The 55,950-nt window shown below is 44.5% G+C and overlaps 1 protein-coding gene across 1 annotated transcript; it reads left to right on the forward strand.

Annotated features, from left to right (window-relative positions):
• Nucleotides 1-1,193: 1,193 nt before the first annotated feature.
• On the forward strand, nucleotides 1,194-40,307 carry shq1 (SHQ1, H/ACA ribonucleoprotein assembly factor). The gene is made up of 12 exons (NM_001140187.1): nucleotides 1,194-1,248; nucleotides 5,293-5,481; nucleotides 5,722-5,786; nucleotides 7,424-7,546; nucleotides 8,572-8,735; nucleotides 8,899-9,011; nucleotides 9,142-9,239; nucleotides 13,956-14,113; nucleotides 15,222-15,275; nucleotides 24,262-24,385; nucleotides 28,110-28,230; nucleotides 39,367-40,307. The coding sequence occupies exons 2-12, from the start codon at nucleotides 5,339-5,341 to the stop codon at nucleotides 40,022-40,024; spliced, it is 1,821 nt and encodes a 606-aa protein (NP_001133659.1). The 5' UTR covers nucleotides 1,194-1,248; nucleotides 5,293-5,338; the 3' UTR covers nucleotides 40,025-40,307.
• Nucleotides 40,308-55,950: the final 15,643 nt, after the last annotated feature.

Consider the following 55,950-nt stretch of genomic DNA (forward strand, 5'->3'; position numbering starts at 1 on the left):
TTGAAATAGCATGGTAATCCAAACATTTATTATAATTTCTTTCCATTTTGATATTCCCCAATATCCATGCCACCCCCATACAATGTATGTTTCAGATTTGGTGGTTCAACAGGATTATTTTCATTTATCATCTGTTGTGTCAAATTATTTTGATCTATGCATTTATCGCTATGGTTAACTTCACAGCTAACAATCACCACAGACAACAGCGTCACTATCAGTACAGTCAAATCCTACTATTGCACTAGGTTCACCCTTTACCAGTCCCTCCACAGATATATAGATTTTTTGGGACAAATCAATGGTTTTCGGAAGCCTTTGACTCACCTCCTGAAGTGCCACCATACACAGCACAGCCATATATTTTAGTCATTTAGCGGATGCTCTTATCCAGAACGACTTACAGTTAGTGCATTCATCTTAAGATAGCTAGGCGGGACAACCACACATCACAGGCATAATAAATACACTTGTCCTCAATAAAGTAGCTAACAGCAAAGTCAGAGCTAGCAGCGCAGAAACCCAGGAAGTACATTTTCTTAGAAATATCACTTTGCCCTGTGCTTCTCCGAGCATGCACTTCATATAGCCTATAGCTTAGTATAGTCTATGGATCATTTGATTGAGACCACACTAAATATAGGCCCACTTGATATTGCACACCCAGCAGAGAATCAGGGATGAGGGTCAGCACATACATTGGCATACATACATTTTACTTCGGCACCTATAATAGTTTTCTCTCTATAAGCCAATATTTAATTTATAGGCCTGTAGTGTATTTTCCCTTGGGATCAATGGAGTGGGTGGAGTGGGTGGAGTAGAAAGTGCTGCTGCTGGGCATATAGACTTAAGTCCCCCATGAAATGACACAATATATATACATTCTACATACCCTACTGAGTATTCCCTACAATACTTTTACTGCAGCATCCAGAATATTTTTTGCTCTATAAGCCAATATTTGATTCACATTGTGGTCGTCAATGGAATATGAACAAATATTAATAATTGTTAATGTTTAGACAATTATACCTTTCATATATCACGAATAAATACAGGTTATTGAAACGTTTCTACAATTACGTGGGGAACTTTAATTTAGAACGTTTTCGAAATTCCTTGACCCGGAAGTACATTTTTAGTGTTGCTGACGAGACGCTGATGACGATGCCACGCTAAAGTGCGTGGAGCTGTTCACATTACACGAGTTTGCCATGATGATTTCTAATGAGACGAGTTCATAAGGTAATTTGGTGTTCTTTTAAATATTTGAGTTCACTGACTGTAAATTATTAATGCGTGTTAACAGCCTACATCGTTATGTTTTCAGTACTGTAGAAAGCTACAGTCTAACATCTTATCTGGCCAGACATTAAATTGGCCTGCCGTTAGCTAGCTAAGTTAGCTCATTTATAACAGTATATTGAATAAACGTAGCTAGCTAGCTAACTAGCTAAGCTACTCAGTCTTAAACACACTTACCTATATACTATTCAAAGTCGTATTTGACCATTCATTATAAATGTGTTCGAAACGTTTAAGTGGGTGTTACTGTAAACAGTTCAACGTGATCTTTGTAACGCGTTAGGCTACTGACAGTGTGTCAGCGGCACGTGGAGGGTAAACAACACAGTACGCTTTAAGTACAAAACCAACCACAAGGTGGAGTTGTTTGCCACTTTTCAAACGTGGTCTTGTGGACTCAGGGCATGGAGCGCAGGTTTTTGTTCCAGCCCAGTACTGACTGTTAAAGAGGACCCTGCAGCTTATTTAGGAGGTTCTGGAGAAGCAGTTGAGACATGTCAGTAGATCAGGTCCAAATTGGTCTGCCTGTGTAACCAGAGTGTCCCCTCTTTTACGCTGCTACTTCTCTCTGTTTATCATCTATGCACAGGTGCAATAACTATACCTACGTATTACCTCAATTAGCCGACTAACCGGCACATTGACTCTGTACCAGCACCACCTGTATATAGCCTCGCTGCTGTTATTTTCACTGTCATTTTACTTTTTACAAATGTGTATTTCTTTACTTATTGTTTACCTAATACCTATTTTTATTTATTTTTTAAATGGCACTGTTGGTTAGGGCTTGTAAGTAAGCATTTCACTATAAGGTCTACACCTGTTGTATTCGGAGCACATGACAAACAATCTTTTTGATATTATTTGTCAGTAGAATAAACTCTCAGAGCTATAAACTCTGTTACTTTGACAATAAGCTTTTTCTCCTGGACCTAGAATGAGGACCATGGGCATCCTAAAATTACCTGCCCGGCCTAACCTGGCATAAACCACTAAGTCAATTATTAATTAGCATTAATGCACATTTCACATGTAAGAGGTAATTTACATTAACCTAAATGTTTCCAATAAACAATGTAAACGCCGCCTAAAATGCAGAAATCTAATACTTCTAGGCGCACCTGTGGCTAAAGCCGTGAACTTTATGGAGCAGTGGTGAGTGCAGACAGATTGGCATTATGATGCGTTCATAACATGTGGGGAAACTCTTGAGTTGTGTACATTCACATGCTTTGAATTTGTTGAGAACGCTGATTGGCTAATGCCAAACAAGCTGCGTCAACCATCTAAAAGTAGAGCTTTCATGCTGGTAAACAAATAGCAGGGTTCATAAACCAAATTAATAGGTAAAAAAATTAATGTTTTTAACTGCAGAAAATGCTGTTATCGAGGTAATTTCCTTAGTATGTGACATCAGAGTTCCGCATGTGGGAGAACTCATAGCTCAGTGATGATAACTTAGTGACGGTAGACGAGCTTCACACCAGTAATTACCAGTGGATTTTTCCCTGTCGTATTCTGGTATTTACCAGATGTTATGAATGCAGCATTCAAACAAAAAAAAACAAAAAAATTATAATGATAACAAGACTCCGGTGTGTTTCTTTTACATGTAGTGAATCACAATGTTGGATGGGACTAGCGATAGCGTAGTTAGGTCAGCAAACATATTAGCAACAAACTTTGTAGAAACAGAGTTCATGTGGGGAGAAATGGAGGGAAATGTCTGTCAGTTACATGACAATAGTTCTCAGGCACTTCACACAGACACACCTGGGGTGCGTTCAGTTCGCCTCAACATTTGCTACGTTGTGTGACTGTTTGCACTGAACGACACGTTTCCTCAAAACGGTGCACACTGTTCTTCAACAGTCTTTGAGGTACATACTCCCGTTTTGTGGGTGTTGCGATGTGTGGTCCTGATCAATATGGGTGTGACCAAACCCGTGCAACACACCATACGGTAATAATTAGAGGTCGACCGATAATGATTTTTCAACGTTGATACCGACTATTGGCGGACCTAAAAAATCCAATACCGATTAATCGTACGTTTTTTGGTATTTATTTATTTATTTATTTATTTATTTATTTGTAATAATGACAATTACAACAATACTGAATGAACACTTTTATTTTAACTTAATATAATACATCAATAAAATCAATTTAGCCTCAAATAAATAATGAAACATCTTCAATTTGGTTTAAATAATGCAAAAACAAAGTGTTGGAGAAGAAAGTAAAAGTGCAATATGTGCCATGTGAAAAAGCTAACGTTTAAGTTCCTTGCTCAGAACATGAGAACACATGAAAGCTAGTGGTTCCTTTTAACATGAGTCTTCAATATTCCCAGGTAAGAAGTTTTAGGTTGTAGTTATTATAGGACTATTTCTCTATACCATTTGTATTTCATATACCTTTGACTATTGGATGTTCTTAGGCATTTTAGTATTCCCAGTGTAACAGTATAGCTTCCATCCCTCTCCTCGCCCCTACCTGGGCTCGAACCAGGAACACATCGACAACAGCCACCCTCGAAGCATCGTTACCCAAAAGCCGCGGCCCTTGCAGAGCAAGGGGAACAACTACTTCAAGGTCTCAGAGCGAGTGACGTCACCGATTGAAACGCTATTAGCGCGCACCCGGCTAACTAGCTAGCCATTTCACATCGGTTACACCAGCCTAGTCTTGGGAGTTGATAGGCTTGAAGTCATAAACAGCGCAATGCTTGAAGAGCTGCTGGCAAAACGCACGAAAGTGCTGTTTGAATGAATGCTTACGAGCCTGCTGCTGCCTACCACTGCTCAGTCAGACTGCTCTATCAAATCATAGACTTAATTATAACATAACACACAGAAATACGAGCCTTAGGTCATTAATATTGTCAAATCCGGAAACTATCATTTCGAAAACAAAACGTTTATTCTTTCAGTGAAATACGGAACCGTTCCGTAGTTTATCTAACGGGTGGCATCCCCAAGTCTAAATATTGCTGTTACATTGTACAACCTTCAATGTTATGTCATAATTATATACAATTCTGGCAAATTAATTACGGTCTTTGTTAGGAATAATTGGTCTTCACACAGTTCGCAACGAGCCAGGCGGCCCAAACGGCTGCATATACCCTGAATGCTTGCACGGAACGCAAGAGAAGTGACACAATTTCCCTAGTTATAAGAAATTCATGTTAGCAGGCAATATTAACTAAATATGCAGGTTTAAACATGTATACTTGTGTATTGATTTTAAAGAAAGGCATTGATGTTTCTGGTTAGGTACACATTGGTGCAACGACAGTGCTTTTTTCGTGAATGCGCTAGTTAAATCATCACCTGTTTGAGGAAGTAGGCTGTGATTCGATGAGAAATTAACAGGCACTGCATTGATTATATGCAACGCAGGACAAGCTAGATAAACTAGTAATATCATCAACCATGTGTAGTTTGATTGGTTTTTTATAAGATAAGTTTAATGCTAGCTAGCAACTTACCATGGCTTCTTGCTGCACTCGCGTAACAGGTAGTCAGTCTGCCACGCAGGTTCCTCGTGGAGTGCAATGTAATCGGCCACAATCGGTGTCCAAAAATGCCGATTACCAAATGTTATGAAAACTTGAAATCGGCCCTAATTTAATCGGTCGACCTCTAGTAATAATGACGCTCTGAGCCGCCAAAATCGTTTTTCAACTGGTCGTTCAGTACAGTACAGTTTCTGTTGAATTCAACGTTGAACACTGTTCTGTCATACTGAACGCATCCCTGATTTAATCAGGTTCATGGTAGTTGATTAGTTGCATGATCAGATCTGTTAGTGGCTGCTGGTACAAAAGTATCAACACAGTGATTTCCCAATTCCAGGATTAAAGAAGAAATAATTGGGCTCAGGAGAAGATCAGTTTGATGTCAAGCAGTGCTACTGCTAAGCATTATAAAATGTGTATAATATCTTGTGGGCTAATCAAACTCCCTACTTCCCTAGCTCTCACAGACCCCTGTAGATCTTCACCTGCGGTGTTCTGTTCATCATGTTAACTCCAGCGTTTGAGTTGAGCCAGGACCCAGCTTTCCTAATCCTGACCATCCGTGTGCCCTACACGAGAACATCAGAGTTCGATCTCTACATCGATGGAGATGATTTCAAATTCTATGCCAAGCCTTACTTCCTCAGGTGAATTTTTGTGCTGCCATTATTGAAGTCACTTCATTCGTTTTTTCTGTTGAAAATTTCATTTTGTATGCATGTATGTATGTATGTATGTGTATATATGTGTGTGTGTGTGTGTGTGTGTGTGTGTGTGTGTGTGTAGTAATTAAATGCACACAGTTGCACCATGATATGCTGTAATTGTGTCAACAGGCTGATAGGCTACCTTCTTGTTTAGTTCTAACACTTGTATCTCTTATCAAGACTGACCTTACCTGGAAAGATAGTGGAGGATGGGAGGGAAAAGGCCACTTTCGACATTGATAAAGGTAATGTTTGGTTTTTAGAGTTTGTTCATGTTTTTATTGATAAGGAATCATTCATTAGTCATTTTGCTGTGGGCTCTTTGCATTTTGGAATGGATGCATGTGGTTGAAAGATAATGCAGTCTTTCATATTCTGATGAAAACAGACCCCCTAATGCATTATTGACCCGTTCATTGAAACGCAATGTGACCCTATCTTTGTCAGTGCGTGTGTCCTCTTGACCTCCCAGTAATCAAATCAGCATTACTGGTTGTTAGGAGGATCCTCTCACCAGACTCCACAGTGTGTGGTTAGTACTACAGCTAGCCAGAGAGTAGCAGGACCCTGAGTGATGGGGCTGATAGCCGAGTCAGTGGGATTGATCCCTGGTGCCTCTTTAGCACTCACTACAGAGACGCCCACACAGACTTAATTACTGGTTATGCTATTAGATATGGAGGGCCATTTGACCCGTCTGTGATGTAATGAATGCCTCCTGCAGCCCTACTTTTATTTCTGCTCATTTATAGTGACTCTTGGCCTTTTTGTTTTATTCATGTATTTATTCTATTTACCAACTCATTCTCATGAGGCTACTTTGGTTCAAAGCAATTTATTTTCAGTTAGGAGTGGAATACTCGGATCATTCTTTTAATGAATTTAATTTCCAATTATCCCTCGTGATTATGTTGGGTTGGTGAAGCGTTCGCTTTATGCACACTGACACATCATTGGCCCTTGGATCAGCGACGCCCTGTTTGACATACTGTGTCTGAATAAGCCACTAACTGCTGCTAATATAGCTTCTCTAATGGGAGTCCCGGTTAATACTCTCAATTAGAAATCATTACGATGCATCTTTTTTTGGGCTGGGCAATATAGCCAAAATATCATATCACCATATTTGTCTCATGTATGGCGGTATTTGACGCTATTTAATGCTTCTGAATAATACAAGTTAGAAATATGTTTTATTAGTAGTGCATGACCCTTGAATGGCAACAAATACATTTTATGGGCTTTCTCCGTTCTGATTTGTTTTATACACATTCAAGTAGTACCATTTGGAGACATTTGTATGTTTATCCAGCACTGTGTCAACATATCATTATTGACGGTATTGTAAAAATCCATATACCAGTTTTTGGCGATATCAGCCAGCCCTACTGCCTTTGGACTCTCCTAGGCAGCCTCCTCTTAAGGGGCCCATAGCCAAGGCAATTAGCCAACTAGCATAAAGTGTTTTTAAGTTAAATACTCCAACAAAGTGTTGGAAGTTTTATGAGGTCTTTAAAAGGGATTAAGTCTAGGAAATGATCTCCTTGGCTAGAGGTGGAATGGTCATATATTTTATAGATTTTGTAGTCTTTCTCTTTCAATTGCTGTTTTGAGAGAAGTAAACCTCTGCTTTTGACTGAATATGTGTCTGCAGAGACAGTCATGCATTTATCGTGACCATTCATTGTACTACATGTGAAGAGCCATGTCTACTTGATGAAAAATTCTCCAGGACTGTTTAAAGGCAGACAATGCTATCCGATTCGCATCCACATTGTCTACCTCTCTACACATTCAGTTGTTGCATTTCTTAAACCGCAGATCTCTGCCGCAGTGCTGCCAATTGTTTCACCTGCTCCCTGATGTTCTCTCTGTGTCCCAGGTCTTTTTACCCTGCGTGTCCCCAAAGAGACAGCAGGAGAGCACTTTGAAGGGCTCCAGATGCTGACTAGTCTCCTGGCTCCCAAAGGCTCCCGCTCAGCCAAGCCTCTGGTGGAAGACATGGGTATGTTGAAGTGTCATAACATTTACATTGTAGTCATTTAGCAGACGCTCTTATCCAAAGCGACTTGCAATTAGTGCATTCATCTTAAGATGCCTAGGTGAGACAACCACATATCACAGTCGTAGCAAGTACATTTTCTCTCAAAGTAGATGTCAGCAAAGTCAGTGCTAGTAGGAAAGTATATGTGTGTGTGTGTGTGGACATCTGCTTATCTAACATCTCATTCCAAAATGATAATATGGAGTTGGTCCCCCCTTTGCCGCTATAACAGCCTCCAGTCTTCTGGAAATGCTAGATGTTGGAACATTGCTGCGGGGACTTGCTTCCATTTATCCACGAGCATTTGTGAGGTCGGGCACTGATGATGGGTGATTAGGCCTGGCTCGCAGTCAGCTTTCCAATTCATCCCAAATGTAATCGCCAGGGTTGAGGTCAGGGCTCAACGCAGGCCAGTCAAGTTCTTCCACACCGTTCTCGACAAACCATTTCTGTATAGACCTCGCTTTGTGCACAGGGACATTGTCAAGCTTAAACAGGAAAGGGCGTTTTCCAAACTGTTGGCACAAATCTGGAAGCAAAGAATCATCTAGAATGTCATTGTATGCTGTAGCGTTAATAATTCCCTTCACTGGAACTAAGGGTCCAACCCCGAACCATTAAAAAAAACAGCCACAGAACATTATTCCTCCACCACCAAACTTTAGTTGGCACTATGTGTTGAGGCAGGTAGCGTACTCCTGGCATCTGCCAAATCCAGATTAGTCCGTCGGACTGCCAGATGGCGAAGCTTGATTCATCACTCCAGAGAAGGCGTTTCCACTGCTCCAGAGTCTAGTATATTGCTGGAAGACATATTGATGTTCATGTTAAGCTCAAATCTATATCTCCCAACGAAACCAGTAAGGAGTAAGGACTAAGAACAGAAAAAAAAAACACTGGATTTTGTCATCGGTGATGTTGTAATACAATTTGACTGAAATGGTTTTCTTTCTCATTAAGACATTGATGCTGTCTTTACATTACAGAAGCGTGCAGTGGTATTATGGACGGTGAGGAAGAGGATGACGAAGAGGAGTTTGACTGGCAGGTTGAGCAGGAGGTGTACGTGGACACCTCAGAGGAGCAGCTGAATGAACTGCAGAAGTATGGCTTTGGGAGTCAGAGGTCCGGAGTGTTCACTCGACTGCAGGTAAGGTCGTTCATTGGCTTTGGCAGTACTGCACAGAGTTTTATAATGCGATTGGTATCGTTCACATAAGTAGGGCCAGGAGTTCTTCCTGACCATGTGACCTGACCAGGAAAATAACATCAAGTACAGCATGTGAAGATCTAATGGAGTATTGTCCAATCAGGAGGAGCTGAGTGATGTCATCGACATCCGAAACCCAGATGGAACCACAGCGTCAGAGAGGAGAAGGAAACGACTGGACGCTGAGACGTCCATATTCTGCACTGACCATTACCTGTGAGTTATCCAGAGAATAGTACCCCCTAATTAAATCGTTGTTCAACATTAACAAATGCACAGATGATCTCACAGATTTATTGCATCGTGTTCTTTCATTGTTATGACACTGAGCTGTTTGTGTCTGTAGTGCTGACCTGTTTGAAGACGAGCAGATCCAGGGTCTGCTGAAGTTCCGCCCTTGGTGGTCTGATCTGTGCCCAGACTCCATCCGGCAGGGAGAGGCAGGTGAGCTGGAGTCCTCCCTATCTATCCCATCACTACCACACATGAAGGGATTGTTCATCTTCAAATCATGTACTAAAATTTGACCCTAAGTTGCTCTTATATCTGTTAAATGATGCTGTATTTCATGTAGTAGCATTGTACTACAGAGTAATGATAACCTGTAGTTTAAGCTCAGATCACACAAAGAGCAGTAAGAGATTTCCACCAGCAGGTGGTGTATAAATACTGACAACGAAAAATGAACTTAACTTTGGTGTCAAACAAGTGACCCCCAGAAAAACCCACTTGTGTTAATGTATAAATAATTACTGTTTTAACGTGTATATATGTCCAATATTGTTGAATTGTTTTGTTGAGTGCTGTCAGTTGTGAGTTTGTGGCGTGGAGTTTAACATTTCACTGGATTGAGTTTGACATTAAGCCTACAGTGTTAGTTCTGTGATGGTCATTTGGAAATGCATCCCTGTGGTATTGCTTCATTTGGTTGCCTTTGTTTATAGAACATATTCTGTCTAGATCATCATTTCAGTTATCATCTCTTAGGGCTTTCCTTAAAATGCAGAATTTAACCCAATTGCCCTTTTCTCCTAGCCACCCCCCCATCCAGATTACCTCACTCTCCCACAAATCCTATTTCTCTTATTTATCTCTTATCAATCCATGACATAAGAAATCAATGAGTCATTTAAAAGGTGTGATCCACGGCTGGCTGGGCCCTACAGGTTTGTTTTCCTCTCTTCTCTCTCAGATGAGAGCGATAAGGGCTTATGGAACAATTCAATTGTGCCATCCAGCTCTCTTAACAGCCTGCTAATTCCTCTGCTCCCACCGCCTCAACGAACACATGGCTCTTAGCCACAGCTTATGTTAGTACAGGATGTCGTACTGTACGCTCAGGAAAGGATTTAGATGAAACATTATCACAGGAGGATATGCTGGGTTGACAGTGCCAGGATCCCCGTCTCTGCCTAGTACAGGAAAGATCGCACACTGCCGAACAGCCATCAGTCAATACTACATAGCACTCATACACGGCCCATTAGCCGTAGGCAGGAGGAATCCAGCATTAAGTTTTCCTGCAATTCTGTGGACTCCCTTTTCTCATTCTGTATTCTGAGCACTCGGCCGGAGCCCCGGCGCAGATGAAGGTGCCAAATTTAAACTAATGACCTAACTGACAGCTGGATGCACGTTACCCTTCCCCTGCCTGTCGGAAGAGTATTGGTCATGGATGGATGGAGTGCTGCATCAGATGACCTGGCCTCCACAATCACCTGACCTCAACCCAATTGAGATGGTTTGGGATGAGTTGGACCGCAGAGTGAAGAAAAGCAGCCAACAAGTGCTCAGCATATGTGGGAACTCCTTCAAGACTGTTGGAAAAGCATTCCTCATGAAGCTGGTTGAGAGAATGCTAAGATAGTGTGCAAAGCTGTCATCAAGGCAAGCGGTCGCTACTTTGAAGAATCTAAAATATTACATATTTTGATTTAATATTTTTGTTATTACATGATTCCATATGTGTTATTTAATAGTTTTGTGCAATGTAGAAAATGGTATAGAAAATAGTAGAAATTAAGAAACTTTGAATGATTAGGTGTGTCAACTTTTGACTGGTACTGTATATAATGTGGGGAAGCTAAATTCTTATGCTTCCAAATTTTGGCCTCTTTCTGTTTATTTCCCCCCTCCCTTGCCTCCAGTAAGACAGAGATGTACAGTATATGTCAGCTGACAGATGGGTGTAGACACTAGTGGTAATTAAGTAGAAACCTCACACTGGACCTTTGTGCCCCCTCTCTGTTCCCCGGGTCGAGGCCAGAGCACTGACAGGCCACAGCTTTCCACTGGGTCCACATGAACTGAGTGGGCGGTGTTAATCCAACATGACAGCCCTGTCTCTACCTGCAGCTCTTCTTATGGCTGGTTTGACATGCCAGCGGCAGTCTGTGATTCATCACTATATTCATTGCATTGACTCGCAGGTTCTTTCACGTCAGAATTTGTCAATCTTAAACAATTACGCTTTAATATTGAGTGTTGATGTTTGAATCGAAGGCAATCAACGTAAGCTGTATTTACGTTGCCCCACACGCATTGTTCTGTACTACCAAGGTCATACGTCAGAAGCCCCTGAGTGAAGTAGAGTTGAAGGTAATTTCCAGCCTCGTGCACGATTAGCAGAGGTATATTTGCTCCATGTCACTGGTGCCATCTGTACCTGGGGTAGGGCCATACTATGGGCTCAGAAGACTGGAGGAACTAAGTGACAAATGAATCTCCAGTCATCTGACCCTGCCCCCCCCCCACACACTCGATTGGCTAGGATCAAAGCTGAGATCAGCGAGTGCCTTTCAGATTGTCCCATTTAGATCTTCTAATCTCATCCAGATGTCTCTTGGATGAATGGAGCGCTGCGGCTGCAATATGCAGGCCTAGTTAGCTTGTTATTGACAGTTTAATGTTCAGCAGTAATCCTATGTTCATCCTGTTTTAAAATGTATTTTTAGATCCATTACATGTGGACAAAAACAGGAGTTACAGCAACTGATGCCCTCGCTAGATGTCACTGAATGACAGCGCGTGTATACACTTTTTGGAACATCTTGATAAGTGCTGGACTGCTGTTCTAATAAAGAAACAAAGGAACCTGTTTGCCAGCAGCCCTATCACTTTTCCCTGATCCCCAATGCAAATAGTCTCGGTTGTCATTTGATTAGCTGTTCAGGAGTCTTATGGCTTTGGGGGTAGAAGCTGTAGAGAAGCCTTTTGGACCTAGACTTGGCGCTCCGGTACCGCTTGCCGTGCGGTAGCAGAGAGAACAGTCTATGACGATGGTGGCTGGAGTCTTTGACAATTTTGAGGGCCTTCCTCTGACACTGCCTGGTATAGAGGTCCTGGATGGCAGGAAGCTTGGCCCCAGTGATGTACTGGGCCGTACAAGATTTTGGAATATTGTTGCAGGGACTTGCTTCCATTCAGCCACGAGCATTAGTGAGGTCGGGCACTGATTTTGGGCGATTAGGCCTGGCTGTCAGTCGACGTTCCAATTCATCCCAAAGGTGTTGGACGGGATTGAGGTCAAGGCTCTGTGCAGGCCAGTCAAGTTCTTCCACACCGATCTCGACAAACCATTTCTGTATGGACCTCTCTTTGCACAGGGGCATTGTCATGCTGAAAAAGGACAGGGTCTTCCCCAAACTGTTGCCGCAAAGTTGGAAGCACAGAATCGTCTAGAATGTCATTGTATGCTGTAGCGTTAATATTTCTCTTCACTGGAACTAATGGTCCAACCCCGAACCATGGAAAAACAGCCACAGCCGATTATTCCTCCACCACCAAACTTTACAGTTGGCACTACTGTATGCCTTAGGGCAGGTAGCGTTCTCCTGGCATCCGCCAAACCCAGATTCGTCCGTCGGCTTGCCAGATGGTGAAGCGTGATTCATCACTGCTCCGGACTCCAATGGCGGCGTGCTTTCCACCACTCCAGCCGGCGCTTGGCATCGCGCATGGTGATCTGAGGCTTGTGTGCAACTGCTCAACCATGGTAGTGAGTGTTTTAACTGAGGACAGATGATTTTTACGCGCTTCAGCACTTGGCTTGAGGAACTGACTTGTTGGAAAGGTGGCATGCTATGAGGGTGCCACGTAAGGGCATTCTACTGCCAATGTTTGTTTATGGAGACTGCATGGCTGTGTGCTCAATTGTATACATGTTGCTGAAATAGCTGAATCCACTAATTTGAAGGGGTGTCCTTTTCATATATAGTGCATGTCTGCTGCAGAGGGACAAAGGGGAGCCATGAGAAAACAAGTTTTGATCAGTCCTGGAAAACAAATTGGCTCCCTATTTACAAAGATGGAGAACAAGCTATAAGTTTTTGCGCAAGTATAGCCAACTAGCGCAAAAAGAGTATTGCGACATTTTCAAAACAATACGATATATCTTTTAAAAATAATATCCCGATATGTAACCACCCCCCCTTCTCAATAATCTGTGTGTGTTTCCTACACTCGGCAGACTGCTGGATGTAGGCCAGTGGGGCGCTGAGTTTCTCCCCAGCGTCCTGGCTGATCTCCCGGGGAGGTGCGGTAAGGGGGAGGTGTGCGTGTGTGCTCCGCTTGGCCAGGCTGGGCTGCTGCAGCTGCACTGGCAAGGGAATCGGGGTACCGTCTGCAGGGATCTAAGCCCTGATGTAATGGAGCAGGAATCCAGTTCCCAGCAGAGCCAAGAGCCCAGTGCAGCCAAGAGGATCATTTGAAACTGCTGCTGTAGTGTGTGTGCACGCACAGTCAAGCCCACACACTCAGGGGCTCAGTATAGGGGCTGTCCTCGATAGGCAAAGGGAAGGATTGCTTTCAGCTGTTCCATAAGCTGCAGAGAAAGTGCTGACTTGGAATCTGTTCTTGCAGACCTTAAGCTTTGTTTTCAGCACTAAACGTTGCACATAACTTTACCAATTGAGTTTGGGTCGAGGGTATCTTGATCACTAACTGAGGAAGAAACTCAGGGACTTTGATTCTTACCAAACCTAGTGTTTTCCTCACACAATTCAAGCCATGGGCCATCTCTGCAACATAATAGAAATGATGGCTCCCTCTTTTGCTTCATAGTAGAATATGTGCATGAACTGTTAGAAATGAATGCATGTTTAGGCATGATTAGGCCTATGTAAAGCCCAGTGAGTCTAAGGGTGGACTGTTGTTTTGCAGCGGTGTCCTTCACTGATGATGAGAAGGAGCAGCTAAGAAAGTTTACCAACCATTCCTACATCCTGGACAAGAAGTCCCGTTTCCAGGTGTGGCTCAGCCTGGTGGACATCATCCTGGCATACTGCTACGAATTGCGCACTACAGAGGGAGAGCACAACGTGAGTTAGCCTCTACATCTCCCTCCAGGTCAAAGCTTTAACATGGACTTACACCAAGTTCCTATAGGGATCTTGAGTTTTTTTTAATGTTGTCTTACTGTCACTAACCCGTAATACATAGAACTCCCAGTCTGTTGTTGCACAGATGGAAATAGATGTTTAAGTGATAATGCCCAAGAAGCTAGTGTTTTTGGAGGATGTATTGGCATGAGTGTTGTTTCCAAACCGTGCCAATATATCCTCCAAACACATCCTTTGAGGACATAATCACTTTTCCACAACTGGTTACCAACATATTAAAATAATGACAGACATGCTTTTATTTTAAAAAAATTAAAAAAAATGTAATGATGAATTAATTCATACTATTTCATCCTTCCACAAGATCTAGTCCCGGCACAAATCTACGGTTGCTACCCAAGCTGCCTATCGGTTAGGTTGCCAGAGACGCGACCGAGTCTTAGTCTTTTTGTTCAACATCTATGGGCTCGACCCAGTTGCTCGTTCTAAAATAGATTATAGACTGGGTCGTTTGAACCCTGAATATCAGACCGTATACCACAGCTATGACAAAAAATACATTGTTACCTCCAATTACGTTGGTAACCAGTTTATAATAGCAATCAGGCACCTCACGGCTAAGGGCTGTATCCAGGCACTCCACGTCGCGCCGTGGTAAATCGGCCATATACCACACCACCTTGAGCCCTATTGCTTATATAAAGGTCTACTATGGGAGATGGTGAGGTTAGACCATGGTCACATATTCATGTGTTTATATACATCATTGGGTCAGATCCGGAGCTGTAGTTCTTAGTACTGCCGTAAACACATACTTTAGAGAGCAACCTGTGAAGTCATCTGTGAACGTTCTATGAACATCTGGGGTGTTATGGCCTTATACTCCTTAGAGATTCTGGAGCAGTCTGCTTTTCCAGAGATCGTGTTGTAAGGTATCTATAATGGACACTAGGGACGGAGTGTTAAAGAGAGTGTGGACGGAGTTTGCCTGTTATTGGTAACATTGCTTTCGCATGTGTTGTAGGCCTACCATGATTCTCTAAAGCGTGTGTAGAAGTTGACCTCTGTCCTCTCATTATGACTGCAGGTTGAATCACCGTGGACCATCAGAAAACTCAGTGGGACTCTCTGCTGGCTTGAGGTAAGTAATGGGGAGGCAGTCCCCATTTTAAGTCAATTAAAGTCAAATTATCATGGAATAATAAATCCCTTAGTATGACCTTGGGCATGGCTTCCCTATTCTGGCTATTTTCAGCTTCTGGCCCCATCTTGAGCTAAAGGCTTTTATTGATTTAAATGTGTCTGCTCCAGCCGCTGACGGAGGAAAGCTCTCAACCAGCCCTAGGAAATTACCATTTGATTGAGTTTGCTGCAGCTGGGTGGAAAGTTTGTATAAAAAAAATATATAAACACAACATGTAAAATGTTGATCCATATTTCATGAGCTGAAATAGGAAAATCCCAGAAACTGTTAGTGAGAATTTCTCCTTTGCCAAGATAATCCATCCACCTGACAGGTGAACAGCATGATCATTACACAGGCCCACCTTGTGCTGGGGACAATAAAAGGCCACTTTAAAATGTGCCTGTTGGTCACACGACACAATGCCAGAGATGTCTCAAGTTTTGAGGGAGCGTGCAATTGGCATGCTGACTGCAGGAATGTCCACCAGAGCTGTTGCCAGAACATGTAATGTTCATTTCTCTACCATAAGCCGCCTCTAAAGTCATTTTAGAGAATTTGGCAGTACGTCCAACCAGCCTCACGGCTGCAGACCACATCTGGCTTCTTCACCTGCAGTATTGTCTGAGGTGGGGTGAGGGGAGTGCTGAGGAGTATTTCTGTCTGTAATAAAGTCCTTTTGGGGGGATAACCAAATTATGATTGGCTGGGCCTGGCTCCCCAGTGGGGGGTGGGGGTGGCTGGCAGCCAAGTAGGTGGGCCTATGCCCACCCATGGCTGCACCCCTGCCCAGTCATGTGAAATCCATAGATTATGGCCTAATTTATTTACATTGACTGATTTCCTTATATGAACTGTAACTCAGTAATAGAGGTCGACCGATTAATCGGAATTGCTGATTTTAATTAGGGCCGATTTCAAGTTTTCATAACAATCGGAAATCGGTATTTTTGGACGCCGATTTGGCCAATAAAATTTTTTATCTTTTTTTAGACCTTTATTTAACTAGGCAAGTCAGTTAAGAACACATTCTTATTTTCAATGACGGCCTAGGAACGGTGGGTTAACTGCCTTGTTCAGGGGCAGAACGACAGATTTTTACCTTGTCAGCTCGGGGATTCAATCTTGCAACCTTACGGTTAACTAGTCCAACGCTCTAACCACCTGCTTTACATTGCACTCCACGAGGAGCCTGCCTGTTACGCGAATGCAGTAAGAAGCCAAGGTAAGTTGCTAGCTAGCATTAAACTAATCTCATAAAAACAATCAATCATTCATTATCACTACTTAACTACACATGGTTGATGATATTACTAGTTTATCTAGCCTGTCCTGCGTTGCATATAATCGCTTAGGTACACGTTGCTCCAACCATAAACATCAATGCCTTTCTTAAAATCAATACACAAGTATATATTTTTAAACCTCCGTATTTAGTTAATATTGCCTGCTAACATGAATTTCTTTTAACTAGGGAAAATGTGTCACTTCTCTTGCAACGAGTCAGGGTATATACAGCAGTTTGGGCCGCCTGGCTCGTTGCGAACTGTGAAGACTATTTCTTCCTAACAAAGACAGCCGACTTCGCCAAACGGGATGATTTAACAAAAGCGCATTTGCGAAAAAAGCACAATCGTTGCACGACTGTACCTAACCATAAACATCAATGCCTTTCTTAAAATCAATACACAGAAGTATATATTTTTAAACCTGCATATTTAGCTAAAAGAAATCCAGGTTAGCAGGCAATATTAACCAGGTGAAATTGTGTCATTTTGCGTTCATTGCACACAGTCAGGGTATATGCAACAGTTTGGGCCGCCTGGCTCGTCGCGAAGTAATTTGCCAGAATTTTACATAATTATGACATGACATTGAAGGTTGTGCAATGTAACAGGAATATTTAGACTTAGGGATGCCACCCGTTAGATAAAATACGGAACTGTTCCGTATTTCACTGACAGGAAAAACGTTTTGTTTTCGAGATGATAGTTTCCGGATTCGACCATATTAATGACCAAAGGCTCGTAGTTCTGTGCGTTATTATGTTATAATTAAGTCTATGATTTGATAGAGCAGTCTGACTGAGCGGTGGTAGGCAGCAGCAGGCTCGTAAGTGTTAATTCAAACAGCACTTTCGTGCGTTTGCCAGCAGCCCTTCGCAATGCATTGCACTGTTTATGACTTCAAGCCTATCAACTCCCAAGATTAGGCTGGTGTAACCGATGTGAAATGACTAGCTAGTTAGCGGGGTGCGCGCTAATAGCGTTTCAAACGTCACTCGCTCTGAGACTTGGAGTAGTTGTTCCCCTTGCTCTGCATGGGTAACGCTGCTTCAAGGGTGGCTGTTGTCGATGTGTTCCTGGTTCGAGCCCAGGTAGGAGCGAGGAGAGGGACGGAAGCTATTCTGTTACACTGGCAATACTAAAGTGCCTATAAGAACATCCAATAGTCAAAGGTATATGAAATACAAATGGTATAGAGAGAAATAGTCCTATAATTCCTATAATAACTACAATCTGCAAATATTGAAGACTCGTAAAAAGGAACCACCAGCATTCATATGTTCTCATGTTCTGAGCAAGGAACTTAAACGTTAGCTTTTTTACATGGCACATATTGCACTTTTACTTTCTTCTCCAACACTTTGTTTTTGCATTATTTAAACCAAATTGAACAGGTTTCATTATTTATTTGAGGCTAAATAGATTTTATTGATGTATTATATTAAGTTAAAATAAGGGTTCATTCAGTATTGTTGGAATTGTCATTATTACAAATAAATGTAAAAAAATCGGCCGATTTATCGGTATCGGCTTTTTTTGGGGGGGGGTCCTCCAATAATCGGTATCGGTGTTGAAAAATCATAATCGGTCGACCTCTACTCAGTAACATCTTTGAAATTGTCGCATGTTGTGTTTATATTTTTGTTCAGTGTGTAATATATATTACACACACAGTACTAGTCAAAGGTTCGGACACACCTACTCCAGGGTTGTGGGTTCGATTCCCACGGGGGGGCCAGCACAGAAAAAAATGTATGAAATTGTATGAAATGTATGCATTCACTACTGTAAGTCGCTCTGGATAAGAGCGTCTGCTAAATGACTAAAATGTAAATGTAAATGTAAATGTACTCATTCAAGGGTTTTTCTTTATTTGTACTGTGTTCTATATTGTAGAATAATAGTGAAGACATCAAAACTATGAATTAACATGTATGGAATCATGTAGTAACCGAAAATCTAAATATATTTTACATTTTAGATTCTTCAAAGTAGCCACCCTTTGCCTTGATGACAGCTTTGCACACTCTTGGTATTCTCTCAACCAGCTTCATGAGGTAGTCACCTGGAATGCATTTCAATTAACAGGTGTGCCTTGTTAAAAGTTAATTTGTCTAATTTCTTTCCTACTTAATGCGTTTGAGCCAATCAGTTGTATTGTGACAAGGTAGAGGTGGTATACAGAAGATAGTATGGACTTGGTCTTTTACCAAATAGGGCTATGGCAAGAACAGCTCAAATAAGCAAAGAGAAACGACTATAAGACATGAAGGTCAGTCAATCCGGAAAATTTCAAGAACTTTGAAAGTTTCTTCAGGTGCAGTCGCAAAAACCATCAAGCGCTATGATGAAACAGGAAAGGAAGACCCAGAGTTACCTCTACTGCAGAGGATAAGTTCATTGGAGTTACCAGCCTCAGAAATTGCAGTCCAAATAAATGCTTCAGAGTTAAAGTAACAGACACTTCTCAACATCAACTGTTCAGAGGAGACTTGCTGCAAAGAAACAACTACTAAAGGACACCAATTAGAAGAAGAGACTTGCTTGGGCCAAGAAAACGAGCGATGGACATTAGACCGGTGGAAATCTGTCCCAAATTTGAGATTTTTGGTTACAACCGCTGTATCTTTGTGAGATGCAGAGTAGGTGAACGGAGGATCTCTGCATGTGTAGTTCCCAAAGTGAAGCATGGAGGGGGAGATGTGATGGTGTGGGGGTCCTTTGTTAGTGATACTGTCAGTGATTTATTTAGAATTCAAGGCACACTTAACCAGCATAGCTACCACAGCATTCTGCAGCGATACGCCATACCATCTGGTATGCGCTTAGTGGGACTATCATTTGTTTTTCAACACGACAATGACCCAACACACCTCCAGGCTGTGTAAGGGCTATTTGACCAAGAAGGAGAGTGGTGGAGTGCTGCATCAGATGACCTGGCCTCCACAATCAACCGACCTCAACCCGATTGAGATGGTTAGGGATGAGTTGGACTGCAGAGTGAAGGAGAAGAAGCCATCAAGTGCTCAGATTATGTGGGAACTCTTTCAAAACTGTTGGAAAAGCATTCCAGGTGAAGCTGGTTGAGAGAATGCAAAGTGTGCAAAGCTGTCATCAAGGCAAAGGGTGGCTACTTTGAAGAATCTAAAATATATTTTGATTTAATACTTTTTGGGGGTTACTAAATGTGTTATTTAATAGTTTTGATGTCTTCATCATTCTACAATGTAGAAAGTAGTGAAGTAAAGAAAAACCCTGGAATAAGTAGGTGTCAACTTTTGACTGGTACTGTATATACCATGCATTCGGAAAGTATTCAGACCCCTTGACTTTTTCAAAATGTTGTTACGTTACATCCATATTCTAAAATGGATTAAATAAAACATTTTCCTCATCAGAGTGAAAATAGGTTTTTCAAATTTTTTGCAAATGTATAAAAAAAAAAAAAAAACACTTAAGTATTCAGGCCCTTTGCTTTGAGACTCGAAATTGAGCTCCGGTGCATCCTGTTTCCATTGATCATCCTTGAGATGTTTCTACAACTTGATTGGAGTCCACCTCAAATCAAAGTTTATTTGTCACGTACACCGAATACAGTGAAATGCTTACTTACAGGCTCTAACCAATAGTGTGAAAAAAAGTGTGTGTGTGTAGGTAAGTAAAGAAATTAAGCAACATAAAGACATTTGAAAATAACAGTAGCAAGGCTATATACAGACACTGGTTAGTCAGGCTTATTGAGGTAGTATGTACATGTAGGTATGGTAAAGTGACTATGCATATATGATGAACAGAGTAGCAGTAGCGTAAAAAGAGGGGTTGGCGGGTGGTGGGACACAATGCAGATAGCCTGGTTAGCCAATGTGCGGGGGCACTGGTTGGTCGGGCCAATTGAGGTAGTATATACATGAATGTACAGTTAAAGTGACTATGCATATATGATCAACAGAGGGTAGTGGGGGGCACACAATGCAAATAGTCCGGGTAACCATTTGGTTACCTGTTCAGGAGTCTTACGGCTTGGGGGTAAAAACTGTTGAGAAGCCTTTTTGTCCTAGACTTGGCACTCCGGTACCGCTTGCCATGTAGTAGTGAGAACAGTATGACTGGGGTGGCTGGGGTCTTTGACAATTTTTAGGGCCTTCATCTGACACCGCCTGGTGTCGAGGTCCTGGGTGGCAGGCAGCTTTGCCCCAGTGATGTACTGGGCCGTACGCACTACCCTCTGAAGTGCCTTGCGGTCGGAGGCTGAGCAATTGCGGTACCAGGCAGTGATGCAACCGGTCAGGATGTTCTCAATGTTGCAGATGTAGAACCTTTTGAGGATCTCAGGACCCATGCCAAATCTTTTTAGTTTCCTGAGGGGGAATAGACTTTGTCGTGCCCTCTTCACAACTGTCTTGGTGTGTTTGGACCATTCTAGTTTGTTGTTGATGTGGACACCAAGGAACTTGAAGCTCTCATCCTGCTCCACTACAGCCCTGTCGATGAGAATGGGGGCGTGCTCGGTGCTCCTTTTCCTGTAGTCCACAATCTTCTCCTTAGTCTTGTTTACGTTGAGGGATAGGTTGTTATTCTGGCACCACCCGGCCAGGTCTCTGATCTCCTCCCCATAGGCTGTCTCGTCATTGTCGGTGATCAGGCTGTTGTGTCGTCTGCAAACTTAATGATGGTGTTGGAGTCGTGCCTGGCCATGCAGTCGTGGGTGAACCGGGAGTACAGGAGGGGACTGAGCAGGCACCCCTGGGGAGCTCCAGTGTTGAGGATCAGCGTGGCAGATGTGTTGCTACCTACCCTCCCCACCTGGGGGCGGCCCGTCAGGAAGTCCAGGATCCAGTTGCAGAGGGAGATGTTTAGTCCCAGGGTCCTTAGCTTATTGATGAGCTTTGAGGTTACTATGGTGTTGAACGCTGAGCTGTAGTCAATGAATAGCATTCTCACATAGGTGTTCCTTTTGGGAAAGGGCAGTGTGGAATGCAATAGAGATTGCATCATCTGTGGATCTGTTTGGGCGGTATGCAAATTGGAGTGGGTCTAGGGTTTCTGGGATAATGGTGTTGATGTGAGCCATTACCAGCCTTTCAAAGCACTTCATGGCTACGGACGTGAGTGCTACGGGTCTGTATACCTGTGGTATATTTAATTGATTGGACATGATTTGGTAAGGCACACAACTGCCTGTGTAAGGTCCCATGCATGTCAGAGCAAAAACCATGTCATGAGGTATAAGGAATTTTCCCTAGAGCTCTGAGGGAAAAGTATCAAGAAAATAAGTTTGGGACCACCAAGACTTTTCCTAGAGCTGGCCGCCTTTCCAAACTGAACGGAGGGAGAAGGGCCTTGGTCAGGGAGGTGACCAAGAACCCAATGGTCACTCTGACAGAGCTCCAAAGTTCCTCTGTGGCGATGGGAGAACCTTCCAGAAGGACAACCATCTCTGCAGCACTCGGCCAATCATGCCTTTATGGTATTGTCCAAACGGAAGCCACTCCTCAGTAAAAGGCACATGACAGCCCACTTGGAGTTTGCCAGAAGGCACTTAAAGGACTCAGACCATGAGAAACAAGATTCTCTGGTCTGATTGAACTCTTTGGCCTCAATGACAAGCGTCAAGTCTGGAGGAAACCTGGGACAATCCCTACAGTGAAGCATGGTAATGGCAGCATCGTGCTTTGAGGATGTTTTTCCGCGGCAGGTACTGGGAGACTAGTCAATATCGTTGGAAAGATGAACGGAGCAAAGAACAGAGATCCTTGATGAAAACCTGCTCCAGAGCGCTCAGGACCTCAGACTGGGGTGAAGGTTTACCTTCTACAGGACAATGACCCTAAGCACACAGCCGGAACAAGTCTCAATGTCCTTGAGTGGCCCAGCCAGAGCCTGGACTTGAACCCGATCGAAGATCACTGAAGAGACCTGAAAATAGCTGTGCAACGATGCTCCCCATCTAATCTGACAGAGCTTGAGAGGATCTGCAGAGAAGAATTGGAGAAACTCCACAGATACAGGTGTGCCAAGCTTGTATCGTCATACCCAAGAAGACTCGAGGCTGTAATCGCTGCCAAAGGTGCTTCAACAAAGTACTGAGTAAAGGGTCTGAATACTTATGTAAATGTAATATTTCAGTAAAAACTTTTTTTATTTTATTATTATTAATTTGCAACATTTTCTAGACAGTTTTTGCTTTGTCATTATGGGGTGTTATTGGTATATTGATGAGGGGGAAAAATCTATTTAATCCATTGCAGAATAAGGCTGTAACGTAATGTGGAAAAAGTCAACGGGTATGAATTCTTTCCAAATGCACTGTATATAAACAAACTGATTGTCATCTCCTACTGGTGCACTGGTAGTGCGTTGTTTTGGAGGGGAAGAGAAGGCCAGGTTATGGCTATGACAAATGGTTCCTCTTAGGTTTGTGCGTGTGAGTTTGTGTGTCTGAGGTAGGAGTATTAAGGTGTGCCCCAAGGCTGTGAACAGGCCCAGGTGTGTGTGTGTGTGTGTGTGCTCCCAACTGACAGACAGACGGAGAGGGAGTGAGATGGCCGTCTGCGCGCCGATCGATGGTGTGTGTGCGCACTAGAGGACCGCGCAGCAGGGCGTGTGTGCTGCTCGTCTTATACCTTGGGATGTGCGAGCCCCTTAATCAGTAGCATTTTCCCTGTGAACCTGACAATAAGGACTGGTAATCGGATGCCGCGGTCTGAGCCTAAGCCTGAGCGGCAGCAGTTTGGCCATAATGGAGATAATGGAGGAGGTAGTAATGACATCCTGCAGCTGCCTGAAAGCCCTCTTCAGTAGAGCTATCTGTCTGGGAGAGACTGACGGGACACGCCCTCTCAGTCGCTCTCTCGCTCTCATCCACCCACTCACCCTCTCCCGTCCGCTCGCTCTCATCTGCTCTGTTTCTCACTCGCTCTCATCCACTCTTTTGCTCATTATCGCTATTGCTCTCATTCTCTCTCTAACCCTCTCCCTTACTAGGTCTCTTTTCCCCATCTCTCTATCTTTCCCTGTTTTTTTCTCCCCTGTTTTTGTGTTTCTCTTTATTCTCCCTCTCCCCCTCGTCTCACTCTCACCCTTATCTCCCTCTTTTCCCCCTCCCTCTCTCCATCTGCTCGCTGTTAACCAGCCTCCTAACCAGACAGACCAGGTTGGTGGTTGTTGTGCGGCTGAGTGTTATTTCCAGGCAGGCTGCTAAACAGCCCCGGGGGAGAGGGGATGAGCCCTGATGACGTGCAACGAAGTCACACTCTGAGCGCACTTTTAACAAGCTAGGGAGAATTAATAAAAAGAGAAAGCAGAGGGCTCTCTCTCAGCTCTTTTGTCCACTGGTGCGGAGAAAAGCCTCGAGTTTACACAGTGATTAAGGACCAGCAACAATTAAAAGGCGGCGACTGCAGAAGGTGTTTAAGAGTTCCTCGCCCGTTTCCCCCTCTATGAAAGGGAAGTCGTTAGGAGTAATTAGTTTACCAATGACTGCAATTAGGAGTGGGCTAGCCTAGCCTGCTTCGTGCTGGAGGGAAGGAGAAAAGCAAGAGGCTGCCAAACATTTTAAGAGGAAGTGAAGTCCCTTTTCTTTTTTTGTAAGATCAGTCTGTTTATAGTGAGTGGCCATGAGGAAAATGCAGCATGTCTTTTTTGTTGTTGCCTTTCAGACATACAGCTCGTTGCAGGAGGTCCTGGTGTCCTTTGGGAGGAGGGTGTTGTGTTACCCGCTCTACAGGCATTTTTCTCTGGTCTCTGCAGCCGTGCAGGATGCGGCTCGGATCTTCCAGTCAGGTGAGTCTAGACTATGCTCTCTGTGACCTCTCACCCCTGACCTGAGGCAGCTTGGCACCTCCACACCTCAATGGCCACTTTCTGGACGCTGGTTAGAGCAGTATTGGCAGCCTCCGTGTCATGCCCAGATTATAAAGCCCTCGATATGGCCTAGTTTCCCTCCCAATTAATGTGTCTCTGGACTCTGGCCAATGTTTTCTGAGACTCCTGAGGGACAGTATGTGGTTTGATGCATTTCTGTTGAAGGTAAAGCCTGCATGGTAGCTGTGGGCTGCAGCTTGCCTGTTCAGTGCTTTGGAGTCTGACAGAAAGACTGCTTTACAGCCAGCATGCACCCACAGTCATACATCACTATACCACCACAAGCTGAGCAACCTCTCCAAGCAGGAAGTGTGGATTTGTTCTATACGGACTGTTGACTTTGATATCTCCTAGCAAAGAGTCATCTTTAAATCAAAGCCCCGCGGGTAGCTAGATGAAGGCTCTGCCATGTAAACACATTTAGGATGTGTGTGGAGTGAGATTAGCTGGTTTGTGGGGATTTGAATGCTTGTAAATGACAGCAAATTAAGTCTTTTAAACTCCAGATTAGATCAGACTGGCTGAGGGAATCCAAGAATCCCAGGTTGTCACTGTGAAGTGGGCTTCCCTGTAATATACGACACCATCTACCTTCATCCTCTAGAAACAAACACACAACTTCACCTGTTATAGCCTAATGAAGCTTTTTAATCTCTCTCCTGACGCTGGACATTTGTTCAACAGTCACATACCCATTTTGTTTCTGTGCTGGAAAATGCAAACTAACCTAATTGGTGATAGTTAGTCTAAGCAGGCAAACGATAGCAAGTGCCTCTTCATTTAAATGAGTTTGCCTCTGCAATTTTCTTTTATTTGCGTGCATCAGGTGAGTGAGAGTGAGTAATGGGGCTCTCGTTAATGAACTGTAAAGCTACAGTAATGCAGTCTGGCTGGCGTACGTCTTGAGAGGGCACGACACGTTTCCTCCCAGCTTTACTCCACACAGCTAATTCATTTGTCAGGATAAGGCTAATGGAATGTGTGCTCTAATTTGAAGGCACTTGACTTAAATGGCTGTGAAAGCAAACATTGGTAGGTATTAGGAAAACAAACCCATTAATGCCTTGTGGGAGCCACATGTTAAGGCCTTAAAGGAAATGTTATCCGGGGTAAATATTTGAACAGCCCTCTGGCATCACGGACTGTCCTTCTCAAGGCGCTCATCCAGCTGCCCGCTAAGTGGCTGGAACCAATGGGCCTCCTAGGCAGGGAGAGTGGAGCAGGGCCTCCTAGGCAGGGAGAGTGGAGCAGGGCCTCCTAGGCAGGGAGAGTGGAGCAGGGCCTCCTAGGCAGGGAGAGTGGAGCAGGGCCTCCTAGGCAGGGAGAGTGGAGCAGGGCCTCCTAGGCAGGGAGGGCGGAGCAGGGCCTCCTAGGCAGGGAGAGCGGAGCAGGGCCTCCTAGGCAGGGAGGGCGGAGCAGGGCCTCCTAGGCAGGGAGAGTGGAGCAGGGCCTCCTAGGCAGGGAGGGCGGAGCAGGGCCTCCTAGGCAGGGAGGGCGGAGCAGGGCCTCCTAGGCAGGGAGGGCGGAGCAGGGCCTCCTAGGCAGGGAGGGCGGAGCAGGGCCTCCTAGGCAGGGAGGGCGGAGCAGGGCCTCCTAGGCAGGGAGGGCGGAGCAGGGCCTCCTAGGCAGGGAGGGCGGAGCAGGGCCTCCTAGGCAGGGAGGGCGGAGCAGGGCCTCCTAGGCAGGGAGGGCGGAGCAGGGCCTCCTAGGCAGGGAGGGCGGAGCAGGGCCTCCTAGGCAGGGAGGGCGGAGCAGGGCTGCAGTCGTGTAGCTGACCGAAGGACTCACTGGAGTTGGGTAGCCTATACCGAGCCGGAAATGTTCCGGAATTGCGGTTCCTCAGTGTAGCTTAACTCACATTTCCCTGTGTCCATGTTTTTACACGTCTCTTGGCTTTGTAACATTTTAGCTGGCTATAATTGAGCAGTCATCTACTTAAATATGACACTAGAAAGGGTTTGGGTCGCCACTGTAATGAGCTAGTACAGTGGGCTGTTGGGGTGCACATGGCCCTCCCAGTAGTTGAAACACTTGAAGTGTTCTGTTACCATGTCCAGTGTGGTAGTGATGTCAATGGAATGTTTTCTGCGCAGCATTAGGAATGCACATGGAGTGTTTGGAACGTGTGTGTACTTGACTACAGTGTGTAAATGTGTTGCTTATGCTGTCTTGTCACCTTGCCATGATGGATGTTAGCGGCCAGTGCCCCTGTGGCAGCTGTGTCGCTGTGCCCATGACACACACACCCCACCCGGGCCAGACTCTGCCTGCCTGCCTGTCTTCCCCTCTCCAAGGATCAGCCACAGCTCGCCACCAACGTGTTTAACTGGCTTAACTTGTCATCAGCGTGGAAAAACAGACGAGTGCAGGATTCATAACGTGGCACGGTTGGAGGTGAAACAACTGCACGGTCTCCATCGCTCCCAGAGAGGGAGAAATGTAAAACCTCCAGGGATGTGGTGGGGTTGCCTTGAGTTTGGAAGCAGGGAGGGCTTAGTGTCTGCAGTGAGTTTGGAAGCAGGGAGGGCTTAGTGTCTGCAGTGAGTTTGGAAGCAGGGAGGGCTTAGTGTCTGCAGTGAGTTTGGAAGCAGGGAGGGCTTAGTGTCTGCAGTGAGTTTGGAAGCAGGGAGGGCTTAGTGTCTGCAGTGAGTTTGGAAGCAGGGAGGGCTTAGTGTCTGCAGTGAGTTTGGAAGCAGGGAGGGCTTAGTGTCTGCAGTGAGTTTGGAAGCAGGGAGGGCTTAGTGTCTGCAGTGAGTTTGGAAGCAGGGAGGGCTTAGTGTCTGCAGTGAGTTTGGAAGCAGGGAGGGCTTAGTGTCTGCAGTGAGTTTGGAAGCAGGGAGGGCTTAGTGTCTGCAGTGAGTTTGGAAGCAGGGAGGGCTTAGTGTCTGCAGTGAGTTTGGAAGCAGGGAGGGCTTAGTGTCTGCAGTGAGTTTGGAAGCAGGGAGGGCTTAGTGTCTGCAGTGAGTTTGGAAGCAGGGAGAGGTGAGGCTCCTGGTCCTCTGTGAGTGCTCATGCTCTAAATGAGAACCAAATGTTTGTGCAAGGTTTTCCTCGGAGCGAGTGTGCTGTTTGTTTGGAATGGACTGGAATGTCTGTCTGCTGCCAGCCAATCCTGGACAAGAGGATTGTCTGTAGACCTCCGTGCTCTGCAATGGGCCAGCTCTGGCCCATGAAGGGTCTATTTATACTCCTGGGGTTTGTGGCAGCAAATGTTATGGATCAAACGTGGCTCCCTCCAGGTGTGTCCCTTTTTGTAATGGTAATCTTTGGCTTTCCCTTCAAGGAACATCAGGCCCAATCTTTTTTCATAAACTGGTATGAAATGAACCCTTTGCATTATCTTGGCCCACTTGAGTTGAAATTCTGGACTATTTAAACTAGATAAACGAGGTCTGAAAGTTGATTAATTGCTCTCTGTCATGAGTATAAATGACTCTCAGTGGTCTGCAGTTGGATGGTCTTGCAATGCTCACATGATCTCTCATAGCCTGTTCAGCCTATAATTTGAAGGAAGGCTGTATGGAACAATGAGATTTTTGTAACCTCAGTCCCTGCTAGCAACACTGCTATATTTACCATTCTTCACATTGCCATAGAATAACAACATTTTTCAATTTCTACTCCTTCTGTTTTTCATGTCCAGGGAAAGTCTGCGTCTTGAAGTGCTTGTTGGATATTCACAAAGTCTTCCGGGAGAATGAACCGGCCTACATATTGAACGACCTCTACATCACAGACTACTGCGTCTGGATCCAGAGGGTCAAGTAAGTTCACTATCCCCCCCCCCCGTCCTCTTTCTCCCTCTGCAGGGACCTTCAGCCCCTAGAGCATAATTACCTCCCAGGTCCAGGGGCCAAGCAAAGTGGCTTTCATGCTGCTTCAGTGCGCTGCACTGGAGGAGAGGATTAGACGAGTCATTTGTCACAGCACGGCTACTTGACTGACAGAGACGCTGTGAGACGTATCCGTTCTCCCATGTCAAAGGTGCCGTTGGAGAGTGTGTGGACTGTACTGTCTCCCTCAGTGCTGCAGTGGAGTCCCAGTGACTGAGACAGAAGCCTCTGTGACAGTACACACAGATGAGAGGAATTAGATGGACAGTGCACTGTGCAGTACAAGATGTGTGTCAACTCGCGAGAGATCTGTGTAGTTTCTTCCCTAATTGATATAGCATGCATGGCTCTTTCCTCACCCGTCTACATATTTTACAATTACTTACATGTTAAAAATGTAAGCCTGCAAGGGCATTATTCGGTAATGAGCTCTGTTTTATTCTTGGCAGGGGTTCAGCCGAGTGGTGTGCTAGTCTGGAAAAAGCCAGATTTGAAAAATGTGCACCAGTGATGATGTAGGCCCAGCGCCCAGATGCAGACATGATAAAAGCTCTGCCGGGTGTTTGATGGAGCTTTTCTCTCTGGAAAAGAAAACGCCTCGATGGCCAATTAATAATAGATGTATAAAAATCAATGGTGGAGATCGGCGCTGCAGTCCCGGTTGGTCTGTCTGTTTCGCTGCAGCAGACGAAGAGAACAGAGAGTCCTGGTCTTGAGTGCTCTCTCAGCTCAGCGTACGCTTTGAGCAGAAGCAGCAGCACTGTCAAGCCACTGGAAAACTCAATCAGTCTCATTTCAGTCAGTCAAGGAGATGAAACGGCAGAAGGGCATCTGCGGTTGAGTGCTTTCCAATCCGCCTCCCTCTCTTTCCCTCCACCGCTGTACATTGGAGCCAAATGTCAGCTTGACCTATCAACAAGCTGGCTTCCACTGGCTGCAACCCCGCATCGATCATTAAATGGATTAGACCTTGTGCTCGCCGCCTTTACCTATGATTGAATTGTTACATTTCCCTTTTCTGTTTATGTTTTTCAGTCGATAAACAAAGCAAAGCTTTTTTTTTTTCTGCCCTGAGACCTGGCTCATATCAGCTGTGGTGTCAACAGAGGCAGAGAGATGGAGAGAGAGAGGCTGTCCAGCATCCAGGAAGAGTTACTAACCCTCTCCTGTTGAAGATGATGCCTCAGGGCACCTGGCTGGGAAAACCTCTAGAGCCCAGGCATTCCATTTCATTGTGTTGCTGTGAATCAATTCCCAGATAGTTATGAAAAGTCTATTTTATATTGTTGTGCTGGACAGACTACATTTCTTTCCCTTCTGAATGTGGAATAAAAGCGAGCAGTCCACTTGCCATTCAAGGCAGCAGAGAGGAGAGCTGTCTTTCTATGAGCTAGCAGGCATTTACATAAGTCATTTAGCACATGCTTTTATCCTGAGCGACTTACATCAGTGCATTCACGGTGAGACAACAACATATCCCAATCATAGCAAGTATGCCGTGGGATTTATTTAAGATGCTCTTTACAGAGATAGGGTTCAGACGTTTTTGGAAGATGGGCAGGGACTCCTCTGTCTTGACATTAGAGGGAAGGTTGTTCCACCATTGGGGTGCCAGGACAAAGAAGAGTTTTGACTGGGCTGAGTGGGAACTGCTCTCCTGTAGGGGTTGGAGGGCCAAGAGACCGGAGGTGGCAAAACGGAGGGGTTGGGGTGTAGGGTTTGATCATAGCCTGAAGGTAGGGATGGGCAGTTCCCTTCGCTGCTCCGTAGGCAAGCACCAGCGTCTTGAAGATGATGTGAGCTTAGACTGGAAGCCAGTGGAGTGTGCGGAGGACTGGGGTGACATGGGAGAGCTTTGGAAGATTGAACACCAGGCGTGCTGCGTCGTTCTGAATAAGTTGAAGGGGTTTGCTGCCACAAGCGGGGAGCCCAGCCAACAGAGTTGCAGTAGTCTAGATCGGAGATGACAAGGCTGGCAGGCAGCACTCAAGCAGCAGCCAGCTGTGGTTTGAGCAGACAGTGCTCTTATCACTTGTGGTTTGTTGTGGCAGACGTTTGTGCATGTGACCGGTTTGATGACAGATTGTATAAGCATTGCTATCCTCCCTGCTAGATATCCCCCATTTGTCATTCCTGCTAAGTGACTGTGCCGTCTCTCCCTGTGAGTCCTGTGGTAAGATAAGATGTAATCTATATCCTGTATCTTGTCAGTCCTCCCCACAGTCGACTCCCAGACACGATCAGCTGCTCATGATGGACACGGCGATTTAATGAATGCGTTGCTCGATGGGTTGATTTATACTGTCTGGCTCTCCCTGGGCTGTCCCACATGTGTTCATGCTCTTAAAGTCCCTCTGACTGCTGAGACCAGAGTCAAATTTACAGCATCATAAAGACTTCACAGTGACTGAGACTCCAGCGAACCCCTCTCCCTCCACAGACTCCCGCACACAGACAAACAAGTGGACAGTCCACTCTCCGGTCAACAGGAGGAGTATGAGGGTGGAGAAAGTCCTTCTGACACCATTTTGTATTTGTCCTGATAAAAGGTGTTGACCAAAGGATTATTAACGCGCTTACAGCCGTTTCCACATTACCCAGGGAATTTGTGTAATTTGCAGATATCTTTGTATCAGATGCATTGCCACTATCAAATAAAGAGAACCTCTCTACCATTTGTTTCAATGGGTGGTTTTGATGATCCTCCGATGCCGAACCCCTGCAGTGTTGCTAGACTGAAATGAAAACCCACTCCTCGTTTTCATTCTGTCTTTCCTCTTTTCTCATCAAAAGGCTTGGAAGGAGTCCAATGTAGATTGACTGTGACCAGTCCAACAAATCCCATCAGATCTGTGTTACTGTATCTCAGTGAAATCAGCAGGCCTCTAACTTCCCCTTCCTCTTTCAGCGCTCACACATTCCTCCCCCTTTACCCGTTGTCTGCCGCACAATCAATTAATTGGGTCGATTAAATTCCAGAACAAAAAACCATGGCAACCTGTGAGTGTCGAGCTCAAGGGTTTGCTAGTCTTGGAGGAGGAAACAAGGATCTTTTTCTCTCTCGCTCACACCCATCCATTCAGCCTCTACACACATTGTGTGCGTGACAATGCCCAGAGGAGAGCTCTCTTCTCCACAGTCCCAGGAGGGACAACCTACTGCTGCTGTAACCAGGCTGACCCCCCCCCTCCGGCAAGGTCGGTTAAGTGAGTCGGTTAAGCCTTGTGGGGGCTTGCTGGTGGTTTTAATGCTCCAGGGACTGGCAACTCGGCATCCAGTGCGTGTGCAGGAATGGCAAGTTGATCGTTGTAGTTTTTGTAATTAAAAAAAAGATATATTCTTAGAAAAGGCGGAATGCAGGTGAAAAAGCTTCGGATACATTTTCTCTGGTTTTAATCCTTTTCATGCACCTGCTAGTGTATTCTACCCACACTCATCCTGTGATGTAGTAGATGGTGTATACTAAACATTAGGAACACCTTCCTAATATTGCATTTTCTTTTGCCCTCCCAGCAGCCTCAACTCATTGGGGAATGGACTCTTCAATGTGTCAACAGCATTCCACATTGATGCTGGCCCATGTTGACTCTAATGCTTTCCACAGTTGTGTCACGTTGGCTGATTGTCCTTTGGGTGGTAGACCATTCTTCATACACACAGGAAACTGTTGAGCTTGACAAACCCAGCAGCGTTGCAGTTCTTGACACAAACTGGTGCGAACCCCACTCAAAGGCACTTTAAATCTTTTGTCTTGCCCATTCACCCTCTGAATGGCACACATACACAATCCATGTCTTAATTGTCTCAAGGTCTAAAAATAATTATTTAACCGGTCTCCTCCCCTTCATCTAGACTGATTTGAAGTGGATTTAACAAGTGACCTCAATTAGGGATCATAGTTTTCACCTGGTCAGTCTCTCACAAAGTGAATGTTTTGTGTACTCTGTGTATATGGTCTGTGTGTTTAGAGCCCTCCCCACCACAGAGACGGTAGATAGTCTCTGTGTCCCGCTGGGCTCGACAAAGCCGAGACGGTCTCACAGCTAATGGGGAGAAGTACTACAGATTTCCTCTCTGCATGACGTCCAGATTTTGTGTACTTACACAGGCAGCCCACCACACGCGCAGAGAGAGAGATAAATACTGACAGTGTTGTTGCATCCGTGCTACACTAATAATGAATGATGCAGCCTTCCTTTGTATGAGGTAACTTCCTCTCCTGGTGTCCTTGTTTTGATTAGGAGGGTAGGTAAACAACAAGCTCTGCAGGCAGTTCTACCAGCTCTCTTCATGTTGCACATTAACTAATGGTCTCTTTATACAGTAAGAAAGCACTTCCTTAGATTGCAATCCCTACTGTGTTATATAGCCTAATGCAGGGGTGTCAAACATACGGGCGGGTGGGTTGAAATATTTTTTGGGGAGGGGGAATCAATATATTTTAAAATAACTAAAACCAAAAATTGACTAGACAGTCGGGGAGCATTGGAAAAATCCCAAAACGATGGATAGAGGACTAATCTTTTCCAGAACCTCGTTGAAGACCGAATGCAACACCCCTGGCCTAATGCCTCTGACACAGGTCTTCAATGTTACTCGCACACGCCGTCATCACACATGTCATCACACACTCCCTCAAACCATCAAACTCAGGAAGTCAGGAAATCCAAGCATCCATTTATAAGTCTTTCAGTCTTATAAAACAAGCCAACTTTGTCACAAACAACTACCGTCTACGTATTGTTCCCTGAATGAGATGTTGGACAATTCAAATGGAATACAGTTAGCAAACAGTGTCTGACTGTCCAGCTACTATATCCATTGAATAATGTACATACACTCCCTTGACAAATCTTGTGAAATGAATTTGTACATTTAAGATTAACTAAGAAGTATGAGTAGGAACATGTGTTGAATGTCTTCTGGGATCATTGACCATGAGGCTGCTGATAGAAATGAAAGTCTGTAATTGACTAAGTCTAGTTGTCCTTCTCCCCCACCACCCCCCTGCTCCCTGTCCTCATCCAAGGACTTGTTTGTTGTCTGACAGATGGAAGCGTCTTTGTGGCGACAGAAGTGTTCCAACCTTGAAAAGCCACCCCTCAGTTAATGAAGGGAGCCCACGACATTAGTAATGACTGAACTGTGTACAACGTTATTTATTCCCTCCAAAAGCAGCCTTTGTGCTCACCGCAAGCCGGGCTTCTCGCACTGCAGCGCAGGGAGAGGGGGAGCGAGGGGAGAGAACAAGCACGTAGCCTCTCCAATGCTAACTCAATAATGACTTCCCACGGGGGAAAGCGAATGCGGGAGGTGGGGGATGGAGGAGGGTCTCTGCTTTGAAGTTGCAGTGCTACAGGAGGCTCTCCAGCCAGAGCCAGTCAGCCAGCCTGCTCAACTCCAGCAAGGGCTTAAGCCCTGTCTAAGCAGGGGGAGGGTTCTACTAAGCTATATGGAATTGTTTTAAGAAGGTCCTACCAAGGATCATTTATCTATTTGATTTTGAATTTTAAGACCCCCCGAAGTATAAAAAAAAATATATAAAACAATTATTTGATTTAAAAGAAATGTTTGGCGTTACTGCTATTAGCCCTTACAAATGCATTGTGTAACGGATTTTCTACATGGAACAACAGTCACCCCCAAAAAATATCAATAGGAAGTTTGTTCTGAAGTGTCTGTCCTATATCTGAGAGATAAAAGAAAGATCAGGCACTAAACAGTCTCTATATATATACTTCCGTTCATATTTTCAACTGGTACTGTGGGGCAATTCCTGTGACCAACATGTTCGTGAGAGTCTCACCTTTATACAGAGGGGTCATATTAGTGTGTAGCCCAAACTGTTCCTACACCAGAGACAGAAGTTGTCTTGAAGTCGGTACGGCCACTCTGCTGAGTCCCAATAACACCATCGAACTAAGGGGCCCAAACCATGAAAAACAGACCATTATTCTCTCTCTCCCGCTCTGTATTTTTATATTAGTACACGTGCTAATGATCATCAATTCAATATGTAGGTTGAAACACAATCATTAACTGAAACAGAAACAGCTGTGTTGGAGGAATAAAACTGTGAGGAACAGCCAAAATCAGCTAACAAGGTGAGGTTGCTGAAGACAGTTTACTGTCAAAAGTCATACACCATGGCAAGACTGAGCACAGCAACAAGACACAAAGTATTTATACTGCATCAACAAGGTCTCTCCCAGGCAGAAATGAAGGCAGACAGGGGTTTCCAGATGTGTTGTCCAAGCTCTTTTGAAGAAGCACAAAGAAATGGGCATTGTTGAGGACGGTAGATGCAGTAGTCGGCCAAGGAAACTTACTGCAGCAGATAAGACGCATCATGCTTCCTTCCCTTCGCAATCGGAGATGTCCAGCAGTGCTATCAGTTTAGAATTGGCAGAAAACAGTGGGGCCCTGGTACACCCATCTACTGTCTGGAGAAGTCTGGTCAGAAGTGGCCTTCGTGGAAGACTTGCGAACAAAAAGCCATACCTCCGACGTGGAAACAAGGCCAAGTGACTCAACTATGCACGAAAACACAGGAACTGGGGTGCAGAAAAATGTCAGCAGGTGCTCTGGACTAATGAGTCAACAGACGCTTCACAAGTCCTCAACTGGCAGCTTCATTAAATAGTACCCACAAACACCACTCTCAAAGTCAACAGTGAAGCGGCGACTCCGGGATGCTGGCCTTCTAGGCAGAGTTCCTCTGTCCATGTCTGTGTTCTTTTGCCCATCTTAATCTTTTATTTTTATTGGCCAGTCTGAGATGTGGCTTTTTCTTTGCAACTCTGCCTAGAAGGCCAGCATCCTGGAGTCACCTCTTCACTGTTGACGTTGAGACTGGTGTTTTGCGGGTACTGTTTAATGAAGCTGCCAGTTGAGGACTTGTGAGGCGTCTGTTTCTCAAACTAGACACACTAATGTACTTGTCCTCTTGCTCAGTTGTGCACCAGTGCCTCCCACTCTTTCTATTCTGGTTAGAGACAGTTTGCCCTGTTCTGTGAAGGGAGTAGTACACAGCGTTGTACGAGATCTTCAGGTTCTTGGCAATTTCTCACATGGAATAGCCTTCATTTCTCAGAACAAGTATAGACTGATGAGTTTCAGAAGAAATGTCTTTATTTCTGGCCATTTTGAGCCTGTAATCGAACCCACAAATGCTGATGCTCCAGATACTCAACTAGTCTAAAGAAGGCCAGTTTTATTGCTTCTTTAATCAGAACAACAGTTTAAGAAATCAGCTGTTTCCAGCTACAATAGTCATTTACAACATTAACAATGTATACACTGTATTTCTGATCAATTTGATGTTATTTTAATGGACCAAAAACGTGTTTCTCTTTCAAAAACAAGGACATTTCTAAGTGACCCCAAACTTTTGAACGGAAGTGTTTTTATTTATTTATTTATTTATTTATTTATACAACCGCTGTTCCAGTCAAGTTTGGACACACCTACTCATTCATGAGTTTTCTTTAGTTTTACTATTTTCTACATTGTAGAATAATAGTGAAGACATCAGAACTATGGAGTAACACATGTTAAACAAATCAAACTATATTTGAGATTCTTCAAAGTAGCCACCCTTAGCCTTGATGACAGCTTTGCACACTTTTGACATTCTCTCAACCAGCTTCATGAGGTAGTCACCTGGAATGCATTTCAATTAACAGTTGTGCCTTGTTAAAAGTGGATTTGTGGAATTTCTTTCCTCCTTAATGCGTTTGAGCCTATCAGTTGTGTTGTGACATGGTAGGGGTGGTTTACAGAAGATGTCTCTATTTGGTAGAAGACCAAGTCCATATTATGGCAAGAATAGCTCAAATAAGCAAAGAGAAATGACAGTCCCATTACTTTTAAGACATAATCAGTCAGTGTAGAAAATTCCAAGCACTTTGAACGTTTCTTCAAGTGCCATCACAAATCATCAAGCGCTATAATGAAACTGTCATCAGGACCGCCACAGGAAAGGACGATCCAGAGTTACCTCTGCTGCAGAGGATAAGTTCATTAGAGTTACCAGCCTCAGAAATTGCAGCCTAAATAAATGCTTCATGAGTTCAAGTAACAGACACATCTCAACATCTGCTGTTCAGAGGAGACTGCGTGAATCAGGTCTTAGTGGTCGAGTTGCTCCCACAGTTGACATTGCATGTCCGAGCAAAAACCAAGCCATGAGGTTGAAGGAATTCTCTGGAGAGTTCCGAGACAGGATTGTGTCAAGGCACAGATCTGGGGAAGGATACCAAGAAAATGTCTGCAGCATTGAAGGTCCCCAAGAACACAGTGGCCTTCATCATTCTTAAGTGAAAGATGTTTGTAACCACCAAGACTCTTCCTAGAGCTGGCCGCCCAGCCAAACTGAGCAATCAGGGGAGAAGGGCCTTGTAACCAGATGGTCCCTCTGACAGAGCTCCAGAGTTCCTCTGTGGAGATGAGAGAACCTTCCAGAAGGACAACCATCTCTGCAGCACACCACCAATTAACTGCACCTCAGATTGCAGCCCAAATAAATGCTTCACAGAGTTCAAGTTAGACACATCTCAACATCAACTGTTCAGAGTAGACTGTGAATCAGGCCTGCATGGTTGAATTGCTGCAAAGAAACCGGTACTAAAGGACACCAATAATAAGAGACTTGCTTGGGCCTAGAAACACGAGCAATTGACATTAGACTGGTGGATATCTGTCCTTTGGTCTGATGAGTCCAAATTTGAGATTTTTGGTTCCAACCGTCATGTCTGTGAGATGCGGAGAAGGTGAACGGATCTCCGGCTTGTGTGGTTCCCACCGTGAAGCATGGAGGAGGTGGTGTGATGTGGTGGGGGTGCTTTTCTGGTGACACTGTCAGTGATTTTATTTAGAATTCAAGGCACACTTAACCAGCATGGCTACCACAGCATTCTGCAGCGATACGCCATCCCATCTGGTTTGTGCTTAGTGGGACACTTTTTTTTTTTTTTTTTCTCAACAGTACAATGACCCAAAACACACCTCCAGGCTGTGTAAGGGCTATTTGACCAAGACGGAGAGTGATGGAGTGCTGCATCAGATGACCTGGCCTCCACAATCACCTGATCTTAACCCAATTGAGATATGAGTTGGCCTGCGGAGTGAAGGAAAAGCAGCCAACAAGTGCTCAATGTTTGTGGGAACTCCTTCAAGACTGTTGGAAAAGCATTTCTCATGAAGCTGGCTGAGAGAATGCCCAGAGTGCAAAACTGTCATCAAGGTGAAGAGTAGACTTCTTTGAAGAATCTAAAATGTAAAATATATTTTGATTTGTTTAAATATTTTTGGGTTTTCTACATGATTCCATATGTGTTATTTCATAGTTTTGTCTTCACTATTATTCTACAATGTAGAAAATAGTAAAAATAAATTTAAAAAAAACTTGAATGAGTAGGTGTGTCTGAACCTTTGACTGGTACTGTGTATATACAAATGAGTCAACATTCTCCATTTGCTGTTGCAATTTAGAACACAGAAATGTGGTTGTGCATCAGCAGTTTTTCTCTTGTCAGTCTCTGAAAATCACTCAATTAGCCCATGTCAGCTAAAATGTTTTAGATTGGTAAGTTAGTCTAGCCAGCTATCTAATCTTGTAGTAATCGTGGTCGAATTACCGACCGGGGGACCCTGATTTTGTTAGCCACACTCACTCAGATATCATACTAAAAATGGCAAACATTTCTTGCCATCCAATGGCAACGTGTGGGGAATTGCAGTGAACTTGCTTTAAACTGGCAATCATTTCTCCACGTCCCACGGCAAAATGTGGACAATTGCAGGAAATTAAATCCTAAACAAAAGAAGTATGTCTGCTCGCCGTCAGGAGGGGGGCTGCTAAAATGTTTTGGTCGCAAGGTGTGGAAGGGGGGAAAAATGGGCCCCAAAAGTAACTGCATGTGTAGATATGGGTACGCAGACCCGTGAGCCACTGTGGCCACTCTTGATGAGTTCAGATTTTCTACGGTTTCCCCTCTGCACACGCGGTGGTGGGGGTGTTGTGGGTTGTATTTATGCCTAGCCATCCCTTACTCATTGTCAGTAATTGTTCTCCTTTAATTAAAAAAAAATAATTATAGGGCTTGGGCCATGAGTCAGTCATGTTTTTGTTTTTCCTCCTCTCTTTCCAAATACTGTTACTCCCCTTTATTTCCTGAATGGACATTTGATATTCATGTAGGCCTAGGAGAGATGTCTTCTTTGATAGAGTACGGCGACTAGCTATATGGTCTGTTTACACAGTCTCCCGAGGTCCTAAATGAGTACATCCCTCTGTTGGCTGTGTAAACGGTTTCCTCCCCACGGTGGGAGTAAATTAAGGCTTTGCGGTAATAAGGAGCCATCTTGGCCCTCAGCGGTCGGTTAATTGGGCCAGGGAGGGCAGCAGGGGTCACAGTGTGGCTGTGTGTGAGGAGCTGAATGGCTGTGGACGACCGCAGGCTCATGTGCTTTATCCCTCCCTGAATGGACCCGTCCTGAGCCGCGCAGAGGTCAGCTGGTAATCATCATGGCAATGAAGTCCGATCGGCTGCACCGTGGAAGAATAGCAGCCACTTGAGTTTTGGCAACATCCTGCGCTGGTTTAGCTTCATGAATAATCTATAAGGCGTGTATCACTCTGTCATCCGCTTCGCTCTTATCTCCTGCAGGGAGAGCTTCAGTGGGAGACTTTAGGGGCAGAACCTGCATATCAGCCACACTCATCTTCCTACATTATTAAACATGATTTCCATATTTCATTGAGCTCATGCCTCTGTGAATCGCTGTCTACTTAGCATTCAGATGAGGCTGGGATTTGGGTAATGGATATTAGATTTGTAGATTGAGATCTCGTTGCTATATTTTTTAGTAGGAAGTGCAGTCATACATATAGCATAGTCGTAATACCGACTACTCATCAGTGTTGGACAAGTAGCTCTTGAAATAGATTCTGTAGCTTTTGGGGGGATTTGTAAATATTTACTTCCAAGTTGAAAATGAGAAACTGATCCACCTTTGCTGTACTTTCCTTACTGTCTCATCACGTTCTTTCTCTCTCTTTGTCAGGTCCAGGAAGGTGACAGCTCTGGCCGATCCCTTACGGAAAGTGTCCCTACGGAAAGGAGACCTGGAGCTGGAGTTGGAGGTGCTGGAGACGGCGGCGATGCTGGTAGAGGAAGAAGAGAAGGTGGAGGACGGGGGGAAAAGCCCCAGTAGAACTCCTTTGTCACACAGCGGAGAGGAGTCCGACAGCGACGACAGTAGCAGCGACTCATCTGAGGAGAGTGAGGACTCTGAGGCTGAAGGGAAGGACTGTGCTGACAGAACAGAGGGAGGAGGAGAGAGAGCCGAGGTCATCCCCATACATCCCCAGCCTGCCGCCCCTCCCATCCACCAGGAGTCCTGTGCTGTTCTGACATCAGCCAAGAGGAAGCCCAGCACCCTCCTATCTGCTGTGGCCTGCCCCAGCCAGCTGATCCAGGAGCTGGGAGAGAGGGTGGAGGAGGGGCTGTGGATTTCAGTACAGCCTCAGGGCAGCAGGCTTTCCAGGAGCAGTGCACAGGGAGAGGCAGAGAGAGACTGTTCACAGCCTGCGACTGCCACAGATACTGCCCGTACAGGGACTTTCCTAGAGCTGAGTCCTCGCAGAAACCCTCTTCTGATTGTCAAAACAGATACTGGTGATGATCTTGATGAGGATGATATCGATGAGGAGGACTATTAGCAGATGTCACAGAAAACATGTCGTTAAGGAACTTTACATGCATGCATGACAGCTGATGTCGCGGATGCTTATTTGCCCACAATCAATAATGACTTCTGTATTGTTATTTTTGTATTTTCTAACTTCTAACATGGAAATGTTGATTAATTTATAGATATATAGCATGGCTCAGTTTAGTATTATAGCTAACTTGAGGAGTTTCAAAAGCTTCCATACTTTGTGTCTATGTGCAAAGCTTTTCATACCAAGCTAAGCATTTTGATAATAAAACTGATTATATGAATTATGCAGATTACTCAAATCTATTCAAGGGGATGCAGCCATTGCGTTGCACTTTGTTTGTAGGCTCTTAGATTAGCATATGCATTTCATGCACAGCCATTTCCTCCCAAGAAAGGAGAAGGGGTGGTTGTTGGGAGATAAGAAATGGGACAGACCCCAACAGGAAATGTCAGCTGCGGCTTCAGAATTTCTATTGAGACTAGAGGTCGACCGATTAATCGGAATGGACGATTAATCAGGGCCGATATCCAAGTTTTCATAACAATCGGAAATCGGTATTTTGGGACGCCGATTTGTCCGATTTTATTTATTTTTTTATTTTATATATATATATATTTTTTTACACCTATATTTAACTAGGCAAGTCAGTTAAGAACACATTCTTATTTTCAATGACGGCCTAGGAACGGTGGGTTAACTGCCTTGTTCAGGGGCAGAACGACAGATTTTTACCTTGTCACCTCGGGGATTCAATCTTGCAATGTTACGGTTAACTAGTCCAACGCTCTAACCACCTGCTTTACATTGCACTCCACGAGGAGCCTGCCTGTTACGCGAATGCAGTAAGAAGCCAAGGTAAGTTGCTAGCTAGCATTAAACTTATCTCATAAAAAACAATCAATCAATCATTATCACTACTTAACTACACATGGTTGATGATATTACTAGTTTATCTAGCCTGTCCTGCGTTGCATATAATCGCTTAGGTACACGTTGCTCCAACCATAAACATCAATGCCTTTCTTAAAATCAATACACAAGTATATATTTTTAAACCTGCATATTTAGTTAATATTGTGTCACTTCTCTTGCAACAGAGTCAGGGTATATACAGCGGTTTGGGCCGCATGGCTCGTTGCGAACTGTGCAGACTATTTCTTCCTAACAAAGACAGCCGACTTCGCCAAACGGGGGATGATTTAACAAAAACGCATTTGCGAAAAAAGCACAATCGTTGCACGACTGTACCTAACCATAAACATCAATGCCTTTCTTAAAATCAATACACAGAAGTATATATTTTTAAACCTGCATATTTAGCTAAAAGAAATCCAGGTTAGCAGGCAATATTAACCAGGTGAAATTGTCATTTTGCGTTCATTGCACGCAGAGTCAAGGTATATGCAACAGTTTGGGCCGCCTGGCTCTTTGCGAAGTAATTTGCCAGAATTTTACGTAATTATGACATAACATTGAAGGTTGTGCAATGTAACAGTAATATTTAGACTTAGGGATGCCACCTGTTAGATAAAATACGGAACTGTTCCGTATTTCACTGACAGGAAAAACGTTTTGTTTTCGAGATGATTGTTTCCGGATTCGACCATATTAATAACCAAAGGCTCGTATTTCTGTGCGTTATTATGTTAGAATTAAGTCTATGATTTGATAAAGCAGTCTGACTGAGCGGTGGTAGGCAGCAGCAGGCTCGTAAGCATTCATTCAAACAGCACTTTCGTGCATTTTGCCAGCAGCTCTTCGCTGTGCTTCAAGCATTGCGCTGTTTATGACTTCAAGCCTATCAACTCCCAAGATTAGGCTGGTGTAACCGATGTGAAATGGCTAGCTAGTTAGCGGGGTGCGCGCTAATAGCGTTTCAAACGTCACTCGCTCTGAGACTTGGAGTAGTTGTTTCCCTTGCTCTGCATGGGTAACGCTGCTTCAAGGGTGGCTGTTGTCGATGTGTTCCTGGTTCGAGCCCAGGTAGGAGCGAGGAGAGGGACGGAAGCTATACTGTTACACTGGCAATACTAAAGTGCCTATAAGAACATCCAATAGTCAAAGGTATATGAAATAGAAATCGTATAGAGAGAAATAGTCCTATAATTCCTATAATAACTACAACCTAAAACTTCTTACCTGGGAATATTGAAGACTCATGTTAAAAGGAACCACCAGCTTTCATATGTTCTCATGTTCTGAGCAAGGAACTTAAACGTTAGGTTTTTTACATGGCACATATTGCACTTTTACTTTCTTCTCCAACACTTTGTTTTTGCATTAATTTAACCAAATATAACATGTTTCATTATTTATTTGAGGCTAAATTGATTTTATTAATGTATTATATTAAGTTAAAATAAGTGTTCATTCAGAATTGCTGTAATTGTCATTATTACAAATAAATGTAAAAAATTGGCTGATTTAATCGGTACCGGCTTTTTTTGGTCCTCCAATAATCGGTATCGGCATTGAAAAATCATAATCGGTCGACCTCGACTTGAGACATTGAGTTCTCATGTAGAATGCAGTGACTTTACCGCCAACACTGGTTCAATTCATTGTACCCTGCCAACACTAAAAACTTTAGTTTAAACTCGTGTTCACACATTGTTACTGTCTGAACTTTAATTACAAAATTGTTGGCACTATGCATTGGGGTACATCGCATTCTCCTGGCATCCGCCAAACCCAGATTTGTCCGTCGGACTGCCAGATGGTGAAACGTGATTATCACTCCAGAGAATGCGCTTCCACTGCTCCAGAGTCTGATGGTAGCGAGCTTTACACCACTCCAGCTGACACTTGGCCATGTGCATGATGATCTTAGGGTTGTGTGTGGCAACACTGACCTGAAGCTCCTGACAAACAGTTATTGTGCTGACGTTGCTTCCAGAAGCAGTTTGGAACTCGGTCGTGAGTGTTGCAACCGAGGACAGACTATTCTTATGCGCTTCAGCGTTGAGCTGTCCCGTTCTGTGAGCTTGTGTGGCCTACTACTTCGCAGCTAAGCCGTTGTTGCTCCTATACGTTTCCACTTCACAATAACAGCACTTACAGTTGACCGGGGCAGCTCGAGCAGGGCAGAAATTTGACTAACCAACTTGTTGGAAAGGTGGCATCCTATGACTGTGCCACGTTGAAAGTCGCTGAGCTCTTCAGTAAGGCCATTCTACTGCCAATGTTTGTCTATGGAGATTGCATGGCAGTGTGCTCGATTTTATAGACCTGTACGCAACTGGTGTGGCTGAAATAGCTGAATTCACTCGTCAGAGGATATCCACATACTTTTGTGTCTATATATGTGTATATGGAAAATCTATATATTTTGTTTTAATGAATATCGCTAGAAACAACAGAATAAACCATTTTGAATGACCTACCTACAGTAGAAAAGAGGAAAATATATGTCTGGAGTATCTGACATAGGCTTTGAGCACCCGCGAATAGGCTACCAGTGGCTGCTAGTAAGCTTTCTTGACTTGGAGATTTTTGCCAACACATGGCTAACCATTGTTCAACCAGCTCAACAGCTGCTCTTAGCGAAAATATGTTTGACGCTACCTTTCCAGCTAATAGGTTATGTTAGAGTTTACACTTCCTCTTTTAATTATTGGGAGGTGAAAATAATGAAGAAACTGACATTTTGACATCAAGCTGACGTTTTATTCAGTGAAGAAACGTTAGTCGCCTTTTCTGATCCTGAACAATGGTTTAAAGTGAGCTAAAATTATTATCTGTAATTTTTTGTTGAGTGCTCCAACTCTTCTCCCTCGAATTAGTCTTTTTGGAAATTTTTCATGGTATGCCCGTTTCATGATTTTTGTCATTGTTGTTGAGCTCCTTGATATTTGGTATTTTATTAGGATTCCCATTAGCTGTTGTGAAAGCAGCAGCTACTCTTCCTGGGGTCCACATGAAATATGACACAATACATAACATTAATAGACTGACCCCACTGTTCCTAGGCCGTCATTGAAAATAAGAATTTGTTCTTAACTGACTTGCCTAGTTAAATAAAGGTAAAAAAATATAGATATATAATTCTCATTGCAGTCGCTGTACTCTTAAGTACACAACTACCGCCCTTATGGTGAGGATAGCCGCTTTGCAAGCTCGGCTTCAGACGCAGCTGTTAGGCAAGGGCAAATTTAAGTGTAGGATTTGATGGTACAGCGTCTGTGCCACCAGTAAATACAGGTAGTAGTGTTAAACACCCTGCACAGTCCCCTCAGCCGGACAATTTTCTCATAGCTTCTGGAAAGAAATGCTTTCAGCATGCTCAATTGTTGTTGCTCATTCATAGATAGAAGCGTTAAACCAGTTTTCCCCACTAAGCAATGACTCGGAGTCAGAGCCCGAGCATTCTCGGGTCTCTGCTCCGCTCGTTACTGGGTCTGAGCCGCCGAAACCTGACACCTTTTTCCAAATTACGGAAACGATAATTACTGCGTTTCTGTCTTGAGCTTCTAGTCATGAAATCTATCCAGCCTACTCAATCGCTTTTTTATAGCTACTGTTTACAGGCCTCCTGGGCCGTATACAGCGTTCCTCACTGACTTTCCTGAATTGCTATCTGACCTTGTAGCCATGGCAGATAATCTTCTCATTTTTGGTGACTTCAATATTCACATGGAAAAGGCCAAAGACCCACTCCAAAAGGCTTTCGGAGCCATAATCAATTCAGTGGATTTTGTCCAACATGTCTCCGGACCTACGCATTGCCACAGTCATGCCCTGATCTAGTTTTGTCTCTTGGAATAAATATTGTGTATCTAAATGGTTTTCCTCATAATCCTGGACTATCGGACCACCATTTTATGTTTGCAGTCGCAACAAATAATCTGCTCAAATCCGAACCAAGGATTATCAAAAGCAGTGCAATAAATTCTGACAACCCATGTATTCCTAGATGCCCTTCCAGACTCCCTCCAAATACCCAAGGACGTCGAAGTCCTGAAGCAAGCTTCCAGAAGATTGGAGCGGAAATGGTGCTCCACCAAACTGGAATTTTTCCGACAAGCTTGGAAAGACAGTACCGTGCAATTTCAAAGAGCCCTCACTGCTGCTCGATCAGCCTACTTTTCCAACATCATTGAGAATAAAAACAATCCTAAATGTATTATTTGTTACTGTCGCAAAGCTAACTAAAAAGCAGCTTTGGCCTTCACTTCAGCAGTGATGAAGTCGTGAACTTCTTTGATGAAAAGATCATAGTCATTAGAAAGCAAATTATGGACTCTGTATATTTCTCCAAACCTCTACACAGAACTGCCAGGACCTAGGATCAATGGAGACTCAAGTTTTTCATCCTGTATTTCTCGACACATTTACGAAAATAGTAATGTCCTCTAAACCTTCCAGCTGCCTACTGGACCCTATTCCAACTAAACTACTGAAAGATCTAGTTCCTGTTCTTGGCCCTCCTATGCTGAACACAATAAATGGCTCCCTGTTCCCCCGGATGTGTACCAAACTCACTAAAAGTTGCATTAATAAAGCCTCTCCTGAAAAAGTTAAACCTTGACCTGGAAATATTTGAACTATTGGTAAAATAAATTATTTAAAGAATGATAGTAAAAAGCTTTGGAGCACCTTAAATGAAATTTTGGGGAAAAGGGTAAACTCGGCTCCATCATTCATTGAATCAGATTCATCACAAACCCACTGATATTGCCAACTACTTTAATGACTTTCATTGCTTATCTTGTCAAATTTAGGCATGATATGCCAGCAACAAATGCTGACCCTACATATCCAAGTATATCTGACCAAATTATGAAAGACGAGCATTGTACTTTTGAAAAAAAAAAAGGTCAATCAGCAATGACAAGCCACAATGGTCTGACAAAATGGATGAAATCTTACTGAGGATAATAGTGGACGATATTGCCACTCCTATTTGCCATATCTTAAATTTAAGCCTACTAGAAAGTATGTGCCCTCAGGCTTGGAGGGAAACAAGCCATTCCACTACCCTAGTAAAGCCCCCATTACTGGCTCAAATAGCCAACCAATCAGCCTGTTACTAACCCTTAGTAAACTTATGGATTTTTTGTTGTTGACCAGATGCAATGCTATTTTACAGTAAACAGATTGACAACAGACTTTCAGCACGCTTATAGGGAAGGACATTCAACAAGCCCAGCACTTACACAAATGACTGATTGGCAAGAGAAATTGATGATAATAAGGTTGTACAAATGACTGACTGGCTGAGAGAAATTCATAAAAATGTGGCTTCTGACATTATCGATCAGTCTGCTGCTGGAAAAACATATGTGTTATGGCTTTACACCCCCTGCTATATTGTTGATAAAGAGTTTCTTGTCTAACAGAACACAGAGGATGTTTTTTAATGGAAGCCTCCAACATAATCCAGGTAAAATCAGGAATTCCCCAGGGTAGCTGTTTAGGCCCCTTTACTTTTTTCAATCTTTACTAACGACATGGCAGCCAGTGTGTTTATGTATGCGGACTCAACACTATACACGCCAGCTACTACGGCAACTAAAATGACCGTAACACTTAACAAAGAGCTGCAGTTCGTTTCAGAATGGGTGGCAAGGAATAAGTTAGTCATAAATATTTCCACAACTAAATGCATTGTATATGGGACAAATCATTCACTAAATCCTAAACCTTAACTACATCTCGTAATGAATAATGTGGAAATTTAGTAAGTTGAGTTGACTAAACTGCTTGGAGTAACACTGGATTGTAAACTTTCATGGTCAAAACATATTGATACAACAGTAGCTAAAATGTCAGTTCATAATAAAGCATTACTCTGCCTTCTTAACAACACTACCAACAAGGTAGGCCCTAGTTTTGTCGCACCTAGGCTTTTGTTCAGTAGTGTGGTCAGGTGCCACAAAGAGGGACTTAGGGAAATTGCAGTTGGCTCAGAACAGGGCAGCACAGCTGGCCCTTAAAAGTACACAGAGAGCTAATGTTTAATGATGTGCATGTCAATCTCTCATGGCTCAAAGTGGAAGGGAGATTGACGTCATCACTACTTGTTTTTGTAAGAAGTGTTGACAAGCTGAATGTACCGAGCTGTCTGTTTTAACTACTAGCACACAGCTCGGACACCCATGCATACCCCACAAGGCATGCCACCAGAAGTCTCTTCACAATTCCTAAGTCCAGAACAGACTATGGGAGGCGCACATTGCTACATAGAGCCATGACTACATGGAACTCTATTCCACATCAGGTAACTGATGCAAACAGTAGAATCAGATAAAGGAAAAAAATACACCTTATGGAACATCGGAGACTGTGAAGAGACAAACACATGTACAGACACCCATACGCATACATTTTGTATTGTAGATGTGTAGTGGTGTACTAATGTTATATGAAATACTGTTTTAATTTTTGTTTTATATGTAATGTAAGTGCTTTAATGTTTGGACCCCAGGAAGAGTAGCTGCTGCCGTGTCATATTTCACTGCTTTTGTCAAAAAATTATGCAGAAAAACTAATCCATGCTTTTGTCTCTTCTAGATTAGACTACTGCAATGCTCTACTCTCCGGCTACCCAGATAAAGCACTAAATAAACTTCAGTTAGTGCTAAATACAGCTGCTAGATTCTTGACTAGAACCCCAAAATTGTATCATATTACTCCAGTGCTAGCGCCTCTACACTGGCTTCCTGTTAAGGCTAGGGCTGATTTCAAGGTTTTACTGCTAACCTACAAAGCATTACATGGACTCGCTCCTACCTATCTCTCCGATTTGGTCCTGCCATACATAACTACACGTATGCTACAGTCACAATGCGCAGGCCTCCTTATTGTCCCTAGAATTTCGAAACAAACAGCTGGCGGCAGAGCTTACTCCTATAGAGCTCCATTTCTATGGAATGGTCTGCCTATCCATGTGAGAGACGCAGACTCGATCTCAGTCTTTACTGAAGACTAATCTCTTCAGTAGGTTCTATTATACTGCAAGATGGTGCCGACAGACATGGAAGCTCTGCTTCTAGCTCCTAAGCAACTTTGCAGTATTTCGTTTTTTTGGTGTGTTATTTCTTACATTATTAGCCCAGAACGCTTTTTATGTTATTACATACAGACGGAAGTTACTTTTGGATATCAGAGTGGCTGTAACTCACCAGCGTTATGCCTCCCGATTGGCGCAGCGGTCTAAGGCACTGCATCGCAGTGCTAGAGGCATCAGTACAGATCCAGGTTCGATCCCGGGCTGTGTCGCAGCCGGCCGCGACCAGGAAACTCGTGAGGCGGCGCACAATTGGCCCAGCGTCGTCCGGGTTAGGGGAGGGTTTGGCTGGCCGGGATGTCCTTGTCCCATCGCACTCTAGCGACTCCTGTGGGGGGCCAGACGCCTGCACGCTGACACGGTCTCCAGTTGTACGGTGTTTCCTCTGACACATTGGTGAGGCTGGCTTAAGGGTTAAGCGTGCAGTGTGTAAAGAAGTAGTGTGGCTTGGCAGGGTCGTGTTTCGGAGGATGTATGGCTCTCAACCTTCGCCTCTCCCGGAGTCCGTGCGGGAGTTGCAGCGATGGGACAAGACTGTAACTACCAATTGGATATAACGAAATTGGGGAGAAAAGGGGGTAAAAACAACAACAGCAAAAAAACTCACCAGCATTACGACCAGAAATCGGACTTTTCCAAATTGGAACCTATGTTCATACCCCCCAGGGCAATTTAACTTATCCCAGAGGCTGCTCCAAGATGCCGCCGGCAGAGAAGAGGTATTTGGAGTGGACTTCTAGTCCGACTCAGGAGGCGTGCACACCATCCACCGCTTCTGAGTATTTTACTCGCTAATGTTTAGTCCTTGGACAATAAAGTAGATGAGCTCAGGCCGAGGATCTCCTTCCAGAGAGACATCAGGGACTGTAACATACTCTGTTTCAAGGAATCATGGCTCTCTCCGGATATACTGTCCCCGTCCATACAGCTAGCTGGGTTCTCAGTACATCACGCAGACAGGAATAAAGAACTCTCCGTGATGAAGAAAGGCGGTGGTGTATGTTTCACGATTAACTACTCATGTTGTGATTGTGATAACGTACAGTAACTCGAGTCCTTTTGTTCACCCGGCCGTATTACCTCCCAAGAGTATTCTATTCGGTTATAGTCACAGCCGTGTATATTCCCCCTCAAGCTGATACCTCGACGGCCCTCAAGGAACTACACTGGACTTTGTGCAAACTGGAAACCACATATCCTGTGGCCGCATTTATTGTAGATGGGGATTTTAACAAAGCAAATTTGAGGAAAGCGCTACCGAAGTTCTATCAACACATTGCCTGTAGTACTCGCGCTACAAAAAATCTCAACCATTGTTACTCTCCCTTCCGGGATGGCTACAAGAACCTTCCCTGCCTTCCCTTCGGCAAATCAGATCATGACACCATTTTGCTCCTCCCTTCCTATAGGCAGAAACTCAAACAGGAAGTACCCGTGCTAAGGTCTATTCAACGCTGGTCTGACCAATCAGAATCTATGCTTCAAGATTGTTTTGATCACGCGGACTGGGATATGTTCCGGGTTGCCTCTGAGAATAACATTGACATATACACGGACAGGGTGACTGAGTTCATCAGGAAGTGTATAGGGGATGTTGTTCTCGCTGTGACTATTAAAACCTACCCAAACAAAAACTGGATAGATGGCAGCATTCGCGCAAAATTGAAAGCGCAAACCACAGCATTTAACATTTAAGTCATTTAAGTCATTTAGCAGACGCTCTTATCCAGAGCGACTTACAAATTGGTGCATTCACCTTATGATATCTAGTGGAACAACCACTTTACAATAGTGCATCAAATCTTTTAAGGGGGGGGTTAGAAGGATTACTTTATCCTATCCTAGGTATTCCTTAAAGAGGTGGGGTTTCAGGTGTCTCCGGAAGGTGGTGACTGACTCCGCTGTCCTGGTGTCGTGAGGGAGCTTGTTCCACCATTGGGGTGCCAGAGCAGCGAACAGTTTTGACTGGGCTGAGCGGGAACTGTGCTTCCTCAGAGGTAGGGGGGCCAGCAGGCCAGAGGTGGATGAACGCAGTGCCCTTGTTTGGGTGTAGGGCCTGATCAGAGCCTGAAGGTATGGAGGTGCCGTTCCCTTCACAGCTCCGTAGGCAATCACCATGGTCTTGTAGCGGATGCGAGCTTCAACTGGAAGCCAGTGGAGAAAGCGGAGGAGCGGGGTGACGTGAGAGAACTTGGGAAGGTTGAACACCAGACGGGCTGCGGCGTTCTGGATGAGTTGTAGGGGTTTAATGGCACAGGCAGGGAGCCCAGCCAACAGCGAGTTGCAGTAATCCAGACGGGAGATGACAAGTGCCTGGATTAGGACCTGCGCCGCTTCCTGTGTGAGGCAGGGTCGTACTCTGCGAATATTGTAGAGCATGACCCTACAGGATCGGGTCACCGCCTTGATGTTAGTGGAGAATGACAGGGTGTTGTCCAGGATCACGCCAAGGTTCTTAGCACTCTGGGAGGAGGACACAAGGGAGTTGTCAACCGTGATGGCGAGATCATGGAACGGGCAGTCCTTCCCCGGGAGGAAGAGCAGCTCCGTCTTGCCGAGGTTTAGCTTGAGCTGGTGATCTGTCATCCACACTGATATGTCTGACAGACATGCAGAGATGCGATTCGCCGCCTGGTTATCAGAAGGGGGAAAGGAGAAGATTAATTGTGTGTCGTCTGCATAGCAATGATAGGAGAGACCATGTGAAGATATGACAGAGCCAAGTGACTTGGTGTATAGCGAGAATAGGAGAGGGCCTAGAACAGAGCCCTTTTAACCACGGCAAGGTGACTGGGAATATGGTTGAATACAAAGAGTGTAATTATTTCCTCCATAAGGCAATCAAACGAGCAAAATGTCAGTACAGACAACGTGGAGTTGGAATTCAACGGCTCAGACACGAGACGTATGTGGTAAGGTCTACAGACATTCACGGATTACAAAGGGAAAACCAGCCACGTCGCGGACACCGACGTCTTGCTCCCTGACAAGCTAAACACCTTCTTTGCCCGCTTTGAGGATAACACAGTGCCATCAGCATGGTCTGCTCCCAAGGACTGTGGGCTCTCATTCTCCGTGGCCGACGTGAATAAGACATTTTAAGCGTGTTAACCTTTGCAAGGCTGCCGGTTCTGACGGTATCCCTAGCCGCATCCTCAGAGCATGCGCAGACCAGCTGGCTGGAGTGTTTACGGACATATTCCCTATCCCAGTCTGCTGTCCCCACTTGCTTCAAGAAGTCCACCATTGTTCCTGTACCCAAGAAAACAAAGGTAACTGAACTAAATGACTATTGCCCTGTAGCACTCACTTCTGTCATCATGATGTGCTTAGAGAGGCTAGTTAAGGATCGTATCACCTCCACATTACCTGACACCCTAGACCCACTTCAATCGCCATTGCCATTGCACACTGTCCTATCCCATCTGGACAAGAGGAATACCTATGTAAGAATGCTGTTCGTTGACTATAGCTCAACCTTCAACACCGTAGTACCCTCCAAGCTCATCATTAAACTTGGTTTGAAACCCGCCCTGTGCAACTGGGTCCTGGACTTCCTGACGGGCCGCCCCCAGGTGGTGAAGGTAGGAAACAACACCTCCAATAAACTGATCCTCAACACAGGGACCCCACAAGGGTGCGTGCTCAGCCCCTTCCTGTGCCCCCTGTTCACCCATGAGAGTCTTAGGGGCCAAGCACGCATCCAACTCAATCATCAAGTTTGCAGACAACAGTAGTAGGCCTGATTACCAACAAATGACGAGACCGCTTACAGGGAGGAGGTGAGGGCCCTGGCAGAGTGGTGCCAGGAAAATAACCTCTCCCTCAACATCAACAAAACGAAGGAGCTGATCATGGACTTCAGGAGAAAACAGAAAGCGCACACCCCTATTCACATCGACGGGACCGCAGTGGAGAAGGTGAAAAGCTTCAAGTTCCCCAGCGTACACATCACTGACAATCTGAAATGGTCCACCGACACAGACAATATGGTGAAGAAGGTGCAACAGCGCCTCTTCAACCTCAAGAGGCTGATGACATTTGGCTTGGCCCCTAAGAGCCTCACAAACTTTTACAGATGTACAATTGAGAGCATCCTGTCGGGCTGTATCACCACCTGGTACGGCAGCTGTACAGGCCACAACCGCAGGGCTCTCCAGAGGGTGGTGCTGTCTGTCCAATGCATCACTGCGAGGTCAGTACAGGTGCATCAAAGCTGTGACCGAGAGACAGCAGCTGTTTTTCAGTCTCAAGGCCATTAGACTGTTAAATAGCCATCACTAGCTGGCTTCCGCCCGGTTACTCAACCCTGTTCCTTAGAGGCTACTGCCCTATGGGGCGAGTGTTGGACTTGTAACCGAAAGGTTGCAAGGTCGAATCCCCAAGCTGACAAGGTAAAAATCTGTCGTTCTGCCCCTGAACAAGGCAGTAAATCCACTGTTCCTAGGCCGTCATTGAAAATAAGAATTTCTTCTTAACTGACTTGCCTAGTTAAATAAAGGTAAAATAAAAAAAGAAATGTACATAGACATGGAGTCACTGGTCACTTTAATAATATTTACATTGTTTTACTCATTTCATATGTATATACTGTACTCTACTGTATTTTAGTCAATGCCGCTCAGACATTGCTCATCCTAATATTTATATATTTCTTAATTCCATTCTTTTACTTTTAGATTTCTGTGTATTGTTGTGAATCTTTAGATACTACTGAACTGTTGGAGCTAGGAACACAAACATCTGCTAAATATGTGTATGTGAGCAATAAAATTTGATTTGATTGAGTGTGGTCGGCCCAGGGGTGCGAAGGTAAACGGCAAGGCACTGGAGTGACGAACCGCCCTTGCTGTCTCTGCCTGGCCGGCTCCCTTCTCTACTAGGATTCTCTGCCTATTACGGGGGTTGTCCTAGTGCTCTTCCATGCCGTCCCTAGGAAGGGTGCATCATGTCGTGCCAGGCTTTTTGCCTTATATTCTACTTGAGTGGGTTGAGTCACCGACATTATGTTTCCTGTCTGTTTTTGCACCTCCTCTGACTCGTGTGGTGGAGGAGAGCTTCATGGGCTATACTCAGCCTCAGTCTTTCCTTAACTTTTAGCTAAGAGAGACTGGCATGCATAGTATTTATATCAGCCCTCTGATTGCAATGAAGAGCAAGATGTGCTGCTCTGTTCTGGGCCAGCTGCAGCTTAACTAGGTCTTTCTTTGCAGCACTTCACGTCATGACTGGACAATAAACAAGATAAGACAAAACTAGAGCCTGCACGACTTGATTTTTGGAGTGTGGTGTCAAAAAAAGCACAGCATCTCTTTTATGGACACATCTCCCTATCTTTACAAAATGTAATCTATATGTTTTGACCATGACAGTTTACAGTTTAAGGTAACACCAAGTCATTTAGTTTCCTCCACTTGTTCAAAAGCCACACCATTCATTACCAGATCCAGCTGCAGTGTAGAGCTTTCCTTTGTTTGCTGAAGCACTAAGGCTCACCTGAACTCTTATCTACCAAATCTATTAATTTTGAAATGTAAATTACTTCTCCTTGACATGATCATTGGCCTGATAGACAACATTTTTGCTAACATTTGATGGGGGTCCCTGAGTGGCCGGTTTGCCTCGGAGGGGGTCCCTTGGCAACAAAAGGTTGAAGACCCCTCTGTTCTATCAGTCAGCTGCTGGGGTGGCTTGCCGGGAAGCGATTTGCTATTTTCGCTCTGAGAGGCAGCAGTACAGTAAGCCCCTACAGAAGCTCCAGATTGATCGGAGTAGAGGAGATTGGTGTCTAAACGGGGACACAGCAGCGTGCAGGAGGGGTGATTGATTTATCTGGCATGAGTGGAGGAGTGCCGTCGACACAGCTCAATATCATCAGCTGCTTGCATCTCATGGGTGAGGATAGAAAACAAACAAGGAAGCACATGTCACGTCAGGCAGATAGATGAGGGCTCTGTGTGGAGCTGAGAACAGGAGCTGTTTGTTTGAGCGATAATAGCGCCTCAAGCAGCGCATAGATAGGTGGCCAGAGAGCAGGCAGAGACAAACTGCCACACTCCATACATACCGATACACATACGATACATGCGTACGAGTTCTGCAGTGATCTACCACATACTGTACTAGCACTAGGACGTGCTCAAATCAGCGTCAATCAGAAGTATAGCTCTCCAAGAGGAGTGTTGGCCACCACTGCTTTGATTGGAGAACTTACCAGGGTCTATGATGCCAACAACACAGGAGGCTGCTGAGACGAGGACAGCTGTAATGGAGTGAATGGAATGGTATCAAACGCATGGAAACCATGTGTTTGAGTTAGATTACCATTCCATCTATTCCATTCCAGTCGTGACTATGAGTCCGTCCTCCCCAATTAAGGTGCCACCAACCTCCTGTGGTGTACAGTATAACTCAAGTGATTAGGTGAGCGAGGGAGTGATCGTGCATCATTGTAGCACATGGTTGGCAGACCAGAATATTTCCTGAAGGATATTGCAGAAGTAAGGCTCAGGAGTCAGTGGTCATGATGGTTTCTTAGGTAGGAGGTCTCTGTAGTATTGGGTTAGGGAGATGGATGGTGTCGTTAAGTGAGTCCCAAGAAGAGGTAACCTCCCTACCAGCCCCTAGGTGCCTAATCATCAGTGTGACTGGAATGAGGTGCAGTATGAGACTGTGGCCCATTTTAAAACCTCCTCCATTCTGGGGACTGTGTGGCCCTGCGGGACGTGGCTACCTCTCCCTACTGGGGTTTCACATTGATTAAGTGACACTAGGTTCCATAGCCGTTTTTCATCTTAAAGTGGCCTCGATATCTCCCATTACCGCAGCCTTCTCAGAGCTCGACAAGAGGACCACAGCCAAGCTCTGCATTTCAGTTTGTGCTTCTGCAATTAATACTGGTCACCAAGGAACATTTTTCAATGGACTACAGTTTAAGTAATGTGCCTCATAAATTATATAAGGCATTAATTAATGGAATGTGGATGCTGTGTTTTGACTGAGATTTGATAAATAGGCCCACCTTTTTTTGCAGTGTGCTTGCCCTTTGACCCCAGAGGTCAACACACCGCAGTAATTACTCTTTGGTCTGGACTAATGTGAGAGATTGGTGGCAGGCAGCTACAAAGGACAATCTATCCATCACTGCTGAAGATAAGAAGAGAGGGTCAGACCAGAGTGTAGTTGGGACTGGTGGTGACATCTGCTTTGTGTGAGTAGATGATCAATTGGGTTTGAACCGATGGAAGATCAACAGTATAAAGAATGTCTTGGGTCAAATGTCTCTGAAGACACATGTTCTGCAGAGGAGGACCAATAGTGGATTCTTACAGAGGAAGTTGTTTACTGTCACTGCTAATGCTTACTGTATTTGCTGAGACCTTGTTGCTCCTCAGTACTAAACACACTGTAAAGGTGGAAAATCCTACATAAAAATGTACCTTTACTGCATTATTCCAGACGGGAAAACACATTTCCTCTCCTGTTTTCAATGGGGGGGTGGGGGGCAAGGACAGCGTAGTCGCAGTCCTCTCACACATACAGAGCAGCGGCTTTGGTTCATACTAATAGAAAACTCAATCTCATCTCCCCTTCCTGAGAGACATAGTGATTCTTGTGCTTGAAAATATGAATAGCCCTCAAGAAGAAATGTATCAGGTGGTCTCCAGGGCTTGACTCCTCCAATAGGTGTGCAAATATAATTTATTTTGTGCTCCCTCTTTCTAACATGCTGCTATGTGGCGCAGGCAGGCAGGCGGGCTCCGTTCTCCCTTTGTGGCCCTGGTCTACAGTATCATCTTTCCCTAGGCTGCATGGCGCTGAAACCAAGAGCAGCTCCAGCTTCAGAGGACTTGGGACTGTCTGTCTCTCTCAGCCATTCTGTAGCATCTTCACATGGTTGATATATACAGTGGCT

This window comes from Salmo salar, chromosome ssa22, assembly GCF_905237065.1.
Source record: "Salmo salar chromosome ssa22, Ssal_v3.1, whole genome shotgun sequence".
In the NCBI taxonomy this organism is placed as follows: Eukaryota; Metazoa; Chordata; class Actinopteri; order Salmoniformes; family Salmonidae; genus Salmo; species Salmo salar.

Bases quoted from the DNA above. Each gene is read 5' to 3' on its own strand.
- shq1 (NM_001140187.1), top strand. From the start codon at position 5,339: ATGTTAACTCCAGCGTTTGAGTTGAGCCAGGACCCAGCTTTCCTAATC. The intron at 5,787-7,423 runs GTAATGTTTGGT...TCTGTGTCCCAG, and splicing joins CACTTTCGACATTGATAAAG to GTCTTTTTACCCTGCGTGTC. The intron at 7,547-8,571 runs GTATGTTGAAGT...TTTACATTACAG, and splicing joins GCCTCTGGTGGAAGACATGG to AAGCGTGCAGTGGTATTATG.